This window comes from Trichosurus vulpecula, chromosome 4 (genome assembly GCF_011100635.1).
Source record: "Trichosurus vulpecula isolate mTriVul1 chromosome 4, mTriVul1.pri, whole genome shotgun sequence".
Lineage (NCBI taxonomy): Eukaryota > Metazoa > Chordata > Mammalia > Diprotodontia > Phalangeridae > Trichosurus > Trichosurus vulpecula.
The window spans coordinates 387,128,517-387,200,605 of NC_050576.1; the positions used below are offsets into that span (position 1 = coordinate 387,128,517).

Here is a 72,089-nt window from a genome sequence, read left to right on the forward strand (position 1 = left end):
TGTAATATCATTAGCATAGATACAAGCCCTCCCAAATGGGTTTTTCTATAGGCATTGTGGGTAATGGCACGCACAGGTCCACCTAGGACCTCTCCCCATTACCTAATCCCTTAACAAATCCCTCCTGCTTTTTTAGTATTCTTAATTTCTGCTGTGTAATCAGCATCATTACACTATAAAATTGCCTGTGTCGTCTTACTAAGTTGCTGCTTCCTCTTGCAACTCGTCGGTTACAGGCCTCATCCCAATAAATGCCTATACTTGGATTGGAGGTGGTCTAACCCTGAATTCTTTGAGATGGTCCCTGCAACAATCTATAGCTTCTTCCTCCTCACCCCTCCTCCACCATACAGATCACTTATGGAGAAAAATTACCTTCCAAAGCACCTCAAGGTCCTATTTTCCTTCCTCAAGTGACTAGATTAACTAATACGATCGATGAACTCCTGATAATGAAGAATGCTGAAGGAAACTCCTCTAACCTTCCTCCCCTCACCCCCCACTTCCGCAAGCATCTCTAGTGTGTGTGGTCTTACCTAAAAAAAAATGATTCACAGTGAATACTTAAGGTAAAACATGAGAGAAGCATGGCAACAGAGTGGGCAGGAAAGGGAGGCATAATTAATTAGGTGGGCCTTGCTCAGGCCTCCAAATACCACAAAACAGGTAGCTTTGCTGAGTTTAAGTCTGTGCCAGTGCCCATATGGGTCCTTATTCCCCCCAGTATTTCTACCTTCCCAATATTTGATCCAGATACATCAGACAGAATAGCTGAACAATGGAAGCAAGCCAAAATGGTAGAGGCAACCAACCAAGCCAGAGGAAAAAGAAGGGCATTTCTACAGACTTCAAGGCCATTCAGTATCCAAGGGTGAGCTGGGGAGGGGAAGTTGATGGGGTGGGATGGCCTAGAATTTTTCCAAATCAGTTCACTAAGTGAAGTCTGCTGACCTTAAAATTCCTACAAAGGTGAAATGTAAAACCTGATTATTAAAGAGGAGCCAGTAGGGAAAGATTCCATCCAGAAAACACAAAGCAGAAGCCCAGCTCTCACCAACAGCCAAACTAAACAGGATACTAATCGGTAGGGAGGGGAAGAAGGGATAAGACAGAAAAGTTGATCCACAGGAGAGAGGCTGTTGCTAGATTATGACAATAGAGATAAAGATGTAGACTAGATTTGCAGTTTCAATGATTTAGGAAATTCCCTCTACCTGTGTGGTTCAGTACCTTCTCTGGAACTTAGATAATAGTCATAGGTCTGCCAGGAGCAGAGGTGCCTCCCATGCATCAGCAAATGGGCCTGAACCAGATTAAAATGTAATTAAGAGATATTTAACATAGATTATATGCATACATATATATGTCCATAAACATAGATAACAATAATTTGACATTTTCTAAGTTAATATGTGGTCCACAGGGATCCATTTCTATCTGAGTTTGACACCTCTGGCCTAGGGCAAGGGGAAGTCAATTGACTTGCTCATGGTCCCACAAACAGTATGTCAAACCCGGGTTTTCTTGGTTTGGAGGTTGCCTGATTGCTTAGTAATAAGGACAGGAAGACACTGTAAGAACTTGTGAAATACTGAATGCCATTGCTAAACTCCTGTCTAAACCAAGGGAAGGTTTGGAAAGCAGAGATGAGGAGAGGGTCAATTAACACCAACTTCTGTTGAATATTTCTTTTTCTTCTTCAGAGTATTCTAGGTCCCTGGGAGGCCACCCTGCTATGGCTCTGATACTGTCTTGTCGATTCCACTGGGAAGTAGCTGTTCCAAGGTTAGCACTCCGTGTACATGCAAATCTACAAGGGAACAATTAAGAGTGTGCACATGTGCACAGAGCTCACACAGAACCCATGTTAGAAGAGTTAAAAGTCCAAGCCCATTAGTGGGGGTTGAGCAGAATTCAAGAATAATCAGCGGCGGCATTCAAATAAATTAACAACTCAGTTCTCCACGGAACCAAGCAGAAGCACTGCTGCCATAGCGGCACAGGCCCCGCCCCTGCTAACCACCGGTTCGCCCAGCTCAACCTAAAATTAGGTACTGGTTCTCCTGAATCGGTGTGGACCGGCTGAATCCCACCACTGAAATATTACAAGCATCCTCATAACCAGGGTGCATGGCCTACAGCGTCTTTCTCTACGACCAGTACTGGGAAATTCTGAGTTTCAGTCCCAGCCAGGAAGTTGGGACTTCCAGAATAAATATGCAAGAAACACAAAGTCTCTCAAACACAGCAGCCAGGGCAGCTATATCAGTGAAGTTCAGGGCTTAATAGGGCTGCGCCTTAAAGAAATAAGACTGCAGACAGGACTGTGCTGGAACTCACTTGACTAGGAGAGTAGATTGTTAAATTTACAATGTTTGCATTTGTGCCTCAGAAATAGGTAAAAGCTACAAATTGGGCTTGGATTATTGGTTTTTGTTTGTGGTGGTTTTTTTTTTTGTCTAAACTTTGGAAAGCAATGGAGAAACTGTTAATGATGCAGATTAAACTTAAAAGTGTATGTATGTGCCCTTTTTTAATCCAGAAAGCCAGTTGTTAAACATTTACTAGCACACTACCGGCTTCAGGACAAGTGAAGATTTAGGAGAAATACAACAGGTACATGGCTTTCAGTTTATGAAGCTCACCGCTCCTGTGTGTATGTGTATTTCATTGCCAGGGACACTGCCTAGTTGTGACTAAATGCTGTTAAGGTGAATTAGGCCCTCAACCCTCCCAGCATAAAGGATGTCTTAAGAACTTACTTGTGTAGAAAGGGTCCACAGTTATAGATATAGAGCCGGAAGGGGCCCATAAAGGCCATCGTGTCTAAACTCCCTCATTTTACAGATGAGGAAACTGAGTCTCAGAGAAGGTGAATGACTTACCCAGCTAACCAATATGAGAGGCAGGATTTGAACCCAAGTTCAGTGAAATATGCTGTCTTTTCCAGAACCCAATGTAATCAAGAACTAAGAAACTAGGGCTTATGCAAAAATAGATTTCACATTTTGTTGGGGCAGCCAGTCTCTAGGAATACAGTTGAGGGGATGAGGTGGATGGAAAATATGACACCTTGTGGGCACCCCGCACCCAGGACGTGACAATACACTTAGAAACAGGCTGTAGGTTATTTAGAAGCATGGGATCACAGATTTAGACCTGGAAAGGCTGTTAAAGTCCATCAAGTCTAGCCCCTTCATTTTACAGGTAACCTTGAGAAGTATTCTGTTCCCCCCGTCTGCCTTTAAACTTTCTACTCTCCATTTGCTTGCTTGGGACCCCAGGGAACAGGATCCCCTACCCAGGAGAAAAGCTGATCATCAGAAGGCTCTTTGTCATGCTGATTAACTCAGCTTTGGATACTCAACCTCCAGTCTCCTCTTCCCTCAGAGTGGTGGACTGGAGGGTGGGGCACTAAACTCCTCCCAAAGTTTTTCTTTATATCTGGACTTTGCTAACTAACACTCCACTTTCCAATTGCATCTCTGTTTGGTTTGGACTGCAAAGAACATGATGCCCACCCTGGAGGGTATCCCCTTGTGGTTCCCCCTCACTGCTTCCCCTATTAGATTGTGAGCCCCTTGAGAGACTGTCTCAAGGAGACTCGTCTTTAGATTGTCTTTCTGTTTCTTATTTTGTATCCTCAGCACTTAGTACAGTGTCTGGCACATAGCAGATGCTTACTAAATGTTAGCTGAATTATGGAAACAAAGCTATAATTAAGTCATTGCATATAATTAATCTTTTTTAATCCTTTCAGAGAAAGATGTTCAACAGCCTTTCCTAGGAGACTATTCCAGAGGATATGTATCACTAATAAAAAGGCGTTTTGAGGAAAACAAGTTTTTAGCCTCTTCCAAATGAAACCAAATCCATGAAAAAACAACAGTCAAAGCCATTGGCAGTTTTCTCAAAGAAAAAAACTGTTGTTGTGCCAGAATTCTCACTTTTCAGCTGGTTGCTAGTAGGATATACAGCTACAGCCTTAGAAATTAATATCACACGTTAGCAATGGTACATCTTTATTCAGGAGTGTCAATGATAAACAGACCCAAGTCACAGTTGCTTCTTAAAACCACATCTTTCCTTAAAGAAAAGTTTAACAAAAACTGATCCAATTGCTCAGAAACTCGTATCCATGTGTGTTTCAACATGATACAGGGATTTTAGGTGTTTGTTTCAACAGTTGTGTACCTCCCCAAATTCAAATCAAACATTTTCAACTCATTAGATCTATATGGTTTCCATCTGTACAGGTCTCAGATGTGTTTTTCTCTCTACTACTCTCTTCCAGCAAGGGGTTCATACTCATAGTCTTCAAAGGAGTTTCTAGGAAAATAGGAACTTTTTTTTTCGTCTCCCTTTTCCCCAGACAATCTCATGGTATCTTTTGAGAACCAAGTGGTCTGTCCACTTCTCAAGATGGCAGGACAAAGATGGGAACCATTCATCTAACAACTGTCTCAGTGGGCCGAGGACAAGTACAATCACGTTCGTAATTCATAAAAAGTACTCACACCAAATAGCAAGGAAGGCCTAAATTAAATTACAGGGGGAATAAATGTTTTAAAACAACTTATAAAAAAAGTGCGACTTGACAGAAACAGAAGATTCAAGGACAATTCACATACCATGGCAACAGACTTGCATTTGTGCAAGTGTGGGGCGAGATCTCAGAGCCTGGTTTAGGGAAGAAGTGTTGGATCTACCATGAGGTGAAAATCATGGAACGGTCAATTGCCTAATACTGCAAATCTATGATCACAAATAATTCCTTACAGATTTTCCACTTGATAACCCATAAAAGATAAGAGTTCACATCCTTGGTGACTTTTTTTTCTTAATGAATAGCTGTCTCTCTGTGGAGCTCTTCCCCAAACATGATTCTAAATACCAGATCCTTGATTTCTCCCATGTTTATTTATTTTTCCTATCCAAAGCTCAATTAATTTCACTGGAAGCTTTTTAACAGTTTAAGAGTCTAAAAAGAACACATTTTATGGTTCAGACACAACACCTAGACTGGGTCCGTTTTGCTGGTTTATAATTAGTAATATCCACAGTCTGTGAAGGTGCCTCAGCTCTCTGGCGCAAAATTATCGGTACCATCATATCAAACAGAGTTTCAAACACGTGGTCCACGTTGTAGCCTGTCTTTGCACTAGTCTCAAAGCACATCTTTTCAGCAGCTGGCACCTCCTTTTCATCTAACATTCTGTATTTCAGAATCTTCTTATAAAGAGCCATGGCATCATCCAGGCAAACTCGCTTAGGCGCTCGGGCTGAGTCACGGCTGCTGACGGCCTTTCCAGGGTCATTCACACCTTTCGCACCATCTTCCCCATCGACCTCATCGATGAGATCAATCTTGTTCCCCACGATGGCAAACAGACAGTCTGCGCTGGCTGTGTCTGTCAGAGACAAGAACCTGTCTTCCAGTTCGATGAGGCTCTGCACGTGGTTCACATCGTAGGTGAGGATGATAGCAGCAGCTCCTCGGCAGTACATGGAGCCAAGACCATGGAACTGCTCCCTTCCTGGCAGAGAGAGAAAAAAAAAGGTAAGAAGAAAGAAATACTCAGTTACACCCAAGTACACCCAGGGAGTAGGTACCACCGTAGAGAAATCCTGCTGGGAGGGGAAGAAGAATAGAATCATTTCTCTTAGTGGTTGTTATAAAACCATCAGAACGAGGCAGCCCTTACTCATATTCAAGAGCCCAAGGCATGACTTTTACTATATTTTCCTCTTAAATCAAAGAGATTGAATAAGCTGCCATAAAAGAAGACTAAATAAAATGACCTACATCATCAGATCCTGAGGTCCCCACTCACTGTATCTACGTCATAACATTTATCAAATGCTACAAAAGATGCCTCCACTTCCTTTTCTCTAATTCTCTTCTTCAGTCTGACTTGGGATCTTATTATTCAGCGGAAATTGCTCTCTCCAAATTCACTGAAGAGCTCTTGATTGCAAAATCCAATAGCCTTTTCTCAAACCTCATCCTTTTTGACCTCTCAAAGTCAAGTCAATCACCCTCTTTTCCTCGTTACTCTGTTCTTTCTGGGTTTTCATGGTACTGCTCTCTCTCTTGGCTCTTCTCCCACCTGGCTAACTACTCCTTCTCTGCCTCCTTTGCTGGATCTTCAGGTCATGCCCACTGACGGTATCTCCAGGAATGTGCTAGAGCCAGCCCAAACTGGTTCATGAGAGAATTGTTACATTTCTTCTGTGTATTTATATTTTAGAAATCAGCAAATACTATAAATCAGAGCTTGCTTTATTATTTTGTTGCTTGCTTAGACTTTTAAAAAGCAAATAATGCAGATAAAACTTAAATATGTGCCCTGTATAATTTTTTTTCTTTCTGAGAGCTGGTTGTTAAACATTTGCCAGCACATTACAAAATGAACCCCAAGGCTCTATCCTGGACCCTTTTCTCTTTTCCCTCTATACTACTTTTCACTTGATCTTAATTTCAATGCTAATCTCTATGCAGATGACTTTCAGATCTACTTGTCCAGTACTAAACTTTCCCCCCACCTCCAGTTTTACATCTCCAACTATCTATTAGACATCTCATTAGACATCTGTTAGACAACTGGAGGTCCCACAGACACTTCAAACTCAGCATGTCCAAAGCTGAACCCATGATCTTTCCCCCAAAACTGTCTCCTCTTCCTAACTTCACCATTATTGTGGAGACCTCATACTCCCACTTACCCAGGCTTGCAACCTAGGTACTATCCTAGACTCCTCAACCTCAGTATGTAATCATTTACCAAGTCCTGTCATTTCTACCTTCATGACATCTCTCACATATGATCATTTCTCTCCTTTGACACTTCCATCACCCTAAGACCCTTATCACCTTATGCCTGAACTACTGAAATAGTCTGCTGGTTGGTCTCCCTGCCTCAAGCCTCTGCCCACTTCAACCTACCCTCCATTCAGGAGTCAAATTGATTATTTCATAAAGCTCAGGTCTGATCCTGTCACCCCTTTCCCCCACTCAATTCAACTCCAATGGCTCCCTATTGCCTCCAGGATCAAATACAGTGTGAAATCCTCTATTTGGTTTTTATAGTCCTTCATAACCTGGCCACCTCCTATCTTTCAATCAAGAAATTGCCACAGTCATCCCAACCTTCAGCAACCAGCACCCTGATCAGTCAGCAGTCATCAGTGTCAAAGAAGAAAAAGCTTCCACCAACAAATGGTTATGACTTGCTGAAGGTTCAGATGATGGTTTACATTTTTTTAAACAACAAAATATTCTTTAATTAAGGTATATACATTGGGGTGTTTTTAAAAATAATACTATTGCATACTTGATAGACTTCAGTATAGTAAAAATATAACTTTTACATGCACAGAGAAACCAAAAGATTCATATGACTCACTTTATTGTGGTAGTCTGGAACCAAACCCTCAATATCTCTGAGGCCTACCTGTATGTCTTGGATACAAGACACTTATCAGAAATAGCTGATGTGAAATACTTCTCTCAATCAACATTTTTTCCTTTTTACCCTGTAGGCATTAATTTTGTTCATGTAAACAATTTTTCAATTTTGATTATTCTAATTTATTTTTCTGTGTGGCCACCTCTCTTATGTGGTAAAGAATTTCTATCCTAGCCATAACTATGAATGATAATCTGACCTACTCTTCTAAATCTGAAAAAAAAAATGGCACAAAATGTTGGTCTAAGCCTAATTATTGTGGAATATATTTCCAGATTTCCTAGAAGTCTTGCAAATAGAAAGATCTTGCCTCAATTAATCATGTCCTCCCATTTATCTAACACTTGGTTAACGAGTTCATTTTTTTCTGATTCTATTTTTTTTTAATCTGTACCAAGTAGTTGTGATGATCACTGCTTCCTAGCCTAATTTGAGATCAGGAAGTACTGTTCTTAGGATCCTAGACGGAGAGCTGAAAGGAGCCTCACAGGTGAACTGGTCCAATGCCCTTGCCTCCTTCATTCCTACGGTTTTTTTTTTTTTACTCTTGTCTTGAAATTCTAGGCTTTTTCTTCCACCAAAATTTATACTGAGTTGTTAGTGTTCGTTCCTTCTTAAAAGAATTTTGTAGTATTTATCTTTATACATTTTGTATCTCCCCAATAGCATGCAAGCTTCTTTTGGAGGGGGGAAAGGTAGGGCACTTGGGGTTAAGTGACTTACCCAAGGTCACACAGCTAGTAAGTGTGTCAAGCGTCTGAGGTCACATTTGAACTCAGGTCCTCCTGACTCTAGGGCCAGTGCTCTACTAACTGTGCCACCTAGCTGCCCCATATACAATCTTCTTAAAGAAGAGCTGCTTCATCTCTTCACAGCCCTGGCATTCAGCCCAGTGCCTAGCACAGAGTAGGCTTTTACACATGTTTATTGAAATGAATTGTATCAGGGGAGGGACATATTGGGAAATTTAGCTGAAGTAAGAATGAAAGATTTCAATTGAAAAAAAAAATGAATTGTCTCTCAGGTAGATAGTAAGTTCTTAGAGGTCAGGGATCATATGTTATACTTCTTTGTATTACGATAATGCCTAGGACGGTGACTTGAAAGTCAAGTCATGTCAACTCTAACATTACTAAATGTATCAATTTTCTTTGCATATGTTTAGTATCTTCAACTAAATCACGAGCTTCTAAAGAGTAGTTTTGTCAACTGTGCATACTTTTTGACCCAGAAATACCACTAGTAGGTCTGTATCCCAAAGAGATTTAGAAAAAGAGAAAGAAAAAAGACCTATATGTGCAAAAATATTTATAGCAGCTCTTTCTGTTGTGGCAAAGAATTAGAAATTGAGGGGATATTCATCAATTGGGGAATGGCTGAACAAGTTGTGGTATTTGATTGTGATGGAATGAATACTCTTGTGCTACAAGAAATAATGAAAGGGAAACTTGCAGAAAAAACTGAAAAGACTGATATTAACTGATGCAAAGTGAAGTGAGCAGAACCAGGAGAACATTGTACACGACAGCAACAATGTTGTACAATGATCAACCATGAATGATCCAGCAATAGAGTAATCTAAGACAATTCCAAAGGACTCATGATGAAAAATATTATTCACTTCCAGAGAAAGAACTGATGGAGTCTGCAGACTGAAACATTCTTTATTTTTCTTGGTGTGGTTGTTTGCTTTTTGGGAGGGGTCCTGTGTTTTCTTTCACGACATGACTAACATGGAAATATGTTTTGTGTGACTGCACATGTATAACCCATATCAAATTCAATTATGGGGGAAGGGATGGAAAGTAGGAGAGAATTTGAAACTCTAAATTTTTAAAAATTAATGTTAAAATTTGTTTCTACATGTAATCAGGGAAAAAAGCTAAAAAAAGGAGTTTCAGCCCCTCAAAAATCCTAGTAGAGTGTTCCACATGTAGTTGTCAGTCAGCTAACATTTATTAAGTGCCTACTCTGTGTCATGCACTGTGCTAAGGGCTAAAGGTACAAAGAGGGGCAAAAAAAAAAATCAGTCCCTGTCACAGGGAGCATTCTTTATAGAGGAGATGACACGTTAACAGCTAAGTACAAACAAGATCTATATAGGACAAATTGGGAGTAGTTTCAGAGGGAAGGCATTAAGACTAAGGAGGGCTGAGAAAGGCTTCTTGCAGAAGGTGGGAAGTTAGCTAAGGTTTGAAGGAAGCCAGGAAAGTCAGGAGGGGGCAACGTGGAGGGAGAGAGTTCCAGGCATCAGGGGCAGCCAGTAGAAAGTTGAGAGATGAAGGTTGTATGGGAGGATCAGCAAGGAAGCCAGTAGTACCTGATAAGAGAGTACATGGAAAGGAATAAGGTATGAGAAGGCTGGAAAGGTAGGAAGGGGTCAGGTTAGGAAAAGCTTTAAAAGACAAAGAGAGGATTTTATATTTAGTCCTGGAGGGAAGAGAGTGCCACTAGAATTTATTGATTGGGTGTTGGGGGTAATATGGTCAGACCAGAACTTCAGGGTACACCCTCAATAAACATCTGCTGATTGACTAAAAACTTAGTTTCCTGTTCACAGCTTTTTGCCTAACTTCTCACTAAGCAGATTCATTTGTCCAAACTAAAACTAAGAAATCTATATATTATCCCTTGACAAGCTATAGAAGACTGTTTCAGAAACACTTTTCCATTAGATCATTAATTTCACAGCACACAGACCAAAGCCAATAAATCCCGGCAAGTCAGGAACATCATGAACATCTGCCTAATTCCTGGGGTTGTCCAGGAAAGGCAAAGTTCAAGGTAAGTAATAATGATTATACCTTGTCTTTTTTTAAGCCTCTTCTGAAGATCTCAAAGCAGTTTTGATTATATCAGAATTTCCACATAAGCAGAAAAGGGTATAGCTACTTTTAATTTTCCTGAGGGGACTTATGGACAAGTGATAGCTATTAAAAAACTGAACAAGAAACTTGTCCAAAGTCACTCAAAAATAGAAAAGTGGACCCAGGGTATATAAACCCAATGTCTATTTAAATGTTCCATTTTAACCACTACTCCAAAGGACTCATGCTGAAACCTGCCACCCACCTCCTGAGAGAAGTGATGAACTAAGTGCAAAATGAGACATATATTTTCGGGGGAAAGGCCAATGTGGGAATTTGTTTTCCTTGACTATATGGGTTTGTAAAAGGGATTTTATTTTTCTTGCTTTCTCTAGGGGATAGGGAGTAGGTAGATTTTTATCTTTAAAATAAGATTTAATTTTGATTTTGAAAGGGAGAATAAAGACATGTTCTTTAAAGGAACGAAACTTTCAAAAAATAAATGCAGAGAACTCTGTGCATATCAATGTGTGCTCAAAGGTTGAAACTTTACAAAGAGAGAACGTTGGTATTTGCACATATTATATGCAAACCCATGCCTGACTAACAAACCATCCTTTATAGCAGAACCCAATCCACCAAGTGCTACAATGCTTCACCAAGGCCACCAGCTCACTGCAAACATGTAAATTTAAAGATGAAGTTTAGATGAGAATGATTTCTAATCTAGTCTGTAACTTCTGGCCTGATGCATAAAGTATAATAAAGTCCTACTCAGAGGGCATTTTTAATGAGTTTTTTTCATTTAAAAATTAATTTTCTTTTTCTCCCTTCTACACACATTGGGAAAAAAAGAAAAGAGAAATAAAACCTTTGTAGCAATTATGTGTAGCCAAGCAAAACAAATTCTGTCACTGGCTACATCTAAAAGAAATATGTCCCACTCTGTACCCTGAACCCATTACCCCTCTGTCAGGAGATGGGTAAAATTTTCCATCATAGGTCTTCTGAAATCATTAATCATTGTGTTGTTCAGAATTCTTAAGTAGCAGTCATACTCTTTTAAGATTCCAGATTAGGGCTGTGACAAGTGTTCAAGACATGAACAGTCCAAATCACAGTATAGAGTCTACTATGTAAACATGCAGGGCAATTTTCAGTCAGATTGCATCTTTGAGGCTGGAAATCCCTCGCAAGCATGAAAATATGACTCCCAAGCTGATAGAAGTGGGAGAACTTGGACTCAGTTCTTTAACTTCTGGCCTGTTGAATAAAGCAGCAGCCAACTAATTACTGAGATGACATATTCTTAAGCCAAATTAGGGCCCACCATGACCGCTTCTACCAGCACCACCAAAGGTGCACTAAACACAACCAGACTTTGCAAGGTCACCAGCTGTTTTGGAGCAATACCAAATACAGAAAGTTGGACGTGGGAGAGGTGCCTGGGGCATAGAAAGGTTAAGTGACTTGTCCAGGGTCACACAGCCTGTACATGTCAGAAAAGAGACTTGAATCCAGGTGTTTCAAGCTCTCAGGCCACCTCTCAGTTCACTCTTCCAGTCTGTGGCTCACCAGCCAAGTTGCAAAGGAAGGACCAATTTGTAAGAGTAGAAGCAGCCTCAGGGAACTCCCTACACTAATGAAATCAAAGGTCTGATTAAAAAAAATAATAACAACCCTTGTTGGGGTCAGCAAGGGATACTGCTTTTAGGAGCTCTTTCTATAAGTTTCATTTGTCTCCTTAATGTCCAGAAGCAACATAACCTCTGCCAACTACAGAACCCCATGCACCGGGATTCCAGTCCCTCCTTGGTTCAGTTGTGAATACACAGCCTCCTACAAACTGGCACAAGCTATAAGTCTAGGGAGCACCAAGAGAGATAATAATAGTAAGTAACATTTATGTAGTGCTGGCTATGTGTCAGGCACTGTTCTAAGCACCTTACAATTATTACAATCATTTGCTACTCACAACAACCCTGGGAGGTTAAGTACTATTATTACGTACATTTTACAGATGAGGAAACCGAGGCAAATAGAAGGTAAGAGACTTGCTTACGGTCACCCAGCTAGTGTTTGAGGCTGGATTTGAACTGAAGTCTTTCTGACTCTGGGCCCAGGGCTCTATCCACTGCACCACCGAACAAATCTAACAGCCAGGTTGAGACAGATTTTAATCCCAGCTCTGTTATTTACCACTCTGATCTGATGATCTAATGTCTATAAAGTGCTTTGTGAAGCGTAAAGTACTACATAAATGAGGATGATGAGGTTTACTACTACCTGAGCTGAATGGAGTGAGTCATCACCCCAGCCCATCAACCCATCACTTCCTCTATAAAATGAGAGGAATTGAAACTGAGAGTTCTTTACTGTACTGAAAACTGTGAACACTTTCCAAAAGCAAATCTGTCCATAGCCAGCCTCTTAAATTCCCTTCTCTCCATCCAACCTGAAAGTACTTGCATTATTTTATGCTTTCTTACTTCTTCTCTACAGTGATTCCCTTCCTGCTTTTTTATGCTCTTGTGATCATCTGGTCTTATCAGTAATAGATTGAGTGATATGAGTGATCATTGAAGAGAGGAGTTAGAAATGGGGGTCAGGGGTGGTGTTACTTTTTTAAACACGCTTAAAATAAAAAGTGACTTGAAACATTGCAACTACATGACAGCAGCCCTAGGAAATAGCATCTATATTGTTTCCCATTGTTTCTGTATTTTTAAACGCCAATATACCTGTATATGCGGACCCTGCCTATAAAGACCAACTATTGATTTCAGCCAGGCAAACAACAAACAAAAACATCCCGAAAGCCAGTCGCATCCATAGTCAATCTGTCTGTCTGTCTATCTGTCCTTGAAAACAGGCAGCCTGCCCAGGAGTGGATAGCAGTCGCACAATCTAAGCATCCTCTCTCCTCCACCTACTCCTCTCGCTGTCAACAAAAATTTCTAGCATTTCTGTTTCTCAGGGTTTTCCATTATAGAAAATAGGAAGTGTTCTTATGACATTTGAGTAGCCTAGGAGAGTGAGGAAGAAGGAGAAAGAAAAATGAGGAAGAGAGAAAGGCTGCCCTCTCACCAAGTACACAAACATGCACAGGGCAGTAATTATAACTGTCTTGGAAGACGGTCAGATATTACAAGGGTCACCTTCCACTTTTGCTGGCAGACTAGCCAAAGTTCTGGCCTACACATTCCTTCTCTGTTGACTGCTCAGAGATCTTGAAGATCCAGGAGCTGACTCTTTCCATTTTAATACCACCACCTTACACTTCTTAAATATTAAAAGACAAGGTTTCTAATCTAGTTACAAGATGTAACTTTGTACTGCAAGTGAGCATTCAGATACTATATAGTATTCTTCAGTTGTATCATCCCCATCTATCAATGTCTACCATCATCTACTAAGGGAAGAGATGATAAAAATCACAGAATTTAGGACTGGATGGGATTTTAAAGATCACAGACTCCAACTCTACCATTTTATAGATAGATCAAAGAGTGGAAATGACATGGGTTAAGGCCACAGAGCTCCTTAAATTGGCAGGGCTGGAATTCGTACCCACGCCGTCTGACTCCAACACCAGTGTTCCTTCCACCCAGAAGGAAGGCTTAATCAGAACTCTTAACAAATTTAATCCCACTAACAAAAATAATCACTTTTTTCCTATTGTTAGCTATCGACTTAGAGCACACAGTTTTTTAGTCAGACATAGCCCTTTACATGTTAAGCTAAGAATCACTAAGAATCATTTTCCGACAACTAAAAATATTATCAGGTCCTAAATTCTGTACAAGATGTCACAAGGAAGCAGCTGAAAAGATTGATCAATATACCACACAAAGAATATTTTGCAATGTTTTACTGTCATTCATTTTTCATAAGGCAAAAGAGGAACTATACCCATAGTTTTCTTTCATAAATAAAATGTCTGCTATTATAGAAGAAGAAAAAGAAGAAAAAGAAAAGGAGCAGGAAGAGAAGAAGGAGGAAAAGGAGGAGGAGGAGGAGGAGAAGGAGAAGGAGAAGGAGAAGGAGAAGGAGAAGGAGAAGGAGAAGGAGAAGGAGAAGGAGAAGGAGAAGGAGAAGGAGGAGAAGGAAGGGAGAAAGGCTAGGGCAATTACAGGAAGCAGGAACCTAAGATCCTTAGCTGACAGACAGGAAGTTGAGGCACTAAGAATTAGCGTTTGATTCTAGAAATCTCTAGCTACCCCACACTCATCAAAATACCAGGAAAAATCAAGAAATAGTGGAATAACTTACCCTCCAAAATTTCTGTAATTTTCCTATATAGTTAATGATTCTGTAAGTAGTTTTCATATTTTAAAGTTCTCATAGGTTTAAAGATTTGCACTAAAATAAGACTTTTTGGAGAAAATAGAAGAGGAAAATGGCAACCCATTCTACTATCTTTGCCAAGAAAATACCAAATGGGGTTATAAAGAGTCAAACACAACTGAAATGGATGGACAACAAGATTTTTTAAGTTTGATCAATTGCCTGTTTTGTACTTTACAGTAAAATTGATACAACAGCATTCTCAATCCACACTGACTCTGAATTGCTTTCCAAATCAGTTTTTTCCTCCCCCATTTTTGTCTTAGTTTCTTTAAAATTCTTCCCTTTTTTTTTCATTTTTTAGCATAATTTTAAATTGGCTTTCCAGAATTGTTGGACCAATTCATAGTGGTTCTAAAAACACAATTTCCATATCTAAAAAAAATTCTACTCCCAGCAGCACTGTGAAGTCGTTTACATTCATATATCACTCATATCCATCATTTCTGTACTTTAAAATGCTAGCATCATATAAACCCCTGCTCATTCAAATAAAAAACAAATGGCACTGTCACTTCCAGTTAGTTAGAGATTGATTCTTTCTCTTATGGTAAGAGATGCATTAAGGGCTTATTCCCAAAATGAAATGGATTGCCTTGGAAGGCAAAGAAAGGAGATCCCCCTTTCTAGAGGTCAAACAAAGCCAGATGAGTGCATATTGGGTATACTATAGAGAGGATCCTTCTTCAGGTAGACAAGATGGTCACTGAATTTCCTTCCAGTTCCAATATTTGATAATAATGAATTCACTTTTCTCACTTAATGCTCACAGGCTACATAAAATCTGCCCTATAGAGGCACTTAAGATTTTGATATCTCCTACATTTGGATGCACCAGACCTGAAGTGAGAAGACCTGGGTTAAAATTGTGACACTTAGTAGCTGCATGACCTTCCTGTTGTTGTTCAGTCATGTCCAATTTTTTGTGACCCCATTTGGGGTTTTCTTGGCAATGATACTGGAGTGGTTTTCCATTTCCTTCTCCAACTCATTTTACAGATGAGGAAACTGAGGTAAACAGGGTTAAGTGACTTGCCCAGGGTCACACAGCTAGTAAGTGTCCAAAGCCAGATTTGAACTTGGGAAGATGAGTCTTCCTGACTCCCGCTCCAGCACTCTAACTCTAGTACCACCTAGCTGACTTTCTGTGAGAGACTAAAATCTCTCTGAGTCTCAGTTTCCTCATTAGTAAAATGAAACAACTGCTGCCTATTTCGCAGGAATGTGATAAGGATAAAATGGGACAGAGGGTAAAAGCACTGAGCCCTATGCCAATATAACAACATAAACAAATTCCAACAAGCATTCATTCAGTGCCAACTAAGTACACAGCATGGTACTGATGGCATCTTCAAAACCATCTTAAAATAATTTCTGATCCTCCATTAAAGTCTTATTCTAATGTCTCATTGTGGTCTGGCAATGATTTTGGGAATCTAGCGAAATGCCAATTCTTTCTGGTCCAGGAAAGGCTTTGAATATGGAATCAGTGTCAGACTATACGCCTGCTGCCTCAGGATCACCTGGCTTAAGTGGGAGAGACTCATCATCAAAAGGATGGCTATGGTAACTCTCATCAGTGGAGGTATGTGACACTGTTGGAGGGTGGGTCTGAACCAGTGAAATCAGAGCAACCCCAAAAAGTAAATACAGGCATACCTCATTTTATTGCGCTTCTCTTTATTGCACTTTACAGATATTGTGGGTGGGGTTTTTTTGTTGGGGTTTTTTGTTTTTGTTTTTTTACAAATAGAAGGCTTGCGGTAACCCTGAGTCACGCAAGTCTACGTGTGCCATTTTTCAAACAGCATGTGCTCACATTGTGTCTCCGTGTCACATTTTGGTAATTCTTGCAATATTTCAAACTTTTAAATTATTATTATTATATCTGTTACGGTGATCTGTGATTCGTGAACTTTGATGTTACTAATGTAAATGTTCTGGGGTGCGACAAGCCACTCCCATATAAGATGGCAAACTTAATCAATAAATTAACTGCTCTACCCACCAGCTGTTCCCCTGTCTCTCTCCCTTTCCTCAGGTTTCCCTAAGTCCTGACACATAACAATATTGAAATTAAGCCAATTAATAATCTTACAATGGCCTCTAAGTTTTTGAGTGAAACAGTCAATAGATACAGCAAACTTCATTACTGTCTTATTTTAAGAAATTGCCACAGCCACTCCAGGCTTCGGCAACCACCAGCCTGATCAGTCAGCAGCCATCAGTGTTGAAGAAAGACCCTCCACCAACGAAAAGATTACGACTTGCTAAAGATTCAGATGATGGATTTTTTTTTAACAATAAAGTATTTTAAAAATTTTATTTATTTGTTACATTTTAAGTTCCTAACTCTCTCCCTTCCTCCTTCCTCATCCCACACTAGAGAAATAGACATGTATGTGTGTGCTTATATATACATACACACATACATACATATCATACATATATACACATACATATGCATGTGTATGTGTGTGTGTGTGTGTGTGTGTGTGTGTGTGTAAAACCATACTATGCATACTTCTATTAGTTCTTGCTCTGGAAGTGTAAAGTATCTTCCTTTATAGGTAATTTGTATTTACGATACTCAAAATAACTTTGATTTGACTTTGATTAGACTGGACCACCATAGGTCCCTGCCCAAGGTCTACTTAATGGCTGTATTTTGGGCCCTCCTGGCTTAACAGCAACCGTGAGGGTCTTCTCCTCCCAGCTTGATTTTTTTCTTCTTTTTTTCTAATTAAAGGGGCCATCCCTTGACTCACTTCTTAAAAAGTCCTATTCACTGAATGGGCATTACCTAACTCTAAGTGAGTACATGAAAAGGCCTTAGCCTAAAAGGGCCAGTGTCTCCCATTGCATCCTGGGCCATCTTCAGTCATCCTGATGAATATCAGGCCACTGGGCCCAGATGGCTCTGGAGGAGAAAGTGAGGCCGGTGACCTTGCACAGCCCTCCCTCACTCAAATCCAAGTCAACTGCAAGTCATGTCATCATCATTTCAGTGACGTCATGGTCCTCTTTAAAAACGAAGGACAAACACAACACAACTCAGAATAACTTAGTCATTCAGCTATCCTTCAAACAAGAATACTGTTACTGTATACAATGTCCTCTTGGTTCTACTCATTTCATTCTTCATTATTTCATACAAGTCTATCCATGTTTTCCTAAAACCATAGAACTTATCATTTCTTATAGCACAGTAGTATTCCATCACGATCATATATCACAACTTGTTCAGCCACTCCCCAAGTGATGGGCATCCCCACAATTTCTAATTGTTTGCCGCCATAAAGAGAACTGCTATAAATATTTTAGAACACATAGGTTCTTTACCTTTTTCCTGATCACCTTGGGAAACAGACTGTATAGTAGTATTGCTGGGCCAAAGGATATACATAGTTTTATAACTCTTTAGGCATAATTTTAAATTGTTCTCTAAAACTGTTAGATCAGTTCACAGCTTAATTAAGGTATGGACATTGTTTGGGGTTTTTTTATGATATAATACTATTCCCCACCCCTACGTGATAGTATAGTATAAACATAACTTTTATTATATTTACTGGAAAACCAAAAAAACTGTGTGACTCACTTTATTGGAATATTTACTTTATTGCAGCGGTCTGAAACAGAACTCAAATATCTCCAGGGCATGCCTGGGTTGGACCAAGAGCAGCACAGTGTCAAGGGTGATGGTAGATCTATTCTCTTCTACCCTGATCTGTCCATATCTGGGGTAGAGAACCTTTTAGGAAGGGCACCGAGATGAGATTGAATGTATCCATATAGCGTGACTAAGATGATGGCAAGGCTTAAATTAAGTCACACAAGGTTCAACTAAAGGAACTAAGAAGTTAGCCTGGAAAGAGAAAATGCAGGAAGAACATAAGCATTTCAAGGGCTGTTACATAGGAAAGGAGTTAAACTTTTTGACAGAGGCAAGACCTGGGGGCAGCAACAGAGAGAAGCAAAGGGATAAATTTGTCTGATAAAGGGGATAAAGAGGAACAGGCTGACTTACGAAATGGCGGATTCAACAATTCAACAGATGTGTGCACAACACAGTGTTCCACGTCCTAGGATTTTCATTTGTCTAGATCTGTGATTTCATCTCTATAAGGAACACCTCAATGAGCTTTCCCAATGCTAAAATATAACTGTTCTGAAACTTAGTCTCAATGCCTGGGAGCATTGAGATACTACATGACTTGCCCGTGGTCACACAACCAATATGTTTGAAGAGTCACGGCTTGAATCCGGGCCTGGGTCCCAGGCTAACCTGAAACCATGCTGCCTCTCATGTCCTGGCACACAATGACAAAAAGGAAAGAGTCCCTGCTTTCGAGGAGCTTATTTAGGTTTTCAATAGCCTTCAAGTGGGATTCTATTGGGTTCCCAATGACTTGAAATCTTTAAAAGGGACCAAGTGACCCCTGGTCAGAGATGTTGAGGAGGGAAGTCCTACGATCCCCTCCAGGATCCTTTGATTCCATGATTCCATAAGTCTTAAAATGCTAACAAAGCATTTGAAGTTCACTAGAAATAATTATCGAGTTTCATGAAATCACATCATAGCCATCAAAACACATTATTTGATGATGACGATGATGATGATGACAGCTAACATTTAAATAGCGCTTACTATGTATCGGGCACTGTGCCAAGTGCTTTACGATCATTACTTCATTTGATCCTCACAACAGCCCTGGGATGTAGGTGCTATTATTATCCCATCTTACAGATGAGGGGACTGAGGCAAACAGAGGTTAAGTAACTTGCCCAGGGTCACAGAGCTAGTCAGTGTCTGAGGTCACATTTGAACTCGGGTCTTCTTGACTCCAGGTCTAGGACTCTATCCACGGTGCCATCTACATGCCCCAACAGAATAGCAAAATACCCTGGACACTCTAAACCAGTATTGAACTTACCTTTCAATTACAATTCAACGTACCTAGGAGCCTTAAGGTGTCAAACATCAAAAATGAAAGCAAAGCTATAACAAGGAAAGAAATCAAAAGAAGTTCACCACTGAAATCTCCAGAGAAAGCAAACTACAAGGGAAAAGTATGGTGGTGGAATGGGATAAGCACTAGAAGAGCTGGGCCCAAACCACTCATAAAACGGGAACTGGAGGGTAGGGCCAATCAAAGTGCCTTATGACTCTTAAAGTCTATGATCATGTGCATTTTCCAATATCGTCTGAACAAAAATAGCAATAGTTTACATTTATAAAGCGCTCACTTATACAGGACGACCAGCCCTGTGCTAAGTGCTTTCCAAATATTACCCCATTTAATCCTCATAACAACCCTGGGAGGTACGTGCTACTGTTCCCATTTACAGATTACGAAACTAAAGCAAACAGGTTAAGTGACTTGCCCAGAGGTGTAACTGCCAAAAATAAACCAAAAAAACCCCTTTGAAACTAAACCTTTTGTTTAATAAAAAGACACATGAATGATGAGATATAGAAAATTCTGTTATTTGCATTGCATGGGGATTTTTTTGGGTTGGACAATTTTCTGACCCAAATTCCCATAATGCCAGGTTATTATAAAAAGTTTCCCAAGCCCGACAAGCCACTATTGTTCTTTTTTTGTCCTTGGAAAAGAGGATAGCAACAGGTTAGTCTAGAGTCAGCTAACAAGACTGATTGCCCCCTGGCCATGGTCCAACTTTGATACCATTTCAACTCAACTTTGGTTCCATGCCATGACCAATGGGATTCCCCTTGCCACTTCCTAAAAGCCTCGGAAAACTATCTCCTATTTCTAAGAGGAAAGACGGAGAGGGATTCTACTTTTTTGCCTTTGAAGGGCCCAGGGGGGCGAGCCTGGGTTCATCAGCGAAATACAAGTTTTCTCCTCTACGGTTAGCACTACTATAAGAAATAGAACATTTCCCTCTTTACTCAGATTGTCTGTGTTCTGTATTTATCAAGACTTGGGTAAACAAAAACAAGAACTCATCAAACTCAGACTGGCTAGCACTATAAATGGGGAATTGTACATTATTCGAGGTACTTGAGGATGGATAAAAAAAAGCCAGAATGCCTTCAGCCTTCCCTTCATAGCTTCACTTTGGCAACTGGAAATAGAAAAACTGACTTGAGTTTCATCATGATGGATGTGCTCTAGAGCAAGGAAATGACCAAAAAGGCCGGTACCAAGGGAAAGGAAGAGGAGCCATGAACCTTCGTTATCCACAAATAGGATAATAAACCTTGAGATATTTGAGAGTTGACTCAGTATGGGATATGGTATGATATGGTATGGTATGGTATGGTATGGTATGGTATGGTATGGTAAGGTAAGGTAAGGTATGGTATGGCACACCATGGCTCAATCATAGAACTAAATGCTAACAGAGCCCTTTTTATTCATATTTCACAAAATGGATTTTTATTTTTCCCATGTGGAATCTGCAATTTCCCCCAAAGAGGCAAACCAGTTGTCATAAAGTTCTTCTATATCAACAAACCCACCTAGTAAAAATGAACAATAACATAAAGAAATGTATGAGGTAGAGGATTCTTTATTTCCAACTGACTGAAAAATTATACCTAGGAGTCTAGATGTATAACTGGAAAAGATACCAGAATTCAACCTCCTCATTTTGCAGCTAAGAAAACTGAGGCCTACGGAAGTTCGATGACTTACACAAGGTCACATAGGTAGTGCTCAAAAGTACAATTTCAACCAATTATAGATCTAAAGCTAAAAGGAATCTCATGGGCCATCTTGTCTAATCCCCTTATTTTATTTTATTTTTGTAAATAGTATTTTATTTTTTCCAATTACATGTGAAGATAGTTTTCAACATTCATTTTTAATAAGATTTTGAGTTCCAAATTTTTCTCCCTCCCTCCCTCCCTGCCCCCCAAAACAGCAAGCAATCTGATATAGCTTATACCTGGTGCAATCAGGTTAAACATATTTCCACATTAGTTATGTTGTAAAAGAAAAAAAAAACAGAACAAAAGGGGAAGACCACAAAAAATTTAAAAAACAACAAGAAAGTGAAAATAGTGTGCTTCAATCTACATTCAGACTCCATAGTTCTTTCTCTGGATATGGATAGCATTTTCCATCATGAGTCTTTTGGAAGTGTCTTACAATCTCCTTATTTTGGAGATAAGAAAACTTTCAAATTTATACTCAAAAAGTAAAGTAACTATTTTTAAATAAAGTTAAGAGCTATGGATAATTAACAATATTATTTTATATTTCCCATTTAAAAAATTCTCCCTGCAAATATAATAGAAGTAAAGATGTATTTATTAATTATCTGGCCAGCTTAAAGCAGCATTGTTCATTTTATTTTAAAGATCTAGATGTTTTTAATGTGAATTGATAAGGATTCCATTTTCTGTGGGCAAATAAGATAAACTTGGTCTTATTCCATATAAACAAGTACATTTTTGCTATAGATGAAGAGTTTAACAAAGTAATACAGATTTGACTATGATTCACAGCATTTTATCTGCATGAAATCAATTGTTTTACTATTTCTGTTATAAAGACAAAATACTGATCTCAATTAGTGGTTAAAAGTAAGAGTAGCCATATTGTAGCAATAGCAATATTTTGAGAAATTAAGTGCTGAAAAATCCAGTCTTATTAAATTTTATTGTCACAGTTATTATTTTATGTTACAAATATGAAAATTATCAAGGTTGTATCGATAAACATCTGTATATTATATTGAATTGTATGCTTATATTTTTGTGTTATGAAAGTTGTAATACATTCTCAATTTTATTTGAATAAAATACAAGGTAAGAAATTTATCAATAAAGATTGTTTAATGACAGGGAGAGGTGACAATGTTTTTATTTAAAAAGTGGGGGGCATTGCTAAATGAAATTTAGCAATCACTCCCTTATAGATTTCATTTCTGTAACTTTGCTTCTCATGGATTCTTCCTCCTCCTGCCCATCAACATTATGCAGTGCAATGAGTGATGGAATAGAAGTCATTAGACTTCCGGATTTGAATTACAGACCTTCTTCATCTTATGACTTTAGGGACCTGGAGCAAGTCAACTTGTCTGGATTTCAGTTTCTTCGTGTCAAATGAGGGCGCTGCATTAACGTTCTACACAATCTTATAGTTCTAAACCTATGACTCCTGAAGCCTTTGCCAAGTACCCTAACCACTATCAATCACTCCTTCTTCTGAGTGCTGGCACCAGTAGCCCCATTAATTTAATATTTAATATATTGCTATATGTTATTAACTTTTCATACATCCAGGTTATCTCTCCAACTATACTGTAAACGTCTTGAGGACTAATTAGATTTCTCTTGTATCCCTCCACAGTACTAGCACTCTTTTTACATTAGATGTTCAGTGTGTATTTGGTTGATTAATTGAATTCCCTCACTCCACAATATATGTTATTATATGTAATAATATTATATATCAACATATATCATTACATATAATATATAATTATATGTCAATATATTATTATATATATTAGTATATATAACAATATATATTATATATATATATATATATAATTCTCATATAATATATGAGAAAATTAGTGCCTCCAAAAACCTTGGGGGAGAGGCCAGCCTCAGCACCAGGAAGACCTGGGAGTGGAGAGATGGAATTAAATGTTTTTTTCAATGAACCCTTGTGACATGTGTTACAAAGGATAGTTGAAGAAATAAAAGAAAGCTACAAATGAGAACAATTAAGTCAAATCTTAATCGTAAGCCAACATGCAAAGAGCCATGCATAAATGCATGCATCTCAAACCAATCTTATCCTAACAGACAACTTCCTGAAGGTGGGCGGGTCAGGTAGAGGAGCCATAGATTATATCGATCTGCTGATTTTGACAGGAACATCTAAAATTGTTTTACCATTTGGAGCTCAGCCTGGTGCTTTCTGTAAAGAGTGACTTTCCACCTCTAATCTGATTTCTAAGAAATAAATCATGCAGTTTCACCCTGCAGTTGTCTTTTCTTGAGAAATACAAGCAGTAAAAAGTAGTTACCACTGAGAAAGATACTAGGCATAATCTAAAAAGCCAGCCAGTAAAGCAGATAAATCAGCTGAAGCTTGAGAAATTAAGTCATTATTAGATTAATGTAGGAGGGGAAGTATAAGGGGTATCTGGATTGATAGATAAGCTTCTGAATGACTGCAGTAACTTGGCCCCTGAACTTCAGGAGACCAACTCTACATAAGTGCCTTATGGCATACAAGCATACGCTATTATTGTAACAGATGGTTTGTGGGTTTTTTTTAATGTGTCTTTGCAATCTCAATAGCCCTGGTAAATCAATCAAGAGCAGAGATATGCAATAAAATAAATCATAATAACCTGGAAAGACTTACATGAACGGATGCTGAGTGAAGTGAGCAGAACCGGAGAACGTTATACACAGTAACAGCAACACTGTGCAATGACCAACTGTGATAAACCTAGCTCTTCTCAGAAATGCAATGATCTAAGACATGTCCAAAAGACTCATGATGGAAAATACTATCCACATCCAGAGAAAAGGAGTCTGAATGCAGATCGAAGCATACTGTTTTCTTTTTTTTCTCTTTCATGGTTTTTCCCTTTTGTTCTGATTCTTCTTTCACAACATGACTAATCTGGAAATATGTTTAATATGATTGCACATGTGTAGACTATATCTGATTGCTTGCTGTCTTGGGGGGGTGGGGGAGGGAGGGAGAAAAAAATCTGGAACTCAAAATCTTATAAAAGTGAATGTTGAAAACTTTAAAAAATGTAATTGGGAAATACTTAACAAAATAAATAAAGGCATAATAACAAAAATAAAACTCTAACATACTCAGGTCAAACCAAGTAGAAATGATTTTCTCATTACCTACTGTTTTCGATTATCTGTTGTTTTGAATGACTCAAGCCTTTGATGTCCACAATCAAAATTGTACTGCAGTTACACCATAATGCATATTTTACAAAAGACTATTGCTAAACTAGATTTCTAAAACATGAAGAAAAGCACAGGCCTCCCATGGAGATACAGTCAGCAAAATCTTGACCTCTTCCCCTATAGCAAGGAAAGTGTGTCCTCTCTACTTGGTGGACTAGAAGTAAAACTTCCTTAATAAGGTCTTTGACCTCAAAAAAATAACACTGAAAGTACATTCCACTTTAATTAGAAGGTGACAATGGAAATGATTATATTGAGGAAAATCTATAAGCCGACATCGATATATATTCAGAAATTAAGATCACAGATTTACAGCTGGAAAGGATCTTCCGAGGTCATCTAGTTCAAGGTCCCCATTAGTAGGCATTAGATTTTCTTAAAAGAGTCCGCACAAAGATATTGCTGTTTTTCTTGAGCCAACTGATATGGGTAAAACTATATTGCTTATTTCTGACAGATTATTCAGTTATATCACTCCTTTACTGGGGTAGCTAAGGTGGAGTGGAGGGGGGGGAGGGAGGGAGGGAGACAGAGAGAGAGGGAGGGAGAGAGAGAGATAGAGAGAGAGAGAGAGAGAGAGAGAGAGAGAGAGAGAGAGAGAGTGAGGGAGGGAGGGAGAGGGAGAGGGAGAGGGAGAAGTGGACCTGGAGTCAGGAAGATATGAGTGCAAATCCTAGGCAAGTCACTTATGCGAACAATAAAAAATACTTACCTCTAGGGGTCGTTGTAAGGATCAAATGATATAACATTAGATGGTCAATCCCCTTTATTTTATAAAATATGTTTCTATTATAGAGTGTTTTCTACTGGTCATAGGCTCATTCATAGAAATGAAGAAAAAATATAAACTAAAGCAATTAACTCTTCAGGTTATTCACAAGGCTGTGCTAATGTGTTTAAAGTTCACCTTTGCCCTTACTTGCAGCCATTTATTTGAATAAGCCTATGCCCAGTAGATCCCTCCTGGCTTACTGCCTTGTCTCACTGGAAGGGCTTGCATAACATAATGAACCTGTAAGCTATGCCATGCAGGGTTACCCAAGATAGACAGGGTCACAGTGAAGAGGGTTGACCAAAGGTGACCCACTGGAGAAGGAAATGGCACATCACTCCAGTATCTTTGCCAAGAAAACCCCATAGACAGTATGGACAACAGAAGAGTCTGGCATGCTATGGTCCACAGGGTCATGAAGAGTCAAACACAACTGAAAACTGAACAACAACAAATGTCCGGTAGAAAACATTCTATAATAGATACATGCTTTATAAAATAAAAGGGACAGATCACCTAAATTTTAGACTTTGAGTTCTTTTGCATTCATAACAACATGAAAGTCAATCAACCAATTAATAAGCATTCATTATATGGTAAATTTCATCCAACAGAAGATGTTCTACTGGAATGAAATCTGGGCTTGAAATCAGGCAGAACTGGGTTCAAAACCCAGCTGTTTCCTACCCATGTAACCTTAAGCAAGTCATATTTTTTCTCTGATGCTATTTCTTTATTTGCAAGATTGTGGTGGCGAGATTTGTACCACACACTTTCAAACAAAATGTTTTAGAAACCTTGAAGTACTATGGGAATGCAAGTTATTTTTAACTAGGTTAGTTGGCAAGATGAAAAACCATAGCTGTTAAGCCCGAGCCTATAAAATAGGAATTATAGCCCATGCTTATGGGAAGCAACTAAAATCCAAAGTGCAAACATTCACCTACTTACTTTCATTGCATTGGTTGACAGCACAGAGTAAAGTAAGAAATTTGGGACAGAGATACATAAGCATTTTCGAAATTTGCCAACATATTGCAAAAAATCGATTTAAGTAAATGTCATTCATGTTTACCATTTTGAAGCCTTGAAGATTCAAGAAGTGTCATATGCTACAAAAATAATTCAGAGGCTCCTAGGTCCAGAGCTGGAAAGGACCTCTCTTGTCAAACCCTCTCTCCCTAATTTTATAGATGTGACAACTAAAGTCCAAGAAGGTAAATGACTTACTCAAGGTCACATAGGTAAGTAAGCATCAAAGAGGGGAATTAAAACTCTGACTCCAGAGTCATTACTTTTCCCAGTGTACCACATGGCCCCCTCTTTATAGACCTACATGCTATATAATTCATTGAATGTAAGCTCCTTGAGGCCAGATACTTTTGTTTTTGTATCTGTAGCACCTACCACACTACCTGATTCATTCTGATCTTGGTCCGTACCTATTTTTTCACTGACGGAAGGAATTCTCTCTTTACCAATATGAAGTTAACAACTTCTCTGCAGCCTAGTCTTAGAAAGTCGTTATGAGGCCAGAATGGCTAAGGGACCTGTCCCAGAGCCGTTAGCCAGTATATATAACTGAATCCTTGGGAGCTGTCCACTCTCATTTGAGACATTAATTTTAAAATATATTACATTCAAAAATACAGTATAGAGAATCTAACTAAACAAACGCCTAAATCAACTGAACTTTTTCAGGCTTCCAGTTTTAGAAGAAAGCAGAAAATCACAAGAAAACAAACTTATTCCAGGGATACTTCAATTCTACAATAACCTGTGATTTCACTGGTGTGGTTACATCCTCTAGGAACACAGATTGAAACTTTTTTATGCCTCAGTAGGTCTTCGACAGTTTCTACTATCTGTGTGCAGTCAGTTTGATGATGACTTTCTCCAAACTACGCTAACTCTTAGAGGACAGGGATCCAGGCTATAATTGGACCCACATTCTAAGCCTTTCTACCTTGGCTGGACCTGTCTAAAGGTCCTTTAGGAAACCAGAATCATCTCCACACCACAATAAGGTACCAGAGCATGATTTTAACAGAGGAGGTTAAAATTTGATGATAAATATACATTTAGCTCTATTTCTTGTACCTTTTATCTATATCAGTGGCATAGAATTCCTTTGTATAAAACCTCTGAGGCACTGAAAGAACCTATAAAGATTCATTTTTGTGCAATAGATCTATGGTATTAAGCCTAGGGATTTTCAACACAAGGTTTGAGCCACAAAGGCATTTTTAAAAATTAAAACATTCAGTTGTCCAGAATAGCCCATTTGCTAAAGAGTTGCTTGTTTTTCCTTTAAAGTCTTCTGAGAAATATTCACAAGGGAGCATGTTTCTTCCATTCAGTGATTTCCTCCCAATCCTACCTCAACCCTCGAAAAGAAGAACATTTACAGTATATCTTACTGTATATACTTACACGGCAAGAAAAATATGAATTCAACCAAAGTTCATATTTTGGAAAATGGAATGTATGCTTATTTATTCAGTTGCTTATTTTCTTTTTTTTTTTGGAGGGGGGAAGGCAAGGCAATTGGGGTTAAGTGACTTGCCTGAGGTCACACAGCTAGTGTGTTAAGTGTCCGAGGTCACATTTGAACTCAGGTCCACCTGACTCCAGGGCTGGTGCTCTACTCGCTGAACCACCTAGCTGCCCCAGTTGCTTATTTTCTAATGAGTTTTGCTCAAAAAAAAAAAAAATTCTAAAGTTCTGAGAAGTAAATCATATCTTCTCATTGCTAGTCATTATAAAATCAGATTCATCTCGCTAGAAGAAATTTAGGTTCCTGGATATAATATGGAAGAAGCTTTTATAGATCAATAACATTATATAACTCACCATAATATGGCAGTATACTTCAACTAAGTCACAAAATTAAAATGCCATACTGAAAGCAGAGCCAGTACACCACCATACACAGTGACTGCAATATACAGGAAGGATAATAACTACAAAAGAAGCAAAACTGAATACACCTTCTTGCCTCATTTGGTTGGTTTGGCTTTCTAACTTAAAGTCTTTTAACCAAGATTGATCGAAGGGCCTCTCGGACACTATTAACCCATTAAAAATAATGTTTGTCAAGGCTAGTAAGGAGTGATCAAACACACAAGGAATACTAGGCGCTCTAAACAGGGAAAACAGCAGAGATAGAGACAATGAGGCCAAAATGGTAGAGCAGAAGTCTAAACTCGAGATGCTTTTACATGGATTCCTTTTAAAACAGTTTTCTCTCTGCTGTTAGCTCTCCTTTAGCTCTCTGACACGGATGCTGCCCAAGAGATAAAAGGTCTTCACTAATGGTCCAAAGTGAGTTGATGGTCTGGCTTTCACCACAGTTCCATTTCAATGAGTGTTGTCTTTCTGAGATTTAATAAACTCATGCGACAGACAAATTACTGCAGAGAACAGAAATCAAAGGGCAAACAAAGTCTGAACCATTCTATGATAGTGCCTAACAAGAGGGAAAGGCAAGGAAGCTTTCATGCTTGAAAATTCTATAGAGAATATCACAATTATGACTTGCTTAACACATTAATCACTTTCAATCCTGAAAGCCTGGTAGTAAAGGGCAACAATTTTTGTGCATCTGCTTGTCACAGGATTCAGAAAACCTTTCACACAATGACGCGATTATTCATTCATTTATTAATTGAGCCCATATTGGTGTAAACATATTTATGCTGCAAGAACACATATTTATGCATAAGAACATATTTATTTATGCATGAGAACACAATTGCAGAATTTTAGAGCCTAAGAGAAACCTTAGAAGATGCTAGAACTAAAATGAGGAAACCTCGGTAGAAATCTTAGTTTCATCCACTCCTATCTATTAGTATTAGGTTTCCCCACCTAAGATGGAAATATTTTAATACTCTCTCCTCACAAAAGTCATCTAACCTAAACCGGTCCATTTTATCATCCAAGAAACTGAGGCCCCCTGAGCTAAGCCCTATGTAAGGTATGAAAGAGGTTGGTGACAAATCTCTCCCTTTGAGGAATTTAGGTCTCTGAAGAGACATCAGAAGTCCCACAAATAAACATTAACAACATATGAAAAATTGCAAAAAAAAAATATGAACTAGTAAACAATAATAAAATACATATACACATACATGTTAAGGAGAACTTTATTACAAAGTCCCCATTTTAACTATAGGATTTTAATGCTTTATGGGTGGTAATAAGCATATTTGCACAGATGTGTAAGCAAGCCCTACATAGAGAAAGGTATGAGGGAAGGCACCTGATTTGGATTTGAAAAACAGCAGCTTTGCTGCTTACTAGCTATAAAACCTTTGGAAAGGAACTTAACCTCTAAGGAAAGGCCTCCATTTTCTATATTAGACTGGGCAACACATTTCTTAAACATTTACGATGGTGCCAGGAATTGTTTTAAATGCTAGGAATACAAATACAAACAAAAAGAAACAGTCTCTACCTTCAAAAGGCCTACATTTGGATGAAGGGAGACTACATAAAAGAAAACCAAAAAGGGAGAGAGGAACAGGAGGAGATACAAAAGTCCCAGAGGAGGAGAGTCAGGAGCTGAGCCCCCAATGGAAGTGAGCATGGCTGACCTGGATATTTCTTCAATTAGAGGCACAGAATAGGAGACTGCCCCCATCCTCAACCCATCCCAAGCTTCTCTAGGAAGAAAAGTCAGCTAAGGCCAGGGGGAAAAGTCTAGAGAATTAGAAGCTGAGTTGGGTTTTTGGGTAAGGTTTCCTCTGTAAAAATGAGGGGGGGAGAGGAATGGGTTACGTGAGCTTTTAGATAGACACCTTCTAGTTTTCTGATTCTATTTCTCTCACTTTCCAGTTTCTTGGCAAACAAAGTAAACAATTCTTGAAACAATGAGTTGAATATAACAAGATGAAATTTAATCAGGATAAAAATAAACTCACACTTGAATGTAAAACATCCAGGACATAAATACAGAATAAGGAAGACAGGGCGCGACAACAGTCCAGGTGGAAAGTATTTCAGTGGATTACAAACTCAGGGTGGAGCTATTCTGGAAAGCAATTTAGAACTATACTCCAAAAACCACCCAACTGTGCATATTCTTTGATCCAATAATACCAGCGCTAGGCCTATATCCCTAAAGAGAGCAAAGAAAGAAAGAACCCATACGTACAAAAATATTTATAGCAGCACTTTTTCTTGTAGTAAAGAATCAGACACTTAATAGAGTTTCCATTAATTGAGGAAAGGCCAAAAAACTATGATATATTGAATATAATGAAACACTATCATGCCATAAAACAACTGATGTGATAGAGATTTATAAAAACTGATAGAGTTAATAACTACCATATTATAAAAAAAATTCTGAAAGATTTAAGAATTTGGATCAATGCAATACTATTCCAGAGAACTCATGATGAAATATGTTCAACAGACGAAGGAATGGGAGGGCTAGAGGGAGAAACACTGAGATTCATATTTTCAGACACAACCGAAGTATGGATTTATTTAGCTTGTCTATAATTATTTGTATTTTACCCCCAATGGTAGGGAACATTGGGGTAGGGGTAAGGAAATAATGATAGAGACGCCAAAAGAAAAGATGATCATTGTAGCATTTTTTTAAAAAAATGTACTAAAAAGAACATAAAGACGTTCACAAGGAGACAGGTGAGCAGCATTGCTTCGAAACTGCCAAATTTATTGTACATATATCTATTACGTCCTCGTTCAGTTGTTTTTGACTCTCGGTGATCTCATTTGGGGTTTTCTTGGCAAAGCTCCTGGAGTGGTTTGCCATTTCCTTCTCTAGCTCATTTTACAGATGAGGAAACTGAGGTAAGCAGGGTGAAGTGACTTGCCCAGGGTCACACAGATAGTAAGTATCTGAGGCCAGATTTGAACCAAGGAAAAGTCTTTCTGACTCCAAGCCCAGTACTCTATCCACATAGCTGCCCACCTCTTTGGGTAAGTGTGGCTACGTTACTGCGGATATTGTAGAACATATTATCATGTTATAGGAAATAAACATGATGAATAAAGAAAAGCATGGAAAGACATCAATTTATACAAAGTAAAGGAAGCAGAGCCAGGAAAAGAACATAAACAATGAAAATGGAAAGAACCAGCACCACAAAATAATCAAAAATAAATACTGGGAAATTACAACGAACAAGCTTGGCCCAAATAAGAGATAGAAGACAGCTTCAACCATTCTTTTGCAAGAGAAAGAAGGGGGAGAGAAATGTAAAGTCAGATTTTTTTTCTGATGCATTGACTGATTTTGCTGATTTAAAAAAAATAAATCCTTTGTTACAAGTGATGACTGAAAGAGCTAAGGGAATAGATGCAGTGAAAAAAAGCTAGTGGACATAAAAACAAAAGATATCAATATAAATCTATTTATAAAACATTGCATTGTGGTCACTTCCTAGTTACAAACTGAAGTTAATACTTCAGTGATAAAGGTACATAGGATTTCTCTTTTTAAAAAAAGAGAAAAGGTGTTCCTTAAATGGGCATTATGTTGTATATGATTAATATTATTCCATGAGTCAGAGCTCCCAAAAGGCCTAAATTACTCCCTTTCTCTAAGAATTGTAGCTAGAGATGTACACTTAGTCTTTCAAGCCACTGGAGAACTTTTTTTTATAGCACCTAGTATTTTAGTAAGTAAATTATTAGATTTCATGTTAGTGCTGAAAAATTAATATTCTTTTCATTAGGGAAAAAAAATCATTTCCACAGAAGCCTTTTTTCACTTTTATCTTTTATAAAGCCTCCATGAAGTGAAGGCCATTGAAAGGAGAAGTATTAAATCTTACTCTCATTACTAAGTTACTTACTTTCTCCCAAAGAATGACTTAGCAGCTTTGACTCTGAGCTATAAAAGCCAAACAGCTGAGGATCCCTGGTCATAAAGAAGCCGTAATAAACTCTGCACTTCCTATGGCCAAGGAAACGTGGGGAAAGCTAAAGTACCTATTTCGAGTTCCTAGCAGACTGGTGAAAGGCAATTACCGGGTCTCACATTCCAACGAATCTGGTATGACAACCTCTTTTTTTAAGAAAAATACCCAGAGTCACACTGCTGAAGGACAAACAAAATTGTTGTGTTTTAAACAGTGAGTGGAAGAAAGAGAGTGAATGATGGGGGGGGGGGGAGGTGCGGGGGAGTTTAAAAGGTCTGTATATAAGGGAGATTACTCCTACCCTCCCCCAAGCTCCCAAATTCCATCCCCATCTCAATCACTACCTTCAGGGACAAACAAATAAGCCCCTCTAGGAAGGAAAGATCTTCTGTGTCTCAGCTAAGGAAACCAATGTGTATATTTTCTTCCTTCAACACAGAATCAATGTTCTATCAACATGAAATGGATTTTGGTTGAACATGTTCCACTGATCCTGGCACTTCTAAAGATTTACTGTGGTAATTCAAGTGAATTTCTCCACTTAACAAGATTGGAATTCACTCTAACCACTGTGATCAATGAATTTCTCTCTCTGCCTAACTACTATAGGGACCACTTGGGTAGTGTTTTGAAGTGAAATAAAAACGAAGATTTTGAAGTATGGACCATGGTTGAGGTTTAAAACATTAAATCAAAATAGGCTTTTGACCCAGATCTCCTCCCAAAAGGTGTATGAGAACTAAGCTTGTTTGACAAGAATGCAATGGTTCCCACTTATCTCTGCCTTCTCTCCAGACAAATCCTGAGTGCACCCAACAAAGCAGGTCCTTACTGACTATTAAACTGGATTACTTCTAATAAGTTCTTTGAAGCAAAGTACCATAGATACCTGAATGAAGTCAGTCAGTCAACAAGCATTTTATTAAAACACTAGATGTCAGGGGCCAGTCCTGATCTCTATCTTGCCATTCCACCCAGAGGGCTCTGGAGGAGAAAGTAAGGCTGATGACCTTCCACAGCCCTCCCTCATTAAATCTAATTCGCTTGCGAGTCATGGTATCATCTCCCTGATGTCACGGTCCTCTTCCAGAATGAAGGACAAACAACAACAAAATGTCAGGTACTATTCTAAGGACTGAAAATACAAAGAAAGGCAAAAAATAAAAATTCCACCCCTGCCTTAAAGGGAACTTACATTCTAATATAAGAAATAACATGCAAATAACTATGTACATACAAGACACATACAGTGCAAATGGAAGTTAGTATCAAAGAAGGCACTAGCCATGGGGTGGAACAGGGTAGGGGAAAGGCTTCTGCCGAACAGATATTATCTAAGACTAAGTGAGGAAGGAGAGCATTCTAGGCCTCACAGTCAGTCAGCAAAAAGGTTTGGAGTCAGGAGATGGATTGTCAAGTGTAAGGAACAGCAAGTCAGCCAGGGTTGGAATAGAGATGACTGGAAAGAGGGAGAGTTGTGAAGGTTCTTCTTAAACATTATACAGAAGATTTTACATTTGGTCCTGGAGGTAATGGTGAACGAGAGTTTATTGAATGAGGCTGGGGAGTGTGGCATGGTCAGATCAGTTTAAGATCATGTTTAGCAGGTGAGAGGAGGATAGATTGGACTGAAGAGAAAAGGCAGCAGATCAACCAGAAGGCTACCTACCACAATAGTCCAAACTCGAAGTAATGAGGAATTAAGAGGCGTTCAGGAGGCCTTCCTGTAGAAGGTGGGATCTAATTGTGACTTAATGAGGAACTGAGGAGTTATGGAAGCCTTCCTATAGAAGGTGGGATCTAGTTGTGACTGACCAAGGAGGTCAGCAGTGGGAGCAAAGGACAGCCGGAGAAAATGCTGGGAGCTGAGGAATGAGGGGTCTTGTTTGTGGAACAGACAGGAGGCAGTGTCACTGGATTGAAGAACACAGGTTGGGGAATAAGGTATAAGAAGACTGGAATAGTAGGAGAGGGCTAGGTTAAGAAGCATTCTGAATGCCAAAACAGAGAATTTCCTATTTGCTCCAGGACATCACCTCTTTGAATCTCTGGGTTTCTTCATAAGATGGGGGGGGGTATATTAGATAATGTGGTTCTAAAAGACAATTTATCCTGTATGTATCTTGTTTGTACATAGTTGTTTGAAAGTTTTTTCCTCTACTAGACTGTGAGCTCTTTGAGAACAGGGAGGCTTTTTGTCTTTATTTTTTTCCTATCCCCCTAGGATGTGTTTAATAAATGCTTGTTGATTTGACAATCATTCCTATGAGATAAATGTCAAGAGCTCTTTACTACTCAGGTGTCAAGCTACAGAATCCTCAGGGTGCCCATAATCCTGTCAGAAGTAAGCCGGACCTGACTGATGGCCAAAAGGGCAGAAATAGGCCACAGCACAGAGTGACCTATTCATGAATGAGATTAACATTCATAAGTTAACCAAGCAAATCAGCAAATATTCACTAAATAGCGACTTTGTGCAAGGCATTGCACTGGGTGCTGGGTATGATAAAAAAAGAAAGGAAAGAAAGAGAAAGAGGGAAAGAAAGAAAGGAAGGAAGGAAGAAAGAGAGAGAGAGAAAGGAAGGAAGGAAGAGAGAAAAAAGAGAGAAAGAGAGGGAAAGAGAGGGGGGAGGGAGGAAGAGAAGAAGGAAGGAAGAAAGAAAGGAAGAGAGAAAAAAGAGAGAAAGAGAAAGAAAGAGAGAGAAAGGGGAGGGAAAGGGGGAGAGGGGGAAGGAAGGAGGAAGGGAGGAAAGAAGGAAGCAAGGAAGGAAGAAACAAAGGAACAAAAAAATGAAGGGCCAGTATTATACAGAAGTATAAGTTTCTAGGGTGAATGGCATAATGAGAGTTTATTGAGATTAGTCATAGTAAGATACTATGAAGGAAAGAGTTCTGGGTTTTGTTTTTTCTTTAACATTTTAATGATATCTTTTGTCCTTTTCAATACTCTTTCAGTCATTTCCCATGCTTTCCAGATCAAACCTTTCTTTGTGACAAAGAAAAACAATTAAGCAAAAAACAAAAACAAAAACCTGATACAGAAACTTTCCTTGCCTGAAAATATATATAATATTCTTTCCTAAACTACTTGACCCTTCTCTGTTAGGAGGTACGGTGGATGATGCACCAGGCCTGGAGTCAGGAAGACTTGATTTCAAATCCAGCCTCAGACACTTTCGACATGTGTAACTTGAGCAAGTTATTTAACCTCTGGTTGTAAATCTGTAAATCGAGGATAAGAAGAGCACTTACCTTCCAGGGTTAATCAAATGAGATCAAATGAGATGATTGTAATTCTCAAGAGAAGATTCTGGGAAGATGGCTGAGTAGGTCAGAAAATTCCAAGCTCTCAAGGTTGACCCCCACAAAAGAGATAAAATAGCACCTCAGGGCTAACAAAGGGCAGGTGAAAATCAATAATAGAGCCACAATAGGGGTCTTCCTGGGACAATCTGAGAAGATCAGAGGAAAAATCCCAGGATGAGGTTTGGTTGCTATGAAGAGTGAACAGGTCCAGGCTAGGGTCCATATTAACAACTAATGGCAAGCCACTGAAGTCATAAGCTAGGGTTAAATGGTTTGGGAGGCTGCCTTGGCCCCAGCAACAGGAACTTTTATCCCTGAGACAGTGAGGGGAGTTGGGCGTCTGAGCCATCTGTGCTGAGAGGAGCAGGGGCAGGAAAGAATCAGCACAGTCAGGTGACAGCAGAAGGAGTGGGGCAGTATGCCCCTGGCTGTGGGCACTCACAGGAGGATAGAAGTTTGGCTTTAGTTCCAGGCTAGAGGTGAGAACTGAAGATCTGGGGCAAAATGCGCCATTCCCCATACCTCAGGGCTAGAGGTGATTACAAAAATTAAGCTATCACTACAGAAAAATGCACAGGCGAAGGAGAAAGAATCCAAGCATAGGACGCTATTATGGGAATAGAGAAGACCAGGGTTCATCTTCAGACAAGGATATTGAAGCAAAGAAACTCTCTTCTACCCCAAAGAATAATGTCACATGGTCACCTGCCCAAAAAAGAATTTATAGAAGAATTTTTTAAAAATATTTTAAAAATCAAATGAGAGAAATTGAGGGAAAAAAAAAACAATCCAAGAAAAACAAGACTATGAACAGAAAGTCAACCAATTAGAAAAGGAGATCTAGAATCTTGAGGAAGAAAATGAGACCTTGACAACTAGAGCTGGGCAAGGCAAAGCCAGAGAAGTTATAAAAGATCAAGAAATAATTAAACAAAATATAAAAAATTTTAAAAATAGAAGAGAAAGTGAAATATCTACCAAGAAAAACAACTGACCTTGAGAACAGAGCAAGAAGAGAAAACATAAGAATAATCAGACTCCCTGAAAGCTATGATCAAAAAAAAGAATCTTGATACAAAAATACAAGAAACAATTAAAGAAAATTGTCCTGAAGCATTCGAACAAGGCGGGGGAGGGGGGCAGTAGAAATAGAAAAAATCCATTGATCACCACTTGAGGTGGTGAAGGAAAACTCATAGGAATATTATAGTCAAATTCCGAAACCCCCAGCTTAAAGATAAAATATTAAGAGCAACAAGGAAAAAAAAACAATTTAAATATGATGGTGCCAGAATTAAAATCACACAAGACCTAGCTGCGGAGACACTAAAGGACTGCAGGTCTTGGAACACTATATATCAAAGAGCAAAAGAACTGGGGTTCTGGCCGAAAACATCATGCCCAGAAAAGTTAAGCATAATCTTGAATAAAAAAAATGGATATTTGATCAACCGTCAGACTTTCAGGACTTTGTTAAAAAAAAAAAAAACCTGAACTTAGTAGAAGATGTGACATACAAGAACCAAGATGAAACATAAGGTAAACACAAAAGACTGATCACAAGGGATTCAATATGGACAGACCATTTACCCTTTATATATGTAAAATGTAAAACATATACCTAAGATTGGGATAAACCTAAGTGTGATATGACTTTATAAAGTAAAACCATTTAGGAACAGTTAAAAAAAAGTAATTATTTCATACAAATAAGGTGTACAAGGAAGAATTGACACAAAGTAAGTAGATGGGGGGAGGGATGTGGATGGCATTTTCCCATGAGTCCTTTGGAAAAATTTTGGATCCTTGCATTGCTGAAAAGGGCTAAGTCTGTCAAAATCAGTCCTCGAATACTGTGGCTGTTACTGTGTACAATGTTCTCCTGGTTCTGCTAACTGCACTCAGCATCAGTTCATATAAGTCTTTCAAGGTTTTCCTGAAGTCTGCCTGCTCGTCATTTCTTACAGCACAATAGTATTCCATTAGATTCATATACCACAACTTTGTGAACAATATTCTTAAGAAATACTTGATATAATCTAATTTAGAAAAGAATTCATAAACCATTTAGTCTGACCTAATCTGTATCTGACCAAGAATCCCTTCTACAATGTACCCCAAAGTGACCAGCATCCATCCAGTCTCTTCATAAAGAATTGCAGCAAGGAAGAACCCATTACTTCTCAAGGTAACCTATTGCACTTTTATACAACTCTAGTTGTCAGAAAGATTTTATTTACATCCAGCAGCACAGGATAGTGGAAGGCTTGATGAATTTGAGTTTGAATACCAATTCTGCCACATGTTACCTTGGACAATTCAATTAACCTCTCTGGGTCTTAGGTCATCTCTAAAATGACAGGGTTGTTATTAGATAAAATCTAAGGTCCCTTGAAATCCTAATCCAAAACATGTCCCTGTAAATATCACCTATTAGATCTAGTTCTTCCCTCTAGCTCTAACTCACTCTTCTAAGATTATCCTTCATGTATTTACAGATGGCTAACCATGTTTAAGTCTTTTCTTCTCTAGGCTAAAAACACCCCCAGGGTCCTCCAATCTTATCATCATCCTGCTCTTCTGTTCATGCTCCAGAATGTTTGTTTTCTCTAAAATGTGGTATCTAGAACAGAGTATAATATTTCAACTGTTATATGATAAGATAGAGTATAAAGCCATTATTACCTTCAGTCTGGACATCATATCTCCCTTAATGAAATCTGGGATATTACTGTTGGGTTTTCTTTGTTTTTACAGCTTTGCACCGAGAGTATAGAGCATTAGGCTTAAAGTAGGGAAGACTGGTAGCTAGGTGATGCAATGGACAGAGCACTAAGCTTGGAATCAGGAAGACTCATCATCATGAGTTCAAACCCAGCCTCAGATGCTTTACTAGCTGGACAAGTCACTTAACCCTGTTTGCCTCAGTTTCTCTGGAGAAGGAAATGGCAAACCATTCCAGTATCTTTGCCAAGAAAATCTCAAATCGGGTTGTGAAGAGTTTGACACACAAGAATCAACAACAACAATGGGAAGACAGATTCAAATCCTACCTCTGACAAATTATTAGGTGTAGAAACGTAAGAAAATCGCTTAATCTTTTCTCAGTCCATTTCCTTAATAGCTAGCTAAGTTATTACATTAATTTCCTCACTTGATCCTCACAACAATCCTGTAAGATAGGTGCTGTTCTTATCCACATTTACAGATGAGAAACTGAGGCAACCAGAGGTTAAGTGATTTGCCCAGTATCACACAGCTAGTAAATGTCTGAGGCCAGATTTGAACTCAGGTTTTCCTAACTCCAGGCCTAGCACTCTACCTATTATGCCAGCTACCTATTAAATAGGAATCTTACCTATCGTGTCTACCTCACAGAGTTGTGAGGCTAAAATGAAGACATTTATTTAAAATGGTTTACAAACTTTAAAGTCAGATGTGTCTATTGTTATTGTTATAATGTCAGATTGTTGATTCACATAGAGCTTTCAATCCACTAAAAAAAAAATGGCTATTTTTAAATGCGGTCTGGCCACACCTCCCTCTTTTCTGTGCTTAGATAGCTGATTTTCTGAACCTGATGGCAGCACTTTAAATTTGTCCCTATTAAATTTCACCTTACTTTTAGTTTCCCCATTATTCTAGCCTGTTGAGATCTTTTAAAACTGAATTAGTTGAATGAACATCATTTTCTATTTATCCTGGGTGAATAAGCAAGGAACCATTTTCAAGGTTATTTTTGAATTAGCTGCCTAAATATTATACTCTCCAAATTGGGACCATTAAAATACAAAAAGACAAAATAAAATAAAAAAAGACAAAAACCAGACAAAAAAGAAAAACCTTTCAGAAAATATTATTTGGGTTGAAAAATGTTTCTTATATTAACATGACAAAGGCAATAGCTTCTTTTAAATGAATATAAAACTCATTTTTCTAGTTGATAATTTTAAACATTTTATGTTATTAATAATGTTACGAATACAATCCACATGAAATGAAAGCATTTACTTGAATAAAATTAATTCATCTAGGATAAGAAGGGAATCGATGAATGGGAAAAAAAAATCTTTGTATAAAATACCTCTGATAAGGATGTAGTATACAAGACATATAGACAACTAAACAGAAATATAGAAAAAAATAAACAGCTCTCCAAAGAAATGTAAGCTATTAGTGACTACATGAAAGAATGCTCTAAATCACTAACACTACGAAAAAGGCAAAACAAATCTAAGATTTTACCTTAAATAAACTGGCAAATTGACTAAGATGGAAAAAAAGTCTTGGAAGGGTGGTGTAAAGAGAGGTGCACTAATGCATTATTAGTGAAGCTGTGAATTGGCACAACCATGCTAGAAAGCAATTCAGAATTATGCAAAGAAAATGACTAAAAAGTATACATATCCTCTGGACTAGAGATTCCACTGCTAGGCATACCACACAAAGATGTCAATGATGGAAAGAAAGGCTTCATATACACCACAATATTTATAGTAGTACTTTTTGTGGTAACAAAGAACTAGAAACAAAGCAGATGCTTATTGGTTGGGAATGACTAAATAAATTGTGGTATACGAATGTAATGGAATATTATTGTACTGTAAGAATGAACAGATGAATACAGAGAAGCATGGGAGGGAAGGGTGAAATAATCAGAGACACGAAAACAATATACACAATGACTACGGTGAGGTGAATGAAAATTGACAATAGCAATAAAGCAATAGAAACTAAATGTTGCAAAATTATAATGACCAGCTTATTCCCAAAAAGGAGACAGGAGAAGATACCTTAGCCTGGCTCCTTTGTAAAAGTGAGAGTCCATAGACATGGACCTCATGTCTAAGGTCAGGCTTTTTCAATACGTTGAACAGTTTTACTTCATGTTTTTTTCTCTATTTCTTCTTTAAAAAAAAATGTCCTTGTTTTAAGCGACCAATCTTTGGGACAAGAAGGAGGAGGTATAGAAAGGAAAATCTAGGTGATATACAAACAATAGAGTTCAATAAAAATCTATTGTATAAAAGAAACTAAATATTGCAAAATTAAAACGGCCAGCTGGGCACAATATGAAAAGATACTTCCCTGGTTCCTTTTCAGGAGTGGGGGTCCACGAATGTGGAAAAGTGCAAAAAACACCAGAGCAGTTTGATACGTTAATTAGGTTTGCTGAAACTTCTTTTTCTTTCTCTTTTTATTTTTTGTTGTAAAGGATGGTTCTCTAGAAGAGGACAAGGAAGAAATACAGGGGGAAATGTAGGTGTTGTAGCAACAACAAAAATCTTTTAAAGTATAATCTGCAGAATGAGCAAAAAGGACAAATCAATTTTCTCTAAATATGAAGAAGTCCTTTGTGATTCACATTTTAAAAAATAACTTTCACTATGTGATAAACTATGTGAATGTGTATTCACATTGCTCATACAGGCTCCATAATACATTTTAATGACGTTGATACTAAAACAAATCAGAGCCACTAAAGTGCCGGTTTTATAAAGCAACCATGTAATATAGACTACAGTCCCAGGTTTGTTTACCATAAATACATCAGCACATGCTAATATATGAGCAGTTTTGCAAGATTCACTGCAATACTATTTTCAACATTAATTTCAATGTGCACCATGAATACGGAATTTGACACATTATCAGAGACAGTAAGACAACTAATTCTGCTCACTTGTATGCTCCATTTTTCCTAATGCAATAAGCAATTTCATTCAATGAATATCAGAGAGCCAAAAAAGGACAAAGCACTACTGTATGCTAAGAATTATGGGAAAATGAGACCCATCCCTGCCTTTTACAAGTTCCATGAAAGAGCACGGATCATTTAATTTTTTTCTATCTCCTCCAATATCCAATGTCCAATACAGTACATGTGACTAAAGAAGAGAACACTAAATTTGGATTTGGAGACTTTGAATCCTTATTCAGACAATTATCTCTGTGTAACCATAGACAAGCCAGTTAAAGTCTTTAAAAGTCCTAGTTTTCTCATCTGTAAAATGAGGGTAATGATATTTGTACCCCTTACCTCATGAGGTTTTATAATCCTGAAAGGGGATAGTATCATAGCTAAAGTGCTGGACTTGAATTCTGAAAGACCTTGGTTCAAATCTTGCCTCTAATATTTATCATTTGGGTGACTACAGGCAAGTCGCAACCTCCGTCAGCCCCAGTTTCCACATCTACAAAAAGGAGACAATAAAATCTGTGATGCTGACCTCACAAGGTCATTGTGGCTCAAATGAGATAACATAGGTAAACAGCACTTTGGAAACTTCTTTAAAGCAATATAAATGTCCACAGACCTTACTAACTGCTTGTTGAATTTGAACCTTACTCTAGTAGGAGATAGGATATATTTTGCTACTGTCACTATAACAATAGAAGGCAGTATGTGATAAGTGTCATAAGAGAGATACAAAGTGAACAAGTTGAGCAAAGACATTCTTCTTGCTGGGATGAATGCCACTAAATTAATAGCATTGAAGCTCATCTTTGAAGGCCAGTACAGGATTGAGACAAGGCAGAGATGGGAGGGAGGGTATTTCAAGTGAAGGGATTTCAAGGAAAATTCTGGAAAAAGAAACAAGTCCATTGGGCTCGAATATAAGATCCACAGAAGAATAGTGAACGGCAAGGTAGGAGAGAGCTTAAAAAAACCTGGAATTTAATCTAAGAAAGCTAGACCTTATTCAATAAGCAAGAGGGAACCACAGCAAATTTTTTGTAAGGGAGTGATAAATCAGTGGATTCAAGAAATGATTTTGGCTGTGATGTTCAATATGACTTCTTTAATTAAAGTACTCTTCTGCCACATTGCTTCATATAAGTAAGTAGGTGAGTCTAGGTTTGCAGAGGCTATGTCAGTAGAGGATAAATTCTGCAAAACTTTTAAGCACCAACCTAGGGACTATTAAGGGGTTCACAGGGGTTTATCACCAAGTGATGAGTTTTCATTTTTTGGCTATGTATGTCTACTCACAGAATAAAATACATTAGTGAAAAAAAATACCTATTCCAATGAAATCACAAATCAAAGTAAATACAAGACATATTAGGTGGGGTAGAGGAGATTCCATGGGAAAAGTTTTTCAACAGTCCAGCCAAAAAGAGATGACTCAACTGGTGGCAATGGGAACGAAAGGAATAATTTCTTCTCTTTTTTGGATGGGGCAAGTCAGGGCAATTGGGGTTAAGTGACTTGCCCAAGGTCACACAGCTACTAAGTGTGCCAAGTGTCTGAGGCTGGATTTGAACTCAGGTCCTCCTGACTCCAGGGCAGGTGCTCTACTCACTGCACCACCTCACTGCCTCTGGAAGGAATAATTTTCAATGTGACCCTGAAATTTTGCTCTAAGTACTAGTAGGAATGAAAAAGCACAGAATGATCCCTTTTCATACCCAATGACTTTGCCTATTACTCTTCTCCCGCTTATTTGATGACATAGTAGGAGCAAGTTCAAACTAGGAAATCAATCAACATGCATCATAATGCCTATATTTCTAGAGGAACTTTTTAAAAAGTCTAATGAAGTGTGAAATTGTCTTCTAGAGTGCATTAAATGTAATCCAGGTAAAAGGTAGTAATCAATACACCTGACCTTAATTAGTTGTGTCACGTGAATCAACACTATGCTGAGTTTTAACAATTCTTCCTAGCTGTGGAACGCCTAAGATGACCAGGAGAGCCAGGCCAATTAAGGTATGAGATGTCCTTGTGTAGAGAGCTGTTCTGGTTATGACCAATTATTCTCTGAAATTAGTCAGACCCCCTGAGCTACTGGTGTTGACTTCAGACTTTTCTATTCAACAACAGCAGTGTTTGGCTATAGATTCATACACCAGCCATACTGAAGAAGTAAGAGGGTTAACAGTCATCATCATTAGCGAAATTAACAGTGACCTAAAAAGCCATAGAGCATTGGGGCGCCCATTCAGAGTCCCAGATATCTTTGTTCAAGGAGTAACACTGTCAGCAATCATCATCAGTAAAGTACTTTACCTACAATCTTCAGAAACAATGTCTGGCTTCTAGTACTGAAGCCCCCTAAGGTGTTCATCCTGGACTCCCCAAATCAAAGCTAATTCAGAGGTTTTTATAATTATGGAAAAGACTGAATAATGGGAAGGAGGGTAGGAGGGGAGTGTCAGGATGGAAAGTTTTTCCCACTCACCCAAGACATACGGAAAAAAATCAAAGGCAATTTAGTTCAGAATGCAACAAAGTAAAATGGAAAGGACATGAGACTTCAATTCAGTCCTTATTATTAAACAATCAGCTGCTACATCCCAGGCATTGTGTTGAGTGCTGGGGCTATGAAGACAAGGCAAAACAGTCTTGCCTTGAAAGTCAGAAGACCTGAGTTCCAGGTTTTCCAGTTACTAACTGCAAGATCACGAGATCACACAGCAAGTCACTCAAACTCTCCGATCCTCTGATCTTTCTCACCTGTAAACTGGAGAGGCAGGATGGCACTATGGATAGGACAACCTGGGTTCAAATCCTGCTTCTGTGACACACACATTCTGTGTGACCCTGGGCAAGTCATTTAATGTTCAGTGTACCAGGAAACTCTCTGAGCCTCTAAATTGTAGAGGACCCATCCATTTGCATAAGGATTGGCATTTCCCCATACGAATAAAATCACAGGTGCAATCTAAAAACAAAGGATGATAATCAATGCTTTCGCTACCTTCTTTTGAGGCAAGTTCTCTGTTTAGTACTAATCAAATGTGAGTTACTCTTATGTACCAGTTGTGGTATATATGCATAAAAAAATAAATAGAGGTGATCTGGGTCAACCCCATCATTTTTTGTGGAGAAATCTGAAACCCAGAGAGCGTAAGGGATTTAATCCAAATCATAATTAATGGTAGCCCAGCGCTCTTTTAAAAAAAAGTTTAGGTGACTGTGATTAAATTGGTATCGGGAATTCCCTTCTACCGATGCAGAACAGCACCTAGTCTGCCATCCTGGGGGCACTAAGAGGTTAGGTGTGCATCAGAAGTAGGACTTGAACCCAGGTTGTCCTGATTCTGTGGCTGCTCCATAAATTACTGCATAAGCTGCCTCGTCATCTAGTGCCCTTCCAGACTTTGTGGTACAATGGAAAGAGGACAGTGGAGGCAATGGGTATATAGCCAGTCTCTGACGCTTATTACCTGCAAGACTTTGGGCAAGACCCTTAATTTCCCTGGGCCTCAGTTTCTCCATCTATAAAATGAAGGTGTTAGACTAAGATGGGCTTTCAGCTCAAGGATCATGGTCCCGTATTTCCCAAACATCAAACCCTTAAAAGCCATCACAGCAGTTTCACTCAATAAAGGGCCTCCCTGCTAAGCCCCAGCATATTACATCTCCACTCCACATTCTACACGGGCTCAGCGTTGGCTTCCACTGACTTCCAAAGAATCACAGTTGGGTTTGCCAAAGTCAAAGGTGTTAATTTTCACCGATACTTGGGAGATGTCTAAATTTCTCATTTAGGGGAGGGAGTATTGTATGGAAGGAAAACCAGTGGTAATGGCTTTGAATTCTACAGGCCTGAATTGAAGTTTCTGCTTTTTACTAGATGTGTGGTGAGCAAGTCACTTTGACACTAAGGGCCTGATTTTCCCAATCAAGAGAAAAATGAGGTAGGGTAGTCTAGATAGGCATCTAGGTGGCTCAGTGGATAGAGCAGTGGGCCTGGAGTCAGGAAGACCTGAGTTTAAATCCAGCCTCAGACACTCATTACCTGTGTGACTCTGAGTAAGTCACTTAAAGTCTGTCTGACTTGAGCCACTGGGGAAGGAAATGGCAAACCACTCCAGTATCTCTGCCAAGAAAACCCCATGGACCATATTGGTATGATGTGGTCCATGGAGTCACAAAGAATTGGACACGACTGAAGAAGACTAGACCATCTCTGAAGACTCTTCCATTTCAATGATTCTATTTTCTCCATTTGCACATATACACGCCAATTTTAGAAAAACCAAATTTGTATAAGTTTATGGAACTTGATAATTCAATATTTAGCACCATAAATGTGAGTCGGTTAGATCACAAAGTGGATAGAGCACAGAACCTGGAGTAAGACAGACCTAAGTTCAAATGTGACCTAGGACACATCATCACCATCATCATGATGTTTATACAGCACCTACTATGTGCCAGGCACTGCACCAAGCACTTTATTATCTCATTTGATCTTTAAAACAACGCTTCAAGGTTGGTGCTACTCATTCCCATTTTACAGGTGAGGAAACTAAGGTAGATTAAGTGGTTAAGTGACTTGCCTGTGGTCACCCAGCCAGTAAGTGTCTTGGGCTGGATTTGAAATCAGATCTTTCTGACTCCAGGCCTGGCCCTCTATCCGCTGTGCTACCTACATGGCTAGATTGTGACCCTAGGCAAGCCACTTGACTTCCATCACCCTCAGTTTCCTCACCTGTAAAATGAAGATAATTATAGTATCTAACTCCAAGAATTATTAGAAGGATCAAGTGACGTAAGATTTGTAAGGCACTTAATTATTATTATTATTATTATATTTATATTATATATAATTATATATATTATTATTGTTGTTGTAGTAATTTCTGTACATGTCTTAGCTTCCCCTGCCAGAGTCTAAGTTCTTACAGGGAAAAGATCGAGTCTTACTTATTTTTTTAATCTGTTGGCTATTGAGAAGCAGCAAGACAGAGTACAACGAAAGTTGGCCTTGGAGTCAGGAATATCCAGGTTCAAAGTCCTTCCTCAAACACTGGATGACCCTGTAGATCAGACAGCAGTTGTGGATTTACTTAAAGGGTGGATCTTCTTTGGTAGAGGGAGTTGTTGCCTACGCAAATGAAGTCACGGGTCCATATATGTATGGAAATATTTATAGCAGTTCTTTTCTGGTGGCAGGGAGTTGGAAATTGGAAGGATGCCCATCAGCTGTGGAATGGCTGAACAAATTGTGCTATGTGATGGTGATGAAATACTACTGCACTATAAGAAATGATGAGCAGGATGCTCTCAGAAAAACCTGGAAAGACTTACATGAACTGATGCAAAGTGAAATGTACTGGGTACAAAGTACCAGCAATATTGTGAGATGATCAGCTGTGAATGACTTAGCTATTCTCAGCAACACAATGATCCAAGACAACTCTGAAGGGCTTATGATGAAAAATGCTATCCATCCCTAGAAAAAAACTGATGGTGTCTGAATACAGATTGAAGCATCCTTTTTTAAAAAATTTCTTTATTTTTCTTGAGGGCTTTTGTGTGTGTGTGTATGTTTTCTTTCACAACATGACTAATATGGAAATATGTTTTGCATGACTACACATGTATAACCTATACAGAATTGCTTGCCTTCTCAATGAGGGAGGTGGAGGGGAGGAGGAAGGGAGAGAATTTGAAACTCAAAGAAAAACAAATGTTAAAAATTGTTTTTACATGTAATTGGGGAAAAATAAAATACTAAATAAAAATTTTTAAAAAGAAAGAAATCACAGGTCCAGCCCCCTTCCTCTCCCAAATAGCTACAATTTGTATCTCCAGGAGTGACTAAAAAATGTTTGTGGAATTAATGTAATAATGAAAAGAATCTATCCAACCCATCCACTCCCTCAAGACCCATCCCAACGTTATGAAAATTTCAAAGACAGATTCAAACCTCATTTAGGGCAGAAGCATCTGTTTCACTCCCTCAGTCTGCTCTGAAGAATCGTCACCATATTTGGCACATTTAGAGACTCCAAAGCCCACGGAACGAGTTTCCCAGTTCACTTAGGTAGTTCATCTTTTCGATGTCTTTCTCCTAGACCTGCCCTTTACAAAATAAGCCACAAATGATCTCTCTTCTAGGACAGCACCCAGCGCATGGGCCCGAGAATGTCTGTACATCTACAGACAGCAGCAGAAGCTAAGGCTTTTGAGCTGTTCTTAACAGGCTGCCACAGCAATCACATTTTTTCTTTACCAGATCAGTTTTGGTAGTTCACCTGAGGTTACTGGAGGCAAGGAAGGATTTCTTAGCCTAAAGCGAAAGCTTGTTTAGTATAGTATCCTCTTATAAAATGCAAATTGAAAGTCCCGTAAAAAGAGAAACTAAAAGCAGTCCAAATTCTGGCTGAAATCCAAGCCCGGGGCAATTCAGATGTAAAGTTTTAAGAATGGGTCAAAGCTTAGTACAAACTTACTCTACCTCAGCTTTACCGGTCCATTTGGGTGGGGAGAGGGGGGGGAAAGACCTCCCAGGCTGACAAAAAGTAATATCAGGCCTAAAGCCTAGAAAGCGCTTTATTTCCCTGGGTCAACCCCAGAGTAGAGAATTTAATTCAACAAACACTTTTTAAGCCCGCTCCCCACCCATCCACAAAGCACCCTGCTAGGCTAGAGGGTGGGAGTGAAAGTAAAAACCTCAAAGCCCCAGTCCTGAAAAAGCTAACTACCTACTAAATAAAAAAGGGGTTCGTAATTTTTTTTGGATCATGGACCCTTAGACAGTCTGGTAACGTTTTTAAATTAATATACATAGGAATACAAAGCAAAATAGTTATATTAACCTACAATTGTCAAATTGTATTTTTTTTAAGATCATGGACCCTTGATTGAGAATCTCTATACTACGGGGTAGAAATAGACAGCTGAACATAATAAAAATTAGAATATGAGAGCAAAGGAGATCCAAAGGCAAAAGAAAGAAATCACAGGTCCAACCCCCTTCCTCCCCCAAATGGCTACAATTTGTATCTCCAGGAATGCCCAAAAAATGTTTGTGGAATTAATGTAATAATGAAAAGAATCTATCCAACCCATCCACTCCCTCAAGCCCCATCCCGACATTACGAAAATTTCAAAGACAGATTCAAACCTCATTTAAGGCAGAAGCAAGTCACTCAACCCGTTTGCCTTAGTTTCCCTGTCTGTAAAATGGAAATGATACTAGCACCTACCTCCCGGGGTTTTTGTGAGGATTAAAAGAGATAATAATTATAAAGTGTCTAGCACGTAGTGCACACTATGTGTTAAGTTATTATTCTCAAAAGAAGAGTTGCCAATTACTACCATCCACATAAATAATGCTCCAAATCACTTATAATAAGAGAAGTGCAAATCAAAACAATACCCCAAAATTGGCAAAGGCGATGAAAGAGGAGAATAGTCAACGTTGGAGGGGTTATAGAAAGGTAGGCACACTGACAAACCGTTGGTGGCCCTGCAAATTGGTACAATCATTCTGTAAATCATCTAGAATTATGCCATGAAAATGACTAAAATGTCTTTACCCTTTAACCCAGAAATTCCATTTCTAGCTATATACGCCAAGGAGATCAATGATAAAGAGGAAGAATCCCTATACACCAAAATATTTATAAATATTTTGTAATAGCAAAAGAACAAAATAGAAGCCTATCAACTAGGGAATTGCCAAACAAGTTGTGTTACATTAATAAACATGTACTATAAAAAGATTATTATTATGAATATAGAAAGGCACGGGAAGATTTAATGAATTGATACAAAGGAGAACCAAGAAAGCAGAACCAAGAAAATAATATACACAATGGCTACCACTATGCAAATGAAAAAAAAAACAGACAAAAGAAACTAAATACAGCAAAACTATAAATAGTAGGAACCTCCTCCTACCTTCTTTGTAGAGATGAGGGGCTGTGGACGTAGAACACTGAATTTAATGTCAGACTTTCTTCAGTACGTTTGTTAGTTTTGCAAAATTTTTCCCCCTTTTTTTTCTTTGTTATTAGAGATTGTTCTCTGGGGGGGGAAGGGAGTTATTGGGAAATTTAGGTGATATGAAAAGATACCAGTAGCTAGGGCAAGGTAGTATATGTCTGTAATCTCTTATTTCTGGGGAAGCTTGAGCTGGGGAATTCTAAACTGTACTGGACTCATCTGACCAGGTAGCCTCACTACGTCTGGCACTAATATTGTATGCTCCTACTCTAGATATAGATAGGAGAGAGACAGAGACAGACAGAGAGACTAAGATAGAGAGTAGTAATGATATTTTTTAAGTGGGCTTTTGTTTCAGGGAAAAATTCAGAGTCATTAAAAGAACAGTCTAATTTTCCAAAGGCAATTCAACTAACTTCTGTTCAACTTAGGAAACAGTTCAACGTTGATTGACACATACTGACAGATGAGTTCTAAAGATTGTCTAACCAACTGCACACCATCACCTTAACAAGTTCCTTTTTACTCACTTGGTTTCTCCTGTTGGGTAGTTCGACAAAACTCTTTTGAGTAATTATGAATCTCTTTTAAGAGGATCTGCAATGTTCTTGGTCTTGAGGCAACCACTAAAATGTCATCCTTAAACAGGAACACCTCAAGGGCCTCACCATCTAAGAAATCAATCCTCTTGAACTTGAACTCTGTGCTAGACCTCTTCTATGACTATGCTTAACCCCTTAGAAAAGCATGTGTCTCTCTGTATTTTTCCTTGATTGATATTAATAAAAAGAAGTTTGTTGAAGAATATTATTTCTACTGCTCCATCTTTCAAGATATCTTTCATGATTCTGATATGTGCCAAGGAAATATCTTGTTGGAGGAGATCCCTTTAAGTGGTATTTTGCTATTCCAAATTATATGTATATGTACATACATACATAATTTATAAATTTATGTAAATTATATGTATATTAGAGTGGATCTAGATTATAAAAGTAGAAAAAAAATCACAGTGGCAATGTGTCCTCTATATCTTTTATTCAACTGTATAATGGTAAAGATATGGTTTGCTATGAAATATCACTTACAAGAACCAGTAGAACAATTTATACAACATCGTTGTAAAGGCAAACAACTTTGAAAGACTTAGGAACTCTGATCAATGTAGTAGCCCGCTACAATTCCAGAGGAACTGACATCAAACCGTGCTACCTACCTCCTGATGAAGAGGTCATGGATTCAGTGCAAATTGAGATATATTTCCAATGAGGAAATTAGTTTTGCTTGACTGTTCATATATATTACAAGGGTTTTCTTGTCTTTTTGTTACAATTGAGAAGAGGGGAAGTAGGACAAAGAGAAAACAAATTTTTGCTCATTGAAAAGAATAAAATTAAATTTTTAAAAAATATATCATCTGCAAGCTTAACTATTCCACTCTGATAATCTCATCATGCATGCCTTCCAAGTACATGTAGATTATTCTCAAAAAGATTTTGTATGAAGAAGAAAATAATCTTAACGGTTAGAAGTTACTAGTAGTCTCTCAGTTACCTTTGTTTGGTAACAACTGGGATTTTTTTCCCGTAACTCTGGTATCCTAAGATCTCAATGCCCTCAAGACTGTGTTATCTCCAGTACAGACTTGATCTAGTCCAGCTGTTTTTCTCATTCTGTTTTCTTCAGTGCTACTTCCACTTCCTCATACAGCCCATCAGGCACCATAATATATTCTAGTCCGAATGTGTTGGCTCCACTTTCCTTGATGATAGAGTCTGTTATATAAAGACTCTTTTTCAATTTTTCATCTATTTGTTTTTCCCTTTCAAGCTCATCCTTAAATGCTCTTGGAATAAATTTGTTTAGATGAGTCTCCTGACAAGCTTTCTGTAAAATTGGTTTTCTCTCCATTGCTTCTCAATGTTTTATAGAGCAATACTGCTCATAATCTTTGTCTTAATGAGACTTAGGAAGGTTCAGAATTCCAAGGTCCAGTACAAGGAAACATGGGGCTCATAATAAGACAGACTCAAGGAGAGCAAGCCAGCTTTATGGAGGGGAGATAGTAATAGGAATGAAGGACACAAGGCAGTCCAATGGGCTCCCAGACGGGGTCAGGCAACCTGGTTGGGCTCTGAAGGGAACGGGGTTCACCAGCTAAGATCTGGTGGGTTTTGGGAAGATTCTTATCAGGGAGCCCCACTGGGAGAAGGGATTGGGTCCGGATTTGGGGACTGGCGCTGGTTCATGCTAGTGGGGGGAACAAAAGACTGCTGGGGAATTGTTGATTTGTTACTGCTGAAAAGTCCCCCACAGGTGGGGAAGGGCCTTTGAGTTATTACTTCTAATATTACTCTGTCAGAGTGACTTGGGGATTTTGAGCTTCAAAACCAAGGCTTTTTCATTTACGGGGTAAGGTTGCTACTGCTCTCCTCTATAATATTTGACAAATGAATTTATAGTCTAATCCCATGTTGTCCTTACTTGTCATATCTCTCAGTTTATTAAGGAGATTGAGTGTTGGCAAGCTGCAGTGGTTTCTAGACTCTTGGTCTCCCCTTTACAGCGGCTGGTTTATATTGGATAAAGATGTTTGAAATTTTTGTTTAGGGTCATGAAGACCAATAATAAATTGTGATTCTGGGCCAACTGCACCCAGTAGGGGAGAAATTCAAAAAACCCTCCTGAGTTTGTTAACAGAATAACCTCTGATATCCATCTGGCTTCATGGAATAATGAATAGAAAGCTGATCTTGGAGTAAGACATATTTGGCATCTTTCACCCAACACCAGAATAAAAAAGCAGCAATTCTGATAGTGTTCCTTTTCTGAGGGCATGTGAGGTCAAAATTATTTTCACAATACTAAAATAATACTAAAATTTTTAAAATGATAAATGTCAATCAATATAACCCATATTAAAAAGCTATTTGGAAAGGGGTTCTCAATAATATTTAAGAGCAAAAGGAGGCCCTGAGACAAAAAATTTATAAACCACTGTTATAGAAGATACTGGACTTGGGACATAGGAAGGTTTGAGTTCAAATCCTGCCTCACACACTACCTATGCAACCCTGGATAAATCACCCAATTTCTCTGTGCCTCAGTTTCCTCATTTGCAAAGTGAAGGGATTGGACTTGATGACCTGAGTTCCCTTCAAGCTCCAGAGCTATGATCCTATGACCTTAAGGTGTTTCTGGAAGAGATGTGAGAATACACTCCCTTTAAACTCCACCTGCCATCCTCCTAACTTTCTAAACTACAATACCCCTTTCAGGTTATCACTGCCCCTTACCTATAGTTTCTATCAGTAGAATGTAAGCTCTTTGGGGGAAGAAATTGTTTTCCTTTTGTATTTCTATCCCCAATGCTTAACACAGAGTACAAGCTTATTAAATTATTTTCATTCATTAATTCATTGACCCTTTATTGATGAGCTTCTAACTTAACTATGCCAGTTCTCAGGCAACAGATACCACTGAGCCAGTACCCGAAGTCTTTTCAATTTAATAAAACCTGCCCAGAGCTTGTGCTCTGCTGATATGACCTTCAAGAAATCAGGGTCACTTCCAAGAAACAAAAATGTTTCTAAATTCAAGAAATCAGTGATGTGTAAAGAGAGGAAGACTTTACTGACACCGCCTAGGCTTTCCTCGCTGCTCCTCCTACAAACACTTGGCATTCTCCAAACAACAAAGAAGAAACGAAGCATCCAGGAAATCTGACTGTGCTGCAGCAGGAAACTCGGCAAAAATATCTAGGGCGTCATCACATCAGCAGTATTTCAAAATTCTCTGGTGATTAATATGCCTGCTATAGACGTCCTTGGTTCTGATGAAGAAAATGCAAAAAGTAGGACTGAAATAAATACAAATGTTACTCCATACACTCTCCCAAGCTCATTACTGCTTGGACTCAGATATATCAGTTTGATATATCTGTTTTCTCCAGTTTAGATATCAGTTTTCTCCAGAAACATAAGACATTATAAAAGTTTGATATTAGCCTCTGAGGCAGGTCCTATTCCCTAACATCAGACCACAGAAGGGACTCTACTAAACAAACCTTTTACCACCACCACCCCAAGTAGAAAGTAAGTTCCTTGAGGGCAAGGATTATTTTCACATTTTCTATTTGTATCTCAAGGCTTGCACTTAAGTGTGTTGTTCAATTGTTTCGGTCCTGCCTGAATCTTCATGACCCCATTTGGGGTTTTCTTGGCAAAGATACTGGAATAGTTTGCCATTTCCTTCTCCAGCTCATTTTACAGACGAGGAAACTAAGACAAATGGGGTTCAGTGACTTTCCCAGGGTCGCACAGCTAGTAAGTATCTGAGGCCAGATTGGAACTTGGAAAGAGACTTTCTGATTCCAGCCCTGGCACTCTATCTGATGTATCTTACTTTGGATTGGAATTTTACACCATTCCCAGCAATAAGACAACTGAAGACCAATCAGATAGCATTTACTTAAGGATTGTACATACCAGGCTTTCCAAAAATACTTGTTGATTATATATGACTTCACCTCTAGAGTTGAGACTGAATATTAGAGAAAAGAATAAGGAGGTAACATTCACAGACTCAAGGAGTTTGTGCAAAACAAAAGTAACGTCATACCTTCGAACTTCAGGGGGTAGTTTTTATATGGGTAAGTTTAGTTTCAAAGGATGGTCATGAAAACTGTCTCCCCATTTTAATCAGAACTTTATAAAAAAAAAAAGAAATGCAAATACAGTGTGATCCTGAACTTCATTAATTCAAATTCATTTGGTTTAACCAATTTAAAAACAGAGTCAATTAAAATTGTGTTTACTCAGCAGAACTAGGGGCACACAGTTGCCAATTAAAAACCTTGGGTAGGATCTTTGTGCATTTGTCACTCTAAAACGTTAGCATCAGAGAAGCTGCATCTTGTAGCTTCAGCCACACACACACAAAAAAGTGGTACATTATTTCTTCATTTACTGGTTTCATTGTTTTCAGGGGGAATGGGCAATTATCAGTTCCACTCCGTAGACTTAGCAAATTGAGACCTAGGTTTAGACTCTAATAGTTACATCTAAAAAAGTCATAAATCCCACCAAACAAGGAAAATCTCTCTCTCTCTCTCTCTCCCTCTCTCTCTCTCTCTCTCTCTCTCTCTCTCTGTGTGTGTGTGTGTGTGTGTGTGTGTGTGTGTGTGTGTCTCTCTCTCTCTCTCACTCTCACTCTCTCTCTCCTCTATGGAAAACATCGAATAGTCTCTTATCTTACCTTATCAATGATAAAAGAAAAAACCAAGGTTATACTTAGCACTGTGTTATGGCATGCGGAGAATATTATTACAATTCAAGTTCAAGGGCCATATTTCCTGGGTAGCCTCCATCAAGGGCCGAAGAGGAGAATCTCCAGGCAGACTCAAATGGAAGTACTACTTTAAAAGAGTCACCTGACAAAGGAATCCTTTAGCATAGTGATCTTTCACCTCCCCTGAGGTGCAGAGAAACGGAAGGAAAGGTAAGGTCAGGAAAGTATGGTTGAGAGGACAAGGAGGATGGGATAACTACAATTAGCTAGCAGACAGTGAGGAGTGAGCTAAGAGCAATGCTGGTGCAAAGAGAAAAGATTTGGAGTTAGAATATCCTCATTCGAACCAGATTCTGCTACCTGTGTGACGTTGGGCAATGTACCTCAACTCCCCGGACCTCAGTTTCCAAGTCTGTAAAACGACTGGGCTGAACTAGACCTGCAAGGTCTCTTAACCACTCTAAATCCTATGATTTCTCTGTAGAGATCCTTTTCTTTCTTTAAGATCTTTTTCCTGAATAGAAACCTCCCTCCCAAATTTCTATAGGAGTCGTCCCAGAAGTGAGAGGGGCAGTATTGGTATGGAATCAAATCAGCAAGCCTTTACTGAGCCAGGCACTGAACTAAGCGCTGAGGATTCAGAGAAAAAGCGAAAATAATCTTTGCCCTCAAAGAGCTTCCCTTCTAAGGAGGGAAGACAGCGTAAGTCCCAGGTTCCAACTAGGCAGTGACTACCTCCGCCTTTCTGATCCTCGGGGTTCGGACAAGATGACCTCTAAGGTCCCTTCCAGCTTCTAAAGTTTTAGGAAGGCAAGAGAGCAAGGCTTGCCGGGGATCAGCCCGGGCGAGGCAGTTACCTGCAGTGTCCCAGATGGAAATGTTGTAGGAGCGCCACTGCTTCAGGTAGAAGGCTCCCCCGACCGTGCTGACAGTTTCTTGGAAGCGCCTCTCCATGTACCTGTGCAGCAGCGAGGTCTTGCCGACGTTCATGTCCCCTAGCAGCACAATCTTCACGTCTGGCTTCCTCATTTCCCCGAAATGAGCCCGAGACCAGCAGACGACTTGGGGAAGCTTCTGCCACCCTCCACCCCCGGGGGTCCGACTCCCACTAGGCAGCAGCTGATCAAAAGGACCCGAAAGTCCAGTCCTGCTTCCTGGAGCCGTTCGAGCTTCTTGGGGGCAACTTTTCTTCTCCGCTGGCTGCACCCAGACTCTTGGGATATCCCAAGCCTGGGGAGAAGTGAAGGAGTGAGTCTCTCCCGACAGTCGCAGTCTGAGGAGTGATAAGTTTCGAGGTCCTCCTGCCCCTGCTGGGACTTTACCTCTGGGCTACCGAGGAGGAGGGTGGGGGGAGGACGGAAGAGGAAGCGCGTTTCCACGCAAAAAGGGGGCAGGAGCTGGGGGAGATCCAGCCCCGATGCCCACGTGGGGGCCCCCAATCCACCCCCACCGCGGCCCTCAGTCCCCTGATCCCCTCTCGAGTAGCTTCATCTCCTCTTCCCTTCTCTGTATTCAGCCAGAGTCCACTCCATTCGGCCCCGGGCTGGGCTCCTCCCTCTGTCCTCTTCCTCAGCTGAGGCTGCCACTGCAGCGGCCCCTGGGGACACCAGAGGGACGCGCAATGCCCGGCTCGCCCCCAGCCTCGCTACTCCTACCGCTGCCCCAGGCTCCTCGGACTGGCAGACCTTCCCTTCCCACCCCCACTCCCACTCCCACACCCAACCCCACGGCTGAAGTTTGCGTTCTCCAAAGATGAGTAACCTTCCTTCTTTAGTCTGACTATGCAATGACAGGAAGAGAGGAGAATCCAGATTTGAGGGGTTGGCAGCGACTGAGGAGTTCCAAAAAACCGTTAAAGATCCAAATAGGCTAGATAGTAAGCAGTTTGAGGGCGGCGACACTTGAACTGTCGTCTTTGCATTCCCATTCCCGTTGTAGCTTCTTACTTTGTGCTTACTGATTGATAGATTGATTTCATTGACAGTGTGGGATGGGGGCGGTGGTGGAAGTCTTAATTCATGCATGATTTCAACCACCTGTTATTAAGCTATTAATGGATGCAAATTGAGGATAAGGAGGGTATCCCCGGGATGTCAGAAGAAAGAGAAGATGTCCCCAGTACACAGAAATGGGACCCCTATGGCAAGCTCTTGGTTGCTCTGGAAAGACCAGCTGGGATGGGTCATGATCCTGGTGGGAATGAACACATGAGTTCACAGAGCCACTGGATACTGAGAATTTAAATCAAATCAAGTCACCAAGCATTTAAGGTAAATTTTGATGGGGTTTATTGGCTAGATTTCTGCCTGCGAGCCTGCCTGCCTTCCTACCTTCCTTTCTTTCTCTTTTTCTTTTTCTTTCTTTCTTTCTTTTTTTTCATTCCTTCCTTCCTTTCTTCTTTTCTTTCTTTCTTTTTCTTCCTTCCTTCCTTCCTCCCTCCCTCCCTCCCTTCCTTCCTCCCTCTCCCCCTCCCCCCCTTTCTTTCTTTCTTTTCTTCCTTCTTTCCTTCCTTCCTTCTCTCACAAAATCTTAAACCCAGTTCACTCTGAAGCTCATAGATTGGCCACCATAGGTCCCTGCCCGAGCTCCACTTAATGGCTGTATTTTGGACCCTCTTGAGGGTCTTCCCCTCCCAGCTTGATTTTTTTTCTTTTTTTCTAATTAAAGGGGCCATGCCTTGACTCCTTAAAGAGTCTGAATGGGCATTACCTCACTCTAAGTGAGTTTATGAAAAGGCCTTAGCCTAAAAGAGCCAGAGCCTCCCATTGCATCCTGGGTCATCTCCAGTCATCCTGATGAATAGATATTCATCAAATGGCTCTGGAGGAGAAAGTGAGGTTGACTTTGCACAGCCCTCCCTCAAATCAAAGCCAACTGCAAGTCATGTCATCATTTCCTTGATGCCATGGTCCTCTTTGAAAACAAAGGGCAAACACACATGTGCCAGGCACTGAGCAAAGCACTGGAAATACAAAAACAAGCTGAAAAATTAGCAGTCCCAGCCCTCAAAGAGCTTATTTTCAAGTGGAGAGAGACAATACATGAAATAGAAGAAAGGTGAAAGGGGTAGGAAGGGAGGGAGATGATGAAGGTCTCAGACCTGGAGCCTGATAGAAAAAGACTAGAGTCAGAAGTGCAGCCTGGAGAAGAATGAACACCTAGCTAGCCTGGGCCTCCTTAAAATGGAGGTTCTGGGCAAAACCAGCCAATCAGAGAGAGAAGTCACAGCAAGCTGGATACTTCCAATGTGTGAAGTCCAAAGATGAATTGACCTTCCATGGTGAAAAGGTTCCTACTGCATGGTAGAGAAAGTGAGAATATTTGAGGATATGCAAGGCCCCCCAACATAATGAGACACAAGCTCAAGCCAAGTTCATGGGCAGTCAATTTAGTTTCTCCTCACATACCAAAAAAAAAAAAAAGTTACCTAATGGGATTAGCAATTCAGCCCTAGGTTGTTTCGAAATTTTGTTTCCTTCTGTACCATGGAGAAATCATAAAAGTGAATCCAAGAATCCAGAAGTATATTGTCCCCAGTGGAATGACAGAGTAAACATTATTTTTCTTATGTTGACCTTTTTCTGGGTTCATTTTTTTTATTTTATCCCTTTGGATTCATAAAACTCTCTTGTTTGGCTTGTATTTTTAAACTTTTTAGGCATGGGGAGGTGAGCAGCTAGGTGGCATAGTGCTGGAGCCTGGAGTCAGACTCATCAGAACTCATGAGTTCAAATCTGGTCTCAGACATTTAGTAACCGAGTGACCGTTGGCAAATCACTTAAACCTGTTTGCTTCAGTTTCCTCTTCTGTAAAATGAGCTAGAGAAGGAAATGGCAAACCACTCCAGTATCTCTGAAAAAAAAAAACAAACCTAAATAGGATCATGAAGAGTCAGACACAAGCAAACAACAACTAAAAATTAAATTGTGTTCATAGGATCATAGATTTAGACCTGGAAATAACCCACAGCCCATGTAATCCAGTGGTCCAGGGAAGTGGCATGTCTTTCCTTGGGACATAGTGTCAGTATGATTTTTAATCCAGTTCCCCTGACTCCAGAGCTAGTGCTTTTTCCACTGTGCCAAGGTATTATATTTACCATTATTTGATTTGCCTACCCATTTGAAAACATTTACCTACAAAACAGGATCACTGTAAAAGCAATTAGTAACTGTAATGCTTATTGTCATTCACATTTATATAAAGGTTTTTAACGGTTTACAAAGCATTATCTTTGCAGCAGTGTGAAGTAGGTAGTACAAGTGTTATACCCACTTTGAGGGAAACAGTATTTCCATATAAAATACTAGTGTAATGGAAAAAGGACTAGCCATGCAACGCTGAAGACTAATCCTAGATGTGCCCCTAGCTTTGACAAGCAGTCTGGGCCTCAGTTGCCACCCATTGAACAAAAACATTTCTAAAGTTCTTTCTAGTTTTAAAAGTGCTGTTATTGTATGCTTTATTGGTATTACGATTGATTTTAGAAAGACGTAGAAGAAAGGAGAGACCATAGGAGAGGAACTTTCTATTCTTTTTGAAAAGATTATTTCATTTTTATGTAACACTTTATAACATCTTATCCCTAGAAAATGATCAACCTTGATACTGACAACAACTCTAAGAGAAGAAAATTTAGATGTGTTCTTCTAGAAGTGACCAGGAAACTGAATTCCTTTTATTAGGGAGCAATTGCAAAACTGTTTTTCATCTAAGTTTTCAAGGAGTATTGATGACTTTTTTGAAAGAAACTCTGCATCACTCAAATCCTACTTGTGCTTAAGTCAAGACATCACCCTTGCGATGTCATTGGTCCTCTTTGAAAACAAAGGGCAGCAACAACTAAGGCACACTGAGAATAAAAATTTTGCTCAAATAATTTAACAGGCTTTCACAGGAAGTTTACAGACCCTACAACAAAATGATCTCAAACATAACAAACCAAGTCAAAAGGCATTTAGGAAGTGCCTACTGTGTGCCAGACATTGTGCTAAGCACTGGGAATACAAATAGGGTCAAAAACAGCTCCTGCCTGCAGGGAGCTCACACTCCAATGGGAGAGATAACATGTAAACAACTATGTTCAAACAAGAAATTTACAGGATAAATTGGAGATAATCTCAGAGGGAAGGCGCATGGGTTAAAGGGGATCTGGAAGGAATGTTGTGATTGGAAAACAAGGTCTTTTCAAGCTGATGTAGGAGAGAAAGCACTTTGCCATCTTGGGCAAGTGCACTTCTCTGGGTCTCTTTTCTCATCTGGAAAACAGGAATACTGTTTCCTATCCCCACAAAATTGTGCTGAAATTCAAATGAGATATGTATTTGAAAGTACTTTCTATGGAGTTATAGTAAGAGCCATATGTACAAAAATATATATAGTAGCTCTTTTGTGAGAGCAAAGAACTAGAAACTAAGAGAATGGCATCTATTGAATAAATTACAGTGTGAATAAATTACATCTGAATAAATCATGGTACATAAATGCAATGGAACACTGCTGTGCAGTAAAAGAAAAAGTGAAAGCTCTGGGGAATTCTGGGAAGACTTGTATGGAACTAAGGCAGAGTGAAGCATGCAAAACCAAGAGAACAATTTATACAATAAAAATACTGAAAAGACAAATAACTTTGAAAAACTTAAGAACTTTGATCAATGACCAACCATAATTCCAGAGGACTGACAATGAAAAATGCTACCCACCACAGAGAGGTGGTGAATTCGGGATGCGAAATGAGATATATTTTGGGGAATTTGTATCACTTGACCATTCCTATTTGTTACACAGTTTCAGTTTTGATTTTCCAGTAGGAGGAGGGAGAAATTGGAGGAAGAAAAATAGATTTTTGTTCATTAAAAACTAAAATTTAACCTAGAAATGTTGGGGTTTTATTTTTTAATCCTGAACTTAATAAACATCAAATAAAATAATCACTTCCACATAAAAAGTAGAACAGAAAAGGAAGATTATATATGAAACTGCAAATTACATACAGATTGCATTTCCTCTTAAATAGATAATAAATTAAGCTTGTAGCTTTCAAATGTGATCTCCTTCCCTGTGTTTTATTCTATCTTTCCTACCATCCTCTTCTATGCATTTTTTTAAAAAGTACTTCAGTGAAGTCTTAGAAAATATGATCCACACAATGATTGATCATAATTCCAAAGGACTTGTGATGAAACAGGCTGTCCACCCCCTAACAAAAAGATGATGGACTTGGTGCAGATTGAGACATATGGCTAATGAGAGAATTTATTTTGCTTGACTATACATGTTTGTAACAAGGAGTTTTGTTTTTCTTACTTTCTGTTATGGGGGTGGAGGTGGGAGAGAAAAAGCAGACCTTCATTTGGGAAAAAAATACTTCTAAGATCCTTTTTTTCTTTCCTTTCTTTTTTTGGTAACTGTCAGTAACTACTCGGAACCCAGCCTCCTCCTCACTGCAAAAATAAAAACAAAACCTTTGCACAAATATGCATAGTCAAGCAAAAAGTTCCCACATTCACTGTGTTCAAAAATGTATATCTCATTCTGCACCAATATAAGTATTACTAATACCTGGGTACTTTAGGACCATAGTAAGAATGAAAAATTTCTCAGTTTTATTCCCTACATTTTCTGGAGAATATAATAGATTGCTAAAAGAATATTGAACTAAGGGTCAGAAGACCTGGGTTCAAGTGCTATCCCTGCTACTAACTGGTTTGCCAGTTTTCTTCCCACCAAAATTGAGAGGATTTGAAGGTACTTACAACTCTAATAGTGTATTCATCTAAATCATAGGTTCCCAAAGTGGGTGATACCACCCCTGAAGGGTGCTAGAATGATGGGGGTGGGTAGTAGTAGCCTCAGGTGCAATTAAGGGACATTGAATAAAAATAAGGGGACAGTAGAAGCATAAGGAAAGAAGAGAAGAAAATTTTGAAAAATCATTCCTACATCTTTCATCTGTTGTATAACAGAGTTAAAGTCTTGGTGATTACATTATTTTCTAAATAAACACATAAAATGCAAGTTATAACCCATCAGCAGTCAAGTCCACTGACAGGTCTTAACAAGCAAGTGTTGGCAGATGAGTGTATCACACATTGTTGGGAAGTCCAACATGCATTGGCAGGAATATATGCTTTTAATGACTTGTTTACAATACAGTACTATATGGTTACATGATACAACATTGTGTCATCAAAATTTCAATGCAGGAAAAAAACCTACAAACTTATAATCAATTATTAAATTTAAGATGTGTCTTTTTTAAGAAAATATTTTATGTTTTTTTGAAATTACAAAAATTTCAAAAAAAGTTAAAGGGTTAAAGAAAGTAGATTTTCAGAAGGACAATGAGTAATTTTTTTTAAAGGGGACAGTAGGCCAAAAATGTTTAGGAACCTCTAATCTAAATGCGTCTCTCTGGGTGCCTTCCTGATCAGCTTTAGCTGCCCCTTCCTTTGGACAGAACAAAATATTTTTCCAAGAAGTAATGAATGAAAAAAACTCCTGGATGTCGGCATAAGAAGCACATTTTTTTTTCATTTTAAGAGTTAAATGCAGTTATGATACTGCTGAGAACGACTTAAATTACAAGTGTCAAGACCTGTAGTGATAATGGAAAAATTTGCTCAAAACAAGTTGTTCCCTCAACACAAAATTACCTGGAATAAAATTATACTGTTGACGGGCTTGAAAAGTGATCTTTTGTTACAAAGAAGAGGTGAAGGAGTCATGTGAAAGTGACGGTGATATAAAAAGAAAGAAGAAAAGAACATCAATAAAACATTTGAAAAGAAAATGCATTAAAAGAGGTTCTTTTAGTATTTTTAATAAGTTTGATCTCCACTCTCTGAAGAAAAATAACAATGGCCTTTTACAGACCCTCCTACCCCATCTAACCACCATTATATTTCGTATTTCCTTCCATATTTTTACAGCCAAATAGCTCATACACATGCCTCCATTTCCTCAGCACCAGCTTCCTCCCTAATCCTAGATAGTCTAGCTTTATGCATTCACAGAATCTACAAGCTAGAAGGCACCTCAGAATCCACCTAGTCTAACAAGAATCCCATTTACAACATTCTTGAAATATGGTCATCCATTCTTCACTTGAAGCTCCCCAAAGGGGAAAACCCTCTGTCTTTTCTGATAACTCATTCCACTTTTGGACAGCTCTAATTGTTAGGGATTTTTCCTCATATTGAACTGATATCCACCTCTAGGGTCAAGCAGATCAAGTGTCCTCCCCTCTAACACCTGATTTGGAGTCCCCCGGTACTGAATGGTGGCAGCCTTAATTGCCTGGTATATCTAGGCTGGGTTCCAACTGCTCTTCACTCTCAGGCCAATTCCTGGCTAGCCACCATATGGCCTGAAATGTACCCCTCCTCTCTTTGAGGTTCTGGACCTGAAATCGAACTAAACTGGTCGTTGCAAAGGGTGTATCCCACTTCTTTTTGGCCTCAGTCATCATCAGCTAAGTTTACAAATCAAAATATCTGGAGTTTTTTTTTCCTTTTAATAGTATTTTATTTTTTCCAATTACATGTAAAGATAATTTTTAATTTTCATTTTTTATAAAATTTTGATTTCCAAATTTTCTCCTTCCCCTTTTCCCTCCCTCCCTCACCTTTTCGCTCCCTCTCCTTTTCCCTCCCTGAGACAGTAAGCAATTTGATATAGGTTATATTGTGCAATCATGTAAACTATTTTTATATCAGTCATGTTGTGAAAGAAGAAACAGTTTGCAAAAAAAAAATTACAATTGAGAGCAAAATATCTTTTCATGGTTACCATTTCTATTTGTTGTTCAGTCATTTTCAGTCCTGTTTGACTCTTTGTGACCCTATTTGGAGTTTTCTTGGCAGAGATACTGGAGTGGTTTGCCATTTACTTCTCCAGCTCATTTACAGATGAGGAAACTGAGGCAAACAGGGTTAAACGACTTGTATAAGGTTGCACAGCTAGTAAGCCTCTGAAGACAGATTTGAAATCATGACGATGAGTCTTCCTGATGCCAAGCCCAGTGCTCTATCCACTACGCCATCTAGCTGCCCCATCTTTTTTTGTATAATTGCTTGGCACGTAATAAACCCTTAATAAATGCTTTTTCACTCATTTTTTCATTCACTACTTACAAACATCATTATGATTTTTTAAAAAAAGCAGTTGAGCATTCCTACCAAGTCTACCAAAACATGCTCCCTCCACACCTGTGGTTGTGACGTGATTCTATCGACAAAAGGAATGTATGTTGTACATTCTTTGTTCTCTCTAGCAAAAACTAATCATTGCAAGTCAGATGAATCTAGTGGCCTTTTAGCAAAATTTAGTTTCTTATCATCATTCAATCCCTTTTCCGTATGGCTGCACAAGATAGCTATCAAGCTGTTCCTATGTCTTCTCTCATCCAAACTAGCCATTCTTCTTCTTTTTTTTTAACAATTTTTGTGTGTCTAATCTTTCACCACCATCACCACCCACTCTTTCTCTCTCTGACTAATTTCCTCTGAGGTGGCTTCACAAGAGCAGGGCAGGATTTCCACAGAGGAAAGACAGCTATTACAATTCCCTACTCTCAAGGTCCTAGAAGTAACTTTTTGTGGGTGATTATTCCTACTAACATTTTAATTAGTAAACATTTATTAAGAGCCCACTATGTGCTATACACTGTTCTAAGGGCAGGGGATACAAAAAGAGGCAAAAGACAGCGCCTGTCCTCAAGGAGCTCACAATCTAATGGGGGAGAAAACAAGCAAATATGTAAAAACTATATACAGGGTCAGCTAGGTGGCACAGTGAGTACAGCACCTGCCCTGGAGTCAGGAGGACCTGAGTTCAAATCCAGCCACAGACACCTGACACACTTACTGGCTGTGTGACCTTGGGTAAGTCACTTAACCCCAATTGCCCTGCCCTCCCTCCTCCAAAAAAAAATAAACAAAATGAAAAACCTCTATATAGAATATATAGGGAACAATTAAGAGAAGAAAGTCACTAGAATTAAGAGGAGAGTTGGGAAAGGCTTTAGCAGGAGATGGGAGTTGGGAGTTGAAGGAAGCTAGGGAATGAAATAAGAAGAGATGAAGAAAGAGCATTGCAAGCATAGGAGATGGCCAGAGAAAATCCTTAAAGGGACATATAGAGTGTCTTGTGCGAAGAACACCCAGGATCCAGTGTCACTGCATTAAAGAGAGTCCTGGTGGGGTATAAGGTTTAAGAAGACTGGAGAGATGTGTGGGGAGGGAGGGAGGAGCTAGGTTATGAAGGGCTTTAAGTGCCAGAGGATTTTATATTTAATCCTAGAGGTGAAACCATGGAGGTTATTGAGCACCAGGGTGGCATGGTTGGGCCTGAGCTTTAGGAAAATCATTTTGGAGGTTGGATGGAGGATGGGTTGGAGTAGAAAAACTTGAGGCAGACAAGTGGACCCACCCCACAGGTTATCACAATAGTTTAATAATCTAGCTTGAGGTGGATAAGGGCCTATACCAGTGTAGTGGCAGTATCAGAGTCCTGACAGGTCTTTCCTTTAAACAAATCAGTCATTGACACTCAGTTAACCTTAACCAAAATATTTACTAAAAACAGGAAGAGATAGGAAAGGAAAGAAAAATAACATTTATTAGAGCCTAATATGTGCCAGGCTCTGTACTAAGTGCTTTGCAAATATTATTTAATCCTCCCAACAACTCTGTGAGGTAGGTACTATTATGATCCCCATTTTACAGCTGAGGAAACTGAGGTAGACAGGGTGATTTGTCCAGGGTCACACAGCTAGTAAATATCTGAGGTTGGATTTGAACTCAGGTCTTCCTGACTCCAAGCCTAGAGCTCTATCTACTGTGCCACCTAGCTGCCAAACACAAAATGTTTCTACAATATTCTACCCATAAATCTGGGTCACATTTTCCCACCAATGCACGGAGAATGGATACACACATAAAGTCTCAGAATAGTTAAGAATGTATAGGGAATACAAGTGGCCAGAGCAATGTACAATTCTGGAGTTGTAAACTTCAGTAATGCTCTTTCTGTTTCTGGAATTGCTCTTAAAAAATTCCTTGATGAGTGTAATTTCTATGTGAATGAATGCAAAGCAGAACTAAGCTATACTCTGCTGGAAATCTTGCCAGGCAAAGCATCTCAGCCAGACTGATTGAGCTGCTGGGCCACGGATACGACTCTTCTAAGCTCTTTTTCTGGTTAGTGGCCTTCTTCAATGGTAACTCTTGTATGTCCTAGAGGATGCCTTCAGCTGAATTAGCAGTACTGTCCTTTAGAAAAAAGTAGAAGCCCTTATCCCAAATCAGAGGAAAGCTCCCCAACTTTGCTCATTCGCTGAGATTCTTTTTTCTTATGCAAATGAAACCTTGAAACACAAAATGTAGAAGTTCCCTTTGTCCAGTATTCACTCCAAAGTCCTATGTATGGCCTGTCATTTGCAAAAAGGCATCTCAAAACATTGAGGCAAGACAACTCAGCATCTGTTTTCTCAAAACCCTAAAACAAACTTCTAACTCAGACAAGTTAACTGTACACCATAGCTTCAAGTTATCTGAATATCCTGGTCACTTTCATCTAGACTCCAACTTATCAGTCTCCTACCTAAAATAACGGTTTCCAAAACTGAACACGGTATTCCAGAGGTGGACAAACAAGCACAGAGTACAATAGAAATCACCTCCCTCAGTTCTGGATGCTGTGCCAATAAAGCCAGCCTGATAAAGTTGACATTTACATGCAGTTTGACCAATATCTCTGAGCCACAATTTCCTCACCTTTAAAATGAGATACTAACACCTCGAGTATCTGCCTAACCAAGGCAACCTGAGGAGCAAATGAAATAATGTGTGTATAGAACCTTGCAAAAGTGACAACTATGATTATTCTGAGCTCTGACTTCATGTCAGAGGCGTAGAAGGAACTCGAATAGAAAGCACAATCCACAGAAGCGTGTCTGTCTAGTGAAAAAAGAATCAGACTCCTTGACCTGCACAAGGGACATTTAAAAGGTTATTCACATAGCTCGAGCTTTTGGTGATAAATGTTTCCACTGGAATGAATTCCGGCTACAATTTTATATCAATAATCTGCAGAAAAAAATATTTCTTAGGTTTAATTTTTGTTCTTAGCTAAGTCTCTTCTTTCCTTTTCTGGCTTGCTCATATTTCTGCTCAAAAGGCCAGAGGTTATCTGTGCTCTTAAAGTAATCTATAGAATATTTATATTTCCAGGAATAGAAGCAGAATGTGATTAAAAAAACTACCCAAGGATGGATTTGTGATGAAAGAACTTATTTTAGGCAAGCCAGAAAGAGACAAGGTGCTCTCAGCTAAGGAAGGAAAGAACAGATCAGGTCAACATCCCTCCATGACGTCATTGTAGATCACCAGCTCTTCAAGCAATGAACTCCAGAATAGTTTTTGACTCATCCCTTTACTTCATTTTTACATAAACTAGTCCATGAGCAAGACCTATGCTTTCTTCCTTCACAGTATTGCCTATGTACATCTCCTTTCTACCAAGACATCTAAAGTTCTGGTCATCTCACACACACACTACTGAAAAGTCTTTTTCTAGTGAATTCCTGAAACTAAGATCAGAGTCTGGTCTTAGGGTTGGGGAACTTCTAGGTCCTCAGGTGGGCCTTTTGACTGAGTCTAAGTTCTATAGAACAAATCCTTTTATTAAGGGGATTTGCTCTCTGAGGTTTGGATTCAGTCGAAGGGCCATACTTGAGGACCTAGAGGGCCACTTGTGCCCTCAAGGCTGCAGGTTCCCCATCCCTGGACCAGATCCATTCAAGTCTACACTTAAAAATTTGGAATATTAGAAATAGAAGGTGGAAAGACTTACATTTACTGATGTAAAGTGAGCAAAACCATAAGGACATTATATATAGTAACAGAAATATTGTATGACGGTCAACTGAATGACTTGGCTATTCTCAGCAATGCAATGCTCCAAGACAATTCTGAAGGACTTAAAATGAAAAATGTTATCCATCTCTAAAGAAAGAACTCATGGAGTCTGAATGCAGATTGAAGCATATTTTTTCTTTACTTTCTTTATCTTTCTTGGGGTTTTTTGTCTGTGTTTTCTTTCACAACATGACTAACATGGAAATATGTCTTGCATGACTGCACATGTATAAGCTGTATCAAATTGCTTGCCTTCTCAATGGGGGTGGGGTGGGAAGGGAAAGAGAGAATATGGAACTCAAATTTTTTAAAAATGTTTTTATATGTAATGGGGGGGTAGGAATTTTTTAAAAAAGAAAGAAAAAAGAAATGGAAGGAACCTTGGATATTTAACATAACCCCATGGTTTTATGGATGAGGAAATATGCCCAGAGAAGCTGTATGACTTATCTGTGGTCAGCTAATTAGTGGCAAAGCTAGAATTCACACCTTCTAACTTCAGTCAAACCCTCTTTCAGGGGTGGTGAACCTGTGACCTTAAGGCCACATATGGCCTTCTAGGTCCTTAGGTGTGGCCTTGTTACTGAGTCCAAGTTTTACGGAACAAATCCTTTTATTAAGGGGATTTGTTCTATGAAACTTGGATTCAGTGGAAGAGCAACACTTGAGGACCTCGAGGACCACATGAGGCCTTGAGGCCGCAGGCTCCCCACCCCTGACAGTGTTTCCCCTATACTATGCTGATTCCCTTTGACCAGTGCTGTCATCAGAATTGTAAGTGTAGAGCTAGAAGAGACCTCGGAGACCATTTAGAGAGACCATCTCTTCTCTTTCTAATGTGTAATCTGACCTCTTTTCTTCTCAGGCCAATCTACTTTTTACCCCTGTGACAGATGGGCTAGTTCCTCTGTATTGTCAAGGTGTTGTTGTAGGAAACTGCCTTATCTACATTTTATACTTCCCCTGGTGCCTATAAAATAATGCCTACTGACCAGAGACATTATTCAATGTTTGGGGAACTGAATTAAATATGTAATCCAAGGCTGAAGCTTAAACATTTGCATAAAACTCTCCCCATTGGTGAAGAAGCCTCCATGCTTGCAGGAGGGGCAGAGTTGATTAGATCTTGGGAGAGGAGAGATCTTGGCCTTCTGACAAGAGCAGAGTGCATCAGTCTTGTGGCCCTAATCTCTTGTTCCCCTCTAGACAGCGAAGTCTTATTCAGAGAGGGGCTGAGAAGATCCCAAAGATTGTCTTATCTGTTCATCTGATCCAGCCATTCTGGAGAGCAATTTGGGACTCTGCCCATAGGGCTGTAAAACTGTACATACCCTTTGACCCAGCAATACCACTTCTAGGGTGATATCCCAAAGAGACCATATAAGTGGGAAAGGAACCCATATGTACAAAAATATTTATAGCATCTCTTTTTGTGGTGGCAAAGAATTGGAAATCAGGGGGATGCCCATCAATTGGGGAATGGCTGAACAAGTTGTGCTATATGAATGAAATGGAATACTACTGTGCTATAAGAAATGAGGAGCAGATGGACTTCACTGCAACTTGGAAAGACTTATATGGACTGATGCTGAGTGAGGGGAGCAGAACCAGGAGATCATTATACACGATTACAGACACACGGTATCTGTAAGGACTAACTTTGATAGACTTGACTCCTCTCATCAATGCAAGGTTCAAAGACAGCTCCAAAAGACTCATGATAGAAAAAGCTATGCATGTCCAGAGAAAGAATGATGGAGTCTGAAGGCAGATGGAAGCAAACTATTTGCTCTCTTTCTTTTTTCCTTCTTTTTTGGTTTCATTTCTCTTTTCTCATGATTCATCCCATTGGTTATAATTCTTCTTTACAATTGGACTATTATGTAAATAAGTTCAATGTGAAGGTGTATGTAGAACGTACATTGGATTACATTCCATCTTGGGGGGGGTAGGAGGGAGGAAAGGGAGGGAGAGAAAATTTGGAACCCAAAAACTTGTGGAACTGAGTGTTGTAAACTAAAAATAAAAAAATTAATTTATTGTAAAAAAAGATTATCTGTTCATGCTTCCCATGAGCCAAACCTAGACAAACCCATGTGGACACACATAACCAGTATGGGCAACACATATACCTTACAAATACAATTGTATCTGTTTGTATTTTCCTGTCTTTCCCTTGCTTAGGTGAAGAGGAAGTTTGCTATATATGTGATTACAAAGAACGTGGGTGATGCTGAGTGAGGGGAGCAGAACCAGGAGAGCATTGTACACGGTAACAGCCCCACTGTGCGGGACTGATTTTGATAGACTTAGCCTTTCTCAGCAATTCAAGGACCTAGAACTTTTCCAAAAGACTCATGATGGAAAATGCCATCCACATCCAGAGAAAGAACTATGGAGTCAGAACACAGAGTGAAGCAGACTCTTTTCTCTTTTGTTTTGTTTTGTTTTCTTTCTCATGGTTACTCCCATTCGTTACAATTCTTCTATGCAACATGACTAATGTGAAACTGTGTTTAATAGGAATGTATGTGTAGAGCCCATATCATATTGCATGCTGTTTTGGGGTAGGAGGGAGGGGGAGAAAACTTAAAACTTATGGAAATGACTGTTGAAAACTGAAAATAAATAAATTAAATATTAAAAAAGAAGAATGTGGGAACACTTCCCCCCAAATTGTTCATGAAATCAATATATATCAATTAATCAATACTGATCGAAAGAAAATGAGTCAAAGCTTGTAGAATGGCTCACTTAGCTTAAATTTAAATAAAGTCTTATTGAACTTAAAAATGTAAAACCCATTCTTAGCTCACAGGCTAAGAATATACAAAAGCAGGCCAGATTTTGGCCCTCAAGAGTAGTTTGTGGGGAAGTTAGGCAGTACCATGGATAGAGCATTGAGCCTGGATTCAGGAAGATCTGAGTTCAAATCCGTCCTCAGACACTTACGAGTTATATAACCCTGGGCAAGTTAACTTAACCGCTGTTTGCTTCAGCTCCTCATCTGTAAAATGGAGACGTGCTGGAGAAGGAAATGGCAAACCACTGCAGTATCTTTGGACTAGTCAGACACAACTGAACAACGAGTAGTTTGTGGACCCTTCAGCCAGAGCAAGGGCGGGGAACTAGCCTCACAGCCACAGGTGGCCCTCTAGATCCTCAAGTGCAGCCCTTTGACTGAATCCAAACTTCACTGAACAATAGGACCTAGAGGGCCTCAAGGCCACTGGCTCCCCACCCCTGGGCTAGAGTGTCCAAGTGAGTCAATCTCAATTTGGGGGATGGGGAAATGGATGGAGAAAGTAATAGGAGGATCTTAGGCTAAGAAACAACATTCTCTTTGAGGTCTGTAGGAGCAATCTAAGCATAGTGGGGTAAAACCCAGGACCTAAAGAGAATTGTGTGACAAGGTAAACTTGGGAAACTCTAATTAAATAGGATAATTTAGTTCCTAACTAACACTCTGAGACTTGGTAGATTTATTTTATTACCACTTCTAAACACCTTATCCTGGCACAGTATTGATCAATAAATAGACAATAGATATTATTTATAAGTCTATATCTATATTTACATATGGATGTGTGTGTGTGTGTGTGTGTGTGTGTGTGTGTGTGTGTGTGTAAACACACACTCTCTTTTCCCTTGTAAGGAGGCTGGTCTGGGGCTTCAGGTCCAGGATTGGAACAAAATGAGACACACAGACCATCTAACAGTTACCAAGAGTTTATTGACTTAGTCACAGCATAGAAAGAGTATTCCTCACAGATATGTCACTGGTTCAGGGAGACGGCACCCTCTTCATCTTCATATGGAAAAAACATCTGGTCATCAAGACATCTTGGGCATGGCGATTTTCATGGCAATGAGGTTTCCGTCAAAGCTGAGGGTCACTGACTCTTCATGAGCTAGGCTTTTATGCCCTAGGTGACTGGGAAGCTGTATCAATGGCTCAAGTCTTGACCCCTGGATCAATCAAATCTTAGGGACAAATGCCCCGCTAGGTGGCAAGGCTGTAAGCAATCAGGAAGCAGTTTCAATGGCTTGAACTTTTTCACCTTGAATCAACAAGTCTCAGGGATAGCTTCCTTGTCTTTTGGAGAAACAATTAGGCTAGCTAACATGGCAGATGTTGATCCAACCAAACTCTGTGATTGGCAAGCCAGATGTTGATTGAGAAGCTACCCCCTCCAATCCTAAGAGTTTGTGAATAGCAGAAGCCACTGGAGAATATATGAGCTCTAGAAGAAAGAAATATGTTGAATTGGAAAGTGGAAAAGGGTCCATATACCCCACGATAAATAAGAAAGCTGGCAACAGGAGAGCAGATGACACAGAAGGAAGGAACACCAGCCATGAGATCCTCAGCACTGGACTTCCAGAACAGAGGCTGACTAGGTAGATCATGCATCAGGATTGTCAGGGTCTCCAAAAATCCTGGAGACTACAAAACCTAGGTTATTTCTCCATTTTCCTATCTCCTCTTTTTCTTTCTCTCTCCTTGGGGGGCATTTATTTCCTGAAACTTATCTGGTTTTTTTTCAAAGTTTGTTTACCTATTTGCATTTGTCTTTAAAGATAGCTATTATAAAGGTGGCTAAACATTGAATTGCTAATCTATGTGTCTCATTGCACATAAGCAGGGGAGAGGGG

At 39.1% G+C, this 72,089-nt stretch overlaps 1 protein-coding gene across 1 annotated transcript; it reads right to left on the bottom strand.

Annotated features, from left to right (window-relative positions):
* Positions 1 to 4,005: 4,005 nt before the first annotated feature.
* Positions 4,006 to 55,879, bottom strand: RAB20 (RAB20, member RAS oncogene family). The gene is made up of 2 exons (XM_036753186.1): positions 55,371 to 55,879; positions 4,006 to 5,537 (listed from the first exon to the last, which is right to left on the bottom strand). Exons 1-2 carry the CDS (start codon positions 55,540 to 55,542, stop codon positions 5,005 to 5,007), a joined length of 705 nt encoding a protein of 234 aa, XP_036609081.1. The 5' UTR covers positions 55,543 to 55,879; the 3' UTR covers positions 4,006 to 5,004.
* Positions 55,880 to 72,089: the final 16,210 nt, after the last annotated feature.

Coding starts and splice junctions, on each gene's coding strand:
- RAB20 (XM_036753186.1), bottom strand. CDS start 55,542: ATGAGGAAGCCAGACGTGAAGATTGTGCTGCTAGGGGACATGAACGTC. Junction 5,538..55,370: donor TTCCATCTGGGACACTGCAG/GTAACTGCCTCG, acceptor TCTCTCTGCCAG/GAAGGGAGCAGTTCCATGGT.